Source organism: Gastrolobium bilobum, unplaced genomic scaffold (assembly GCF_033153095.1).
Source record: "Gastrolobium bilobum isolate Gb01-03AN ecotype WA unplaced genomic scaffold, APGP_CSIRO_Gbil_v1 utg1171, whole genome shotgun sequence".
NCBI lineage: Eukaryota > Viridiplantae > Streptophyta > Magnoliopsida > Fabales > Fabaceae > Gastrolobium > Gastrolobium bilobum.
This window is the reverse complement of record NW_026898272.1, coordinates 15,246-87,334: the sequence shown is the minus strand read 5'-3', so window position 1 is coordinate 87,334 and position 72,089 is coordinate 15,246. Positions and strand designations below refer to the sequence as shown.

Here is a 72,089-nt window from a genome sequence, read left to right as displayed (position 1 = left end):
AGGGAAAAGAAAACAAGAGTAATTTTCATATATTCTGATGATTTCTATTTCATGCAATAGTTGCCTTTATATCAGTGGATCATTGCCACATCAACCTAATAACAAACTAAATGTAAGCCACATAATCTGTCCCACTTCCCTCCCCAGCTAACTAACTACAGCTTGGGCTCAACAGGATACTCCAGCCCACTAACTACTGATGAAGTCCTTGGCCCAGGAAGGTGCTCCAGCTAACCTCCTGTGCTTGGGCCTATCATTATGGCAGAATGTCGTACCTATGGATGCATGGTGCATGCATGCATGCAACCGCCCAAAAACATGGGCAAAGCCTCTCAAAAGATTGACCCATCTATTCTTTCTGTTAATTATCTATATCATTCTCATTTCAGAATTAGTAAATCCTGGGTCTAAATTCAAGTCTTCAAAATCAGGAAAAAAGGTTCATGTCCCACACATTCATGCATACCAAAAACCATTCTGAAACAATGTAGATTGTAGCTAACCAATCTTTATTTCAGTAATTTTGTTGATTTAAATTTTAGAGACTAGGATATTTTATTGTACACAATATTTAAAAGATAGATGACGTATGAACCCATAAAATAGTGTTGACAATGCATTAAGTTTGAAATATCGTAGAAATATATTTATCCGAACCCCTTTTGAGGAAAAACAACACAATCCACCACGTGGTGTAATGTCGGTACATTCACAGCCCTTAAAACACGCACATCACTGGGTGCAAGCAGGGGTTTTTTGCCACTACCACATTACCTGTAATTATATCGTTATTAGATAGACCCTTGACTCTATTACTAGAAAATCCAACATATACTTGGCCATATTCCAGGGTTCTAGTTTCATCTAGACAACCCATCATAGCTCTTCCATTTGGAATAAAGATCCTAGCTTTGAGTTGCAATTCCAATAGTTTTAAGGCCCTAAATGTTTGAAGCATCATTGAAAGAAATGGTTCAACGTTAGGCTTGTAGCCGCAATTGAGAATCTCCTTCAGAACAATATTGATCTCCCCAGTTGACATTAAGTCCAAGGCCGCATGTTCCTTTAATGAACCCGTTAACATGGTGTTCAGTTGATTAACAACTTCTTTTTATTTTTTCTCAAAAGCATAATCTTCGACACTAAGGGTAGATAAGAGAGTAATCAACTGCCAATCCAGATAAAAAGGCTGAAATTTGCTACATGCAAAAACATCCACTTTTGTGTTATCTGAATCATATTTGCGCATGCTATTCGTCAATGATAGCTTTACTGATGATGTTGGATCTATTGTGTAAAAGGCATTGGGTGAAATATAAAATCACCGAGAGATTTGAATCTGTGTATGACACCAGATATATTAATTAATCCAACGAGAACATCACAATAGAGAATTATGATAAAACTCACAGAATACGGGAAAAGATGCTTGTATGCAGAAAATTCGAGCCCAACCATGTTGTCTTCTTAAGACAATTTGTCCTTTCTACTAGTGCCAAAGGAACATGGACAATCATCAGCTAGGATAAAACAGAATGCGTCTCCAGTAAGTTACGGCACTACCAAACTGGAGCCCCAACGAACACAACCAAATGGTTGAGGAATTAAACTTTATAACTATGGCAGAATATGGTACCTATGGATGCATGCAGCCGCCCTAAAACTTGGGCAAAGCCTCTAAAAAGCTTGGCCCATCTTCTTCTTCTGTTAATTATCTATATCATTCTCGTTTCAGAATCAGTAAATTCTCGATGTAAATTCAAGTATTCAAAATAAAAAAAAATGTTCTTGTCCCACACATTCATGCATACACAAAAAAACATTTTGAAACAATGTATATTGTAGCTAACCAATCTTTATTTCACCAAGTTTGTTGATTTAAATTTTAGAGACTAGAATATTTTATTGTATACAATATTTAAAAGATAGATGACGTATGATCCCATAAAATAGTGTCGACAATGCATTAAGTTTGAAATATCTTGAAAATATATTTACTTGGTCACCTTTTGAGGGAAAACAACACAATCCACCACGTGGTGTAATGTCGTTACATTCACAGCCCTTAAAACACGCACATCACTGGGTGCAAGCAGGGGTTTTTTTCCACTACCACCTTACCTGTAATTATATCGTTATTAGATAGACCCTTGACCCTATTATTAGAAAATCCAACATATACTTGGCCATATTCCAGGGTTCTAGTTTCATCTAGACAACCCATCATAGCTCTTCCGTTTGGAATAAAGATCCTAGTTTTGAGTTGCAATTCCAATAGTTTTGAGGCCCTAAATGTTTGAAGCTTCATTGAAAGAAATGGTTCAACATTAGGCTTGTAGCCGCAATTGAGCAACTCTTTATGAACATTATTGATCTCCCCAGTAGACATTAAGTCCAAGGCCGCATGTGCCTTCAACGAACCCGTTAACATGGTGGTGTTCAGTTGATTAACAACTTCTTTTTGTTTTTTCTCAAAAGCATAATCTTCGACACTAAGGGTAGATAAGAGAGTAATCAACTGCCAATTCAGATAAAAAGGCTGAAATTTTGCTACATGCAAAAACATCCACTTTTATGTTATCTGAATCATATTTGCGCATGCTATTCATCAATGATAGCTTTACTGATGATGTTGGATCTATTGTGTAAAAGACAATGGGTGAAATATAAAATCACCGAGAGATTTGAATCCGTGAGTGACACCAGATATATTAATTAATCCTACGAGAACATTTCAATAAAGAAGTATGATAAAACTCACAGAATGTGGGAAAATATGCTTGTATGTAGAAAATCTGAGCCCAACCATGTTGTCTCCTTAAGACAATTTGTCCCATCTACTAGTGCCAAAGGAACATGGACAATCATCTCCTTGGATAAAACAGACCGCGTCTCCAGTAAGTTACGACACTACCAAACTTGAGCTCCAACGAACACAACCAAATGGTTGAGGAATTACACTTTATAACTATGGCAGAATATCGTACCTATGGATGCATGGTGCATGGATGCATGCAGCCGCCCTAAAACTTGGACAAAGCCTCTAAAGAGTTTGGCCCATCTTCTTCTTCTGTTAATTATCTATATCATTCTCATTTCAGAATCAGTAAATTCTAGGTGTGAATTCTAGTCTTCAAAATCAGAAAAAAAAGTTCTTGTCCCACACATTCATGCATACACAAAAAAACATTCAGAAACAATGTAGATTATAGCTAACCAATCTTTATTTCACTAATTTTGTTGATTTAAAATTTAGAGACTAGAATATTTTATTGTATACAATATTTAAAAGATAGATGACGTATGAACCAATAAAATAGTGTTGACAATGCATTAATTTTGAAATATCTTGGAAATATATTTACCTGGACCCCTTTTGAGGGAAAACAACACAATCCACCACGTGGTGTAATGTCGGTACATTCACAGCCCTTAAAACACGCACATCACTGGGTGCAAGCAGGGGTTTTTTGCCACTACCACCTTACCTGTAATTTAATCGTTATTAGATAGACCCTTGACTCTATTACTAGAAAATCCAACATATACTTGGCCATATTCCAGGGTTCTAGTTTCATCTAGACAACCCATCATAGCTCTTCCATTTGGAATAAAGATCCTAGCTTTGAGTTGCAATTCCAATAGTTTTAAGGCCCTAAATGTTTGAAGCATCATTGAAAGAAATGGTTCAACGTTAGGCTTGTAGCTGCAATTGAGAATCTCCTTCAGAACAATATTGATCTCCCCAGTTGACATTAAGTCCAAGGCCGCATGTTCCTTTAATGAACCCGTTAACATGGTGTTCAGTTGATTAACAACTTCTTTTTATTTTTTCTCAAAAGCATAATCTTTGACACTAAGGGTAGATAAGAGAGTAATTAACATGTAGTAATACACTGTATTCATTTCCAATATTGTAAAACCTAGACCGGTCATTGACCCGATCGAGGTACTGGGTCACTGGTTCAACCAGTGGGTCACTGGTTCAACCGCATGACCCGGTAAGTACATGCGAGCAAGTATATTGTTGAGATATATAAAATTATTAATGTAGCCTCACCCAACAACTTAAGCTTTTGGGTTGAATTGGTTCATTACATGGTATCAGAGCCTCGGTGTACCGGGTTCGATCCTCATCGCTCCCTACTTTCTTTTTAGTGGAATTTCTTTCTTCGCACAGGTAGGTGGACCTGTGCATTGTCCACCCTTTAAGCCCAATGGGCTATCGTGTGAGGGGGCGTGTTGAGATATATAAAATTATTAATGTAGCCTCACCCAACAACTTAAGCTTTTGGGTTGAATTGGTTTATTACATATATTATGGGACAACTAGTTTTACAGAACCCAAGATTTGCTTTCACTAAAGACTGCTGCAGATTGAGTATCACAGGCATAACATGTTCTGAAATTGACCATTGTAACTCGTAAGGAATGACTCATTTCCAACAACAACATACCTGTAATAATAAGGGCAAAGCTTTAAAATAAATATGTTTTATATACTTGAAAAAGTCAGTGTATCCAAATGCAGAGACTTCAAATTGGGACAAAATATATTCACTCTAACTCAATAAATATCATTATTCTTGGGACAAATACTTCAAACTAAAGTAGTTTTCTACTTACCATCAACGCAAAGAGTAAACTCTAGAACATTCAATAAATATTAAAACTTATAAAAAAGAAGTGAATCTATATCAAGTCCCTCAAGACAGCATTCCAAAATTATAGAATTGGGAAGAAACTGAAGTTCATAAACCAAATTCTCAGACAAACTATATATAAAGCTTTGTTTCTCACACTGAACAGGTATACATAGAAAATTTGTTTCACCAACCTCAGGAACTCCTCCAACACATGTGCTGACTGTTAACAATCCACAATTAGCAGCCTCTAAAATGGCAATACAAAAAACTTCTATTAAGGAACTGAAACAGTGCAAATATTATTAATGATTGAAAATAGATATGCATTATAACTGGTGCTGACGTTGAGAACCCCAACATCTCACACTAGCTTCGAGAATTGCTCAACTTAGAGTTAGTCAAAAGGATTATAAACACATCATTGCAAAGCTTAAAGAAAGGAGAAGGTTGCCAAGGAAGCTGAACCTATTTAAGAAGATATGCCCAGTTACTAGAACGAATTGAACTTGTGCATGTGGTACAACTCCCAACATTTCAACTCGATCTTGAAGAGAATGTTTTTTTCTCATATCTTCCAACCACACACGCTTAGGTCCATCACCTCCAATAATGAAATGAACCTTCAAAAAATATGTAAGTTATGCCTTTGAAAGACTAGAATTAAAATTCTAACTCATTCCCGTAGAATTACATAATTTTCTTGGTGCACTATTTAGTAAGGCTCCTATACAAGGACATCTATAAAGTGATCACACTGTTCAGCTAAAAAGGCCAAAGACATTGATATCTGTCAACAGAAAAAAATTATGTCACAGTGCTGAATATACTTGAACATTGGCAAAAATTCTTGATCTTCAAAATGTCGCTATATATCTATATACTAATTGTTTATTCCAATGCAGCCCCAAGCGAATGCTAATTCAAATGTTTTGCTCCCTTTCTTTTGGGATGGGAAGAGGGGGAGGATATAAGCTTCTCAGTCTATTTAAGCATAAATTTTGAAATTAATCGATCCCTTATGCATGCTCAAGTTAGCTGATAAAGATTCATTGATAACGAACAATATATGACAAAATGAGCAAAATTATTCTTTTACTAACATTTTGATTCCACTTTTTATTATTATAGAGAAAAAGAGATAAAAACATTAAAGAGGAGACTTTCTTAATTAAAGGGCATTCCCTTTGCCTCAAACTCAACTTATAACTCTTACGTGTCGCTAAAAACACACGACCTCTATCTATATATTCAAGCTCCCCTCTAAAGAAAAGGTAACAAAACAGAATTGGCAAAAAATTAAATGACAAAATAAAATTAGCAAAATTTGGAAACTGAATAAAATCATTAACCCAAATAAGTACTAAATCATTGGTCAATAATTGATTTTAGCTCACCTTGTGTAAACCCTCCAAATCGTGGGTTTAATAGTAGCAGTTGTATCAATACTCCCCCATGATAATCAACCTTGCCCCCAAGGTTGAAATCTGGAAATTGAGCTTGTATAGTAGTCACATCCTCTCAAGTAGTTTCCTCAAGTGGATCAAGACTTGATGATGGAACCTATAATAAATCAGAACTAATTATCTGCACTGATATGCTACTGAACATAAAGAACTAGAAATTCAACATATAAAAGTGACAATAAGAACGACAATGTTTTGATTAATAAAAAAACTCTCAAACAAAGTTGCAATTACAGACTCCAACATGAATGACTCTTCGTCCTAATTAGCAGTAATATAATGACAATGTTGAAAGATAAACCAAAGGACTCAACCCACCTTCAAAGCCAAACACCTAGACCTCAAGAGATCCCTAGAGATCATTTTCCAAAACCTCATTCACCATTTGCTTAATTTCCTGCATATATAACACCTTGTATTTCGTAAACGTATTATTATATATGAAAATGTGGTTTAAAGGGTAGAATTAGTGAAAATCCTTAAATTAGGGTCAAATTGCATAAGAAGGGTAACATGGTAATTTGCCAAACACGTATCCATAGGAAAAGAGATTTGAGTAGGAGGTCTCAAATGGGAAAATTAACACTAGAAATGGATTCAAAACGAAAATTTAAGTGGGTAGACAAGTTTCGAAAAATTTGATGAATAGTGATTTTACCGGTGTAAAATACTGCGATATAATTGTACCGATAAGCGCGAAAATATGGTCAGTATTTCTAGGAAGTAAAAATATGACGTGAACGAGAAAAATACGTAGGTTAAGAATTTGTGGGTTAAAATGGGTGATTTAAGAAAGTTAATTGACGTGCGGGACCCACTTAAGTGACTTAAGTGATGAATAGTCATCGTGAAACACAAAAAAAAAACCAGAATCCTCTCTCCTCTTCTCCTTCTCCCGTCGTGCTCTCCACCATTGATAAGGCAAGTGAGCTTCTCAAATTTAAACCTTGAGTTAGAGCAAATTTTAGGAGAAACTTCCAACTACAAAGTTGTTCACATTGATCTTGTGAGTGACTTTCATGTAGAGTGCACCTTGTGGGGATCATTGTGTGAGGATAAAATCTCCATTTTCAGCCACAAAATTTGGAGCATTTTGGGGAAATTTTGGTACTTTTTGGTTTGATTCATTGGTTGGAGATCATCCCCTTGGACCCTAGGAAGCTATTGGTGGTAAGTTTCTACACTCTCATTGACTTTTCATTGAAATCATAAAATAGATGAGGGTTTGATTAGGTGTTGATGAGTTGTGATAGTTAGGAGCATTAAATGGTATGTCTCTTTGGAATTTAATGCTTAGAATGATAAATGATAATGATTGATGCAATAAAAATTATTGGTGAAATGGATTAATAACTTAGGAAAATTTTGAGTGGAAATTCAATACTTTGTGAAATTGATATGTTGGATGATGGTGTGATTGAGTTGTGGAGCATTGGTATGAATTAATTATAGGATTATATGATGTGTGTAAATGTTGAATTGAATTGAAAAACTTGGAGTATTATTCCATGAAGAATTCGATCTACAGAAAAAAAAAAGGAAAATGATGTGGAAAAATGGTATGATCAATGGTTAATGCTTTGAGGCATAAAATAGTGGATTGGTGAGTTAGTTTAATGACCAAGTGAGAGGACTAGTTGAAATAATGAAAGATAACCTTTAGGCCCAAGTGGTTAGGTTGTGTATTTTGTTGTGATGTTGATTGATTGTATGCAAGTGTTGATGATCATTGTTGTTTGATCGTTATAGGTTCCCTCTCACAGACTCAATAGAGGTGGATTAAGCTTGGAGCTTACGTTGAGGAGCATTACTTGCGGAGTTAAGGTAAACTCTTGGTACTAGAGTTTTATCCCCTTGTGTGTTCCGCCACACCTAGTGGAAGGTAGTGGTTAGATTGTGTGCTCTTTGACTTTGTATGAAATGTATGTTCATGCATTATTGCCATGATTTGTGTGACATGCTTGGAGCATGTTGTGTGACATATATGTGATCGCTGGCCAGTAGATGTGTGTGGTTTGGACTTTCGCTAGTGATATCCCTTTGGGGGATTCTGGTCGGGTTTTGCCGTGAGGCCATCTCTGGGAGCTGTACTAGGATGATCCAAACGTGGGACTTCCGTTGGATAGGTCTCTTTGGAGTTCCATATGGGTTTTGCCATGGGATCGTCTCAACTATGGGAGAGACACCAGGAAGCTTCCCGAGAATTATATGATGGGGTCCTTGAACAGAATCTTTGTGTGGACGTTCTTGGATGTGAGCACAGTGCGATGTGATTTTGTATCTTATGCATTTTTTATGATGATCATTGTATGCACATTAAGTGAGCCATGGGATGGAGTGATCCTCTAGTACCCTTGGTTTACTGAGATATATTTGTATATCTCACCCTGCGTTTGGGGACATCATTTCAGGTTATAGTGAGCATGGAGGATCTTCGGGCAAGAGACCTGCTTAGAGGAGGATTGGAGCATGGTGTGCATATTGAGAGTATTGCATTTTGGAGGATTATATTTTATGCACATAACATTATATCAAGCATTTTGAACTTAGGTTATGAACATATTGCATGTTGACATTGCCATACTTTTGGGTGTTCATGGCTAGTTGCTAAGTCTTTGGAATTGATGTATATTTTGTGCCTCTTTTTTATATTGGTATTTTGGGTGAGCATGAGACTTGTCCATGGCTACATATTTTGTGTTTAAGGCATTTGGAGACTTGTCATGTAAATTGGCCATGTGATGTCTAAATGGCAATGAAAATAGAGAACATTGTAATTGATACATTGTATAATGATTATGCATGATGGAAGGGCCTAGAGCCTACATTAGTACTTGTACATGTGTTATATTAAGTATTAAGGTGTTAGGAGTGAGATATTTGATCCCTTTTGAAATCAAAAAGTTGTCAAAATGTGATTTCACAGTAGGGGAATCGATTCCCTTCAGTGTGGGAATCGATTCCCTGAAATAGGGGATGCAGAATTCAGCCACTGTGAAGGCTGGGAATCGATTCCTTTTGTGATGGGAATCGATTCCTCAAAACAGGGGAGCCAAATTGGAGCTACTGCCTCCACTGTCATATGCTGGGAATCGATTCCCTGAAGTATGGGAATCGATTTCCAGGAATCGATTCCTCATGAGTGGGAATCGATTCCTTCACTGCAGTTTTGAAAAATATGTCATTTTAAAACCCGGAGTCGATGATATTTCTTAGTAGTGTTATAGAGAATAAGTATTATGCTTCCGCAAGTTTTTCAATTATAATTACAGTATTGTTTTTAATCGATTACGAAAATGATTAATGGTTAATAACAAGGAATTTCAAAAGGAAAAAGTTTACCCGTAACTTAATTAACTCAATTATTGTGATTGTAACTGCGCGTAATACCATATGCAATGTTAACACTACCGGTACGTAACGGGCTGTTACACCTCACACTCCCACACTGTTATCTTTATATCCTATTATTCAAGAATATTCTAGAATAAATTTCTAATTAAGTACTAATTGTATTAGGCCTATCATTAGGTAATTATCTCAGGCTCATCACTTGATCAATGAGCTGCCCCTGCATCTGAATCTTCTTGTTTCCCAAAACTTTGACCGCATAAAATTTGAAACCATCAACCTACAGATCTTCTGGCAATTCCTCTTCCAACGAATGCTCCCCTATGGCCTTTTTGAGCTGCGAAATGTGAAAGACATGATGTATACGGGCTCCTACAGGAAGTTGCAGTATAAAAGCTACTAGACCCACTTGTTTTAACATCAAATAAGGTCCGTAAAATCTAGCAACAAGATTCGGATGCAATTTAGAAATCATGGAACTTTTCTGAAGTGGCCTCATCTTCAAATAGACCCAATCCCTAATTTGAATATCTGAAGGCAACTTATGTTTATTGGTATTCTGAACATATGTGATTAAGCTCGATGCAAATGAAATTCTAGTTGTCTAAGGGCCTCATCTTGATCCTTAAAGTCTTGGGCAATTGCTTCTACTAATGTCTCCCCTCAAATAAATTTCGTAATAGTTGGAGAAGGTTTACCATAAATTACTTTAAAAGGAGTGCACTGGGCAGCCGAATCAAATATCGTATTATACCAATACTCGGCCCAAGGAAGAAATTCACCCCACACTTTAAGCTGCTCAGAAAGAAACAACGCAAGTAGGTATCTCTCTAAGGTTCGATTAATTACCTCTATTTGCCCATCGGTTTCAGGGTGATAAGCAATAAAAAATTTAAAAGAGGTGCCCTGCAACCTGAAAAGCTCTTGCCCTAATGAATGTTCAATCCTGGTCACTATTAAAGGAATGCCATGTAATCGAACCACCTCCGTAAGAAATTTTTTGAAAAATTTAAACAAGTATACTTGCTCAACCTATCAACCACAACTAGTATAGTATCAAATCTCTTTAATCCTGGCAGCCCCACAATGCAATCCATACATAACTCCTCCCAAATAGCATTCGAAATAGGCAACAGCTGAAGCAAACCAGCAAGAAAAGAAGTTTGATATTTGCTCCGCTGGCAAACTTGGCAAGCAGCAACATATGCAGCCACTATCCCCTTCATTGCTACCCTAAAAAAATAAGAAAAGGTATAGGTTCTTTAGATATGGCATATATTTGATAGCCAACAACAACCCTTAGGTTGTTCTCGAAAGCATTTATGACTTGTACAGAGCAACATAAGAAGCACCAAAGAAATTTTGCCAAACAAATTTTTGCAACTTTAAGCACCATGATAAAATCCCAAAACATTTGCACAGGGGCCTTAGCTTAACAACATTGTTTCCATATTAGACAAAACTCAAGACCCAAATTTCCCAATTAAGCAAGACAAACTAAAAATGTTTTCATCAACTCACATTGGCATGTAATCGGCATATATACTTCTGGAATGACTTCAACAAGCAAATCTACTTTATTCCGATAAACCAATCGGCTGATAACAACAATAACAATTTCAAGTCTACTGGGACGCTCTATGTAGCACCGACTCAACACGTGAAACGATACGACACGACACTCCGACACGTCAATCCTAAAAATATATGCATTTTGACACGTTGGAACACGTTTTAATATTAAATAATATTTTTAATTTATATAGTGTATATTTCATTTAATATTCAATAATTTAACAAAAAAATAAAACTAAACTAATAATACCCATCAATTTAACAAAAAAAAAAGATCATTTCCATAATACCATTATATTGATCTAAAGCAAAAATAATAGCATATCCATAGAAAAACATAAAATATGGAGATTACAGATTACCTTCATGGAATATTTTCATCTAGAATAACATTTGACTCCATCTCTGGCTCATCAAGTGAAAGAGTAGCTACTTCAAGAATTCCAACATCTTCAAATGTATCTCTAGGAATGTCCCACATTCTATTCTCCCCTTGTGTATATTGTGAAGTCTTTCTTGATAAGAGCTGAAGGTTGCTATGTATATAAACCAAATCTTCAGCACGTTTTGGAGTCATCTTATTCCTTCATACAGAATGCACAAAAGAATAAGTACTACAATTGCGTTCAACACAGGATGAAGAAGAAGGTTGTGCAACAAGTCGCAATGCTATCTTTTGAAGTGTAGGTGAACAAGCACCATGAAGCACCCACCAAGCTTTGGGCTCCGTAGAATATCGATTTTGCATGGCATCATAATCTCTAAAACCCCCACTCCTACTAGCAAAGTCCATATACTCCAAATTTATTTTATTTCGGTCCTCCAAGTTAGGAAAGTATCTCTTTAAGCATTTTTGTCTTTCTTGATTAATCTCTAAATCCTTGTGTGGAGGAACTCGACTAGAATCTTCATTAAGCCATTGTTCACTATAGTATCTGAAAGAATAAAAAGAAAAACAATTAAACAAATTATATCAAATAAGAGAAGTATCAAATCCATTTATATTTAAAAGCTTAATTGGGATTCAAAGCATGTGCCAAACAATGAAATGGAGTTGAATTTTTGATCCAACGATCCACAAGAATGCCATGCACCACCTCATAAAAAGTTGAGGTCTCATCCATCCTCTTCAATTCATGAAAGTATATAGCTTTCTTCACTTTCTCAATCATCTCATCCCGCATATCATAAATCAAATGAAGACAAGGTTTATCAGTGTCACAAATCCTGATCATATTATAAATAGGAGCAGAGAAAGCAAGTATATAATCAATTGAATCCCACCAAAGATCATCCAATATCTTATCTTTAACCATTCTTGCCTGCCCTAGATTATCATCTTTATACAAACTCCATTTTTCACTGATTACCATATTTTGGAGACCACATTTTATCAATTTGAACCTCTTTAGCATCACAATCATGGAAGCAAAGCGGGTTTCAGCTATAGAAAGCAACTTCAATCCCACAAACTCATTAAACATTGACAGTCTCATAGAATGATTCATTATGAAGTGCTTTATTGCAGAAACATCTCCAATAATATCAGAAATCCAACTACATTCCTCATATGCTATTTGATTATTCTCCACATTTTTTGCAGCACAAATATTTTTCACAGCTAAATTCAGTGTGTGAACAACACATGGTGTCCAAGTAATAGATGGAAATTCTTGCTCAATAAGATGCCCTGCTCCCTTACAATTTGCAGCATTATCCGTGATTACTTGAACCACTTTTTCATGCCTAACTTCTTGAATTACTTCTTTTATCAACATGATAATAAAATGCCTATCCTTAGTCTCTCCTGAACAATCAACTGATTACAAAAACATAGCTTCACCATTAGATAGTGCCATTGAATTAATAAGTTGCCTCCTTTGTGAATCACTCCATCCATCACTCACAATACTAACACCCTTGTCTTTCCACCCAGCTCGAATAGGTGCACACAACCTATCAATATTTTCCTTCTCTTTCTGCAAAAGAGTGGTTCGCAAGAAGTTATATCCTGGTGGCAAATAACCTCCAATATTATTATCCGCAGCAAAAGTGAAGGCTGCTTGAAAGTATGGGTTCCTTGCTAAAGTGAATGGCAATCATGTTGAATAAAACATCCTAGCAATCAAGTGGTTCAATTCTTCTTGCGCCCCAACATTGAACGCCCTCTCAATAGGATTTTTAGATGAACTTCCACCCTCACTTCCACTTCTTCTTTTTTTCGAGTTTGATTCTACAGAAAAACTAGAATGGGGTAAAAGCACATTTTTGGGTGCATTACTCTTCAATCTCTCACTAGTTTCTTGTTCTAATTTCTCCATCTCTAGCAAGTCTTTTGTCTACATATGTAAACATTTTGCAATTCCTTTACATGCTATTATTAGCAAATGAGCCTTTATTCTAGTATACGAACTTTTAAAATCTTTTTCACAAAAATTGCATTTCCAAGATGTATTCCCTCCTGCTTCCGTTGTGGTGCCTACTTTGGTAACATATTTCCATAAGGACTTCCTTAGAAATTCATCATCTCCACTACTTGCAATACTCAAATCCATTCTAAACAAAATAAAATAAAACACTATGAACAAAATAATTACTTATGCAAATATAGAACAATTAAATTAAAACAGTAGCATAAGCATTCCATTAACAAACCAATTGGGCAAACTGTTAAAATAAGACAAATAAAATAAAAAATAAAATAAAGACAAACTGAAATTGTTCTCTGTTCCTAAAAAAAATTGACCGTGTTTGTTTATACATCAAATAAAGAAACATTTTGCATTGTTTCCTTTCTACATCAATTTTAGATCCTAAAAAACATGACACGGTGTGTTCCTATCCTACAAAAAAAAATGGAAACATGCAAAACCAGTTATTGATCGTGTTATGGAAATATGCAAAACCAGTTATGGAAATATGCAAAAATATGGAAATATGCAAAAAAATAAATAAATTGCAAAATAGTAAATGATTTATTAAAAAAAATATAACCAATAAATCGAAAGAGCGAACCAGTTATTAGTTATTAGTTTATTAAAAAAAATAGTAAATGGCAAAAGAGCGAACCAGTAAATGGCAAAACAATGAAACACCATCGTTAAAGAACAGTAAATCGAACCAGTTATTAGTTTATAACAAAAAAAAATAAAACCTGTAAATCGTAAAGACCACAGCGAGAGAGGCGATAACGAAGGAGAGGAGAAAGTGGCAGCCGCGAGGCGGATGGATGGCAGAGAGAGAGAGAGAAACGATTTGCTAGGTTAGGTTTATGATTTTATTAAATTTTATTTCTTTTTTAAAAATATTTAATTTTATTAATATATTTTAGTTTTTTCAAAATATAATTTTTTAAAAAAATATTATGTTTTTTTACGAAAATTGTCATTTGACCGTGTCGGACAAGGTCAAATTCACGTGTCGAAATAGTCAATGTGTCGGTAAAGTTGACCGCGTGTCGGAGCGTATCGGACACGACACTCCCTAATTTTTCAAGTGTCCATGCTTCCTTGAGGATGATCCACTACTGGCATGAACATGGCAGTATCAACAGGCATTAGGTATTACAAAAACCTTCTCTGGTGGCAAACCTGACCGCAACACCGTGTTTTCCTTGCTTGTATGGGAAACGCATAATGCTTGAATCACATCTGCCAAGGTAAACTGCAACACCTTGTTCATATGGATGCTTCCAACATCAGCAAAGCCATACAACGAATGATCTGCAAACACAACCTTGTATCCCATGGTTCTTGAATACATAAGAGCTTCATGACAAAATGTTGAAAATGCTTGCTGTCCATGAACTATAGTAATTATTTCTCGAATAAGAATACTTCTTACAATTGATGGTAAGCCATACAAGGTTGGTAATGTATTCTGCATTAAAAATGGCCTCCATGGAACATAGTAGACTTTTAGAACACCGGTCATGTATCTAACCCCGTATCGACTTCCGTAAGCATGAGTTACAACCACCACCTGAGCTATATTGCACCGACACTGACACGGGACATGAGACACGACACGACACGTTAATTTTAAAAAATATCATATTCCGACACACGTTTTGATATTAAATAATATTTTTAATATATATAATATAATTTATATTTAGTACATATAACAGCTCATAATAACTTAATAAGTCATATAATCAATCAAATATTTTAATTTTATAAAATAAATATAAACAAAAATAATTTTTGGTACCTTGTTAATTTTTCATGTTAATTTTTATATATTTAATTAATAAAATAAAATTTAGTTCTTTAAAAGAAAAATGTGTCGAATGCATGTCAAAAAACATTGACTGCATGTCGAAAAAGCGTGTCGGAACGTGTCGAAGCATTAACCACGTGTCCTAAAATGTTGGCCGTGTGTCGGAACGTATTAATGTCTGACACGTGTCCGACACTCATTTTTTAAAAAAAATTGTAGAGTACTCATTTTCTTTTAATTCCCATTTATTACAAACAACCTCAGCATAATAACTAAGAAAAATAAAGTAAATTACTCTCCTCCCCATATGTTTTGCATTTACTATATAAATCCGAAATGCTATGAAACCTAATAAATTCGTTAACTAAACCTTTAGAAAATCAAATCCACCAAAAAATAAATAAATTTATTGGCTAACCTTGTGGCCTAAGTTGAGCAAGAATTGTGAGAGATAATATATGTGATTCTTCACACCACCAAAGTTGGGATAGAAAAAAAAATGTGAGACCATCAGGATTCTATGTTAACGTTTTGGGGATCAATCATTATGTCACCTCACACTCCAATAACTGCAGCAAAATAACAAGAACAATAAGAAAGAGATCACACGCCATGGCGAATATCTTTCATATTCACCATTGATATAGGAACTGCGATACTCTGCAAACCCTGACACAATCGAGAATGAAAGACATGAAAGCTAAAAAACAGTGACTCACCTGCACACTATGGCAAAACTCCCTTTGTATTCAAGTTGTTTTCGTTGTTCCACGCCCCGTTTTGTTGATTGATAGGCCCAAGCACAGGAGGTTAGCTGGAGCACCTTCCTGGGCCAAGGACTTCATCAATAGTTAGTGGGCTGGAGTATCCTGTTGAGCCCAAGCTGTAGTTAGTTAGCTGGGGAGGGAAGTGGGACAGATTATGTGGCTTACATTTAGTTTGTTATTAGGTTGATGTGGCAATGATCCACTGATATAAAGGCAACTATTGCATGAAATAGAAATCATCAGAATATATGAAAATTACTCTTGTTTTCTTTTCCCTATTTCTTCCTTGTTCCTTCTTGTTCTTCGATTGATCCACAAGGTTAGGGTTCGCGTCCCTTTCATTGGTGCTTTCATCGATTCTCAAGCATTCCATAATGCGGGTTCAAGATTTGGCGGAGGAGGTTGGTGCTTTTCAGTTGCGCATCGATCGGAGTTTGGAGGAATTGCAAACTCGCTTCGAACAACGTTTCACTGAGCATCAGAATCAGTTTACTAGTTTCAATACTCAACTGCAACAAATACATGCAGTAATTGTGGGTAATAATCATGGTCACGGTGATACTGGTCATGTTAGTGGTGTGCATTCGTCCAATCATACAGAGACGATGGGTGTTCCACATAATCATTTCGATCCAAACGATCCACGAGTGTTAATGAAGTCAATTCGTATGGAGCTTCCAGTTTTTAATGGTACAGATCCAAATAGTTGGATTTTTCGTACGGAGCTGTATTTTGGGTTACAACAGGTACCTGAAAATCTTAAGGTTCGATTGGCGGGAATGAAAATGGAGGGTTTGGCGGGACCCTGGTTCCAATGGTTGTTCAATGGAGGTTCTATTCAGTCTTGGGAGGAATTGAAATTGGCTGTGAAACACCGATTTGGAGGGACAGCATATCAGGATCTGAGGGGAGTACTCTCCAAGTTGACACAGGATGGTCCACTCAGCGATTATATCAGGAACTTTGAAGCCTTAATTAATCAGGTCACTGATTTTTCTGATGAGGTACTAATGTGTTTTTTTATTTCTGGTTTAATCCCTGATTTACGAAGGGCCATTCAACTCCACACTCCTACCTCACTCCATCAGGCCATGCAATTGGCTATCACATATGATGCACATTTTGTGGAGTTACGTTCTTCCTTCACATCATCCAATACCAAAAGAATTTTCGCTAAGAATTCTTATACGGTGGAACAATCCCAACCTCAACCTCTCACTACAATTGTTCAGCCTCCAAAACCAGTTGTTCCTTCTTTACCTTCTACTGTACCTTACCAGAAATTGTCTCATGAAGAGCTGCAGAAGAAGAGAGACATGGGAATTTGCTATACCTGTGATGAAAAGTGGAATTCTCGACACCGATGTAAGGGCAAATTGTTTTTGATGATTGGTGAATCTGAGGAGAAATCCTTGGATGGTGATGAACAGATTGTCTGGCAACCACCATTGTCTATTGAGGAGCCTCCATTAGTTCATGCGGCTGCTTTACATTCATTAGAAGGTGATAGCAATCCAAGAGCCATACAGTTCAAGGTGGAATTTAAGGGAAGGTCAGTGTCTATTCTTGTAGATTCCGGTAGTTCTCACAATTTTATTCAAAAAAATCTGGTGGATGTGGTTGGACTGTCCACTGTCAAGGTTCCCAAAATGAGAGTATTTCTGGGGAATGGAGAATTTCTGATTTGTGATAGGAAATGTTTGGGAGTACCATTGAACATTCAAGGATTCATTTTCTCAGTGGATTTATGGGTGATTGAATTAATCAGTTTGGGCATTATTCTTGGGATCACTTGGTTAAGTGAATTGGGAAGAGTATTACATGATTACATTGATATGTCCATGGAATTCATGACCCAGACTGGCAGGGTCGTTTTACAAGGTGAAAAGTTTGACAAAGCAGTGGTCGATAATGATCATAGCTGTTTCCATTTGGATGGCAACCTGGTTCAGGATGAGGTACCCGAATTGTTGGAAATAAAATCCAAGGTTCCAGTAGCTATATGGGATCTGCTGTTACAGTTCAAGACAGTATTCCAGCTACCAACAGGGCTACCACCTCCTAGAAAGTATGATCATGCTATTCATTTAACTGAAGGAGCCAAACCAGTGAATGTCAAACCATATAGATATGCTCATCACCAAAAGGAGGAGATTGAAAAACAGGTTATTGATTTGTTGGCTTTGGGGTTTATTAAGGAAAGTAGGAGTCCTTTTTCCTCACCTGTGTTATTGGTGAAGAAACATGATAATACTTGGAGGATGTGTATAGATTATAGGGCTCTAAATAGCATCACAATCAGAGACCGTTTTCCAATTCCCACCATTGATGAGTTATTAGATGAACTTAAGGGAGCAAGAATTTTTTCCAAGCTTGACTTGAGGAGTGGATACCATCAAATTCTTTTGGCACCTGAAGATTCTGCCAAAACTGCTTTCCGGACTCATGAGGGGCACTATGAGTTTTTAGTTATGCCATTTGGTTTGACTAATGCCCCTTCCACTTTCCAAGCTGCCATGAACAACATGTTCAAACCTTTCCTTCGAAAATTCATTATAGTTTTTTTTGATGATATCCTAATATACAGTGAATCCATGGGGGATCATTATCAGCATCTTACTGTTGCTTTGAGCTGTTTGCAGGATAACCAATTTAAGCTCAAACTTAGTAAGTGTAGCTTTGCCTTGCTTGAAATTGATTACCTTGGTCATTTGGTTTCTGGAGAAGGAGTCAAGGTGGACCCAAAGAAAATTTCTGCTATGTTAAATTGGCCACAACCGAAAGGTGTTAAACAATTAAGGGGATTTATTGGGCTCACTGGATATTATAGAAGATTTGTGAGGCAGTATGCTGCTATAGCTGCTCCTTTGACTGATTTGCTGAAGGATAATTCTTTTGTATGGAGTGAAGCAGCTGAGCAAGCCTTCGTGCAGTTGAAAAAGGCTATGTCGTCCACACCAGTCCTAGTTTTGCCTGATTTTTCTAAACCTTTCATTGTGGAAACTGATGCTTCTTCTATTGGTATAGGTGCAGTTCAACAAAACAGCCATCCGATTGCTTATTTCAGCAAGAAATTGGGCCCTAGAATGAGAGTTGCATCCACTTATGTGCGAGAATTGTTTGCAGTCACAGAGGCAGTCAAGAAGTGGAGACACTATTTGTTGGGGTCTAAATTCATTATTCGCACGGATCATAGAAGTTTAAAGGAGTTGTTATCTCAAACTATCCAAACTGTAGAGCAGCAAAAGTATGCCTGTAAACTAATGGGGTATGATTTCTCAATTGAGTATAAACCAGGTTCAGCAAATATAGTGGCTGATTCTTTATCCAGGTGTTATGAGGAGGAGCAATCTGGTATACTCTTATCCTTAATTTCTGAATCTAAGTTCCATTTGCTGGAAGAGATTAAGGCTGAGAATCAATTGGATCCTGAGTTGCTTGATATTCATTCCAAATTGCATGGTAATGAATTAACTGGTACTGAGGTAGTTGACAGAGATGGCATTCTGTATCATAGGAATCGATTCCTATTGGGAACTACTTCTGGTTTAAGAAGGAAGGTCATTCAGGAGGCACATTCTACTCCATTGGGTGGGCATGCAGGGATTACGCGAACCCTGTTGAGGTTGTCTGCTTCTTTCTATTGGTCTGGAATGAGGAAAGATGTCACTGAGTATGTGAAGCAATGTGCTACTTGTCAAGTGATTAAAACAGCTACTGCTCCACCTAATGGGCTTTTACAACCTTTGCCTATACCTGAGGGGGTCTTTGAAGATCTATGTATGGATTTCATAACCGGATTACCATTATCTAAAGGATTTACTGTCATCCTAGTGGTTGTTGATCGATTGACAAAATATGCTCATTTTGGAGCATTGGCCCACCCTTATACAGCAGCAAAAGTGGCTGTTTTGTTTTGTGATATGGTTGTCAAGTTGCATGGTTTCCCTAAGACCATAGTGTCAGATCGAGACTCCATCTTCCTAAGTAAATTCTAGTCCCATATGTTTAAGTGCAGTGGAACTACCTTGCGCACAAGTACAGCTTACCATCCCCAATCTGATGGGCAATCAGAGGTAACTAATCGTTACTTGGAGCAATACATACGCGCATTTTGTCATGATGAGAACCATAAATGGGCTGAATTCTTGGGATGGGCAGAATTCCATTACAATACAGCTCATCATTCTTCCATTGGCATGACCCCATTTCAAGCCTTGTATGGCAAGATTCCCCTGATGATTCCTCCTTACTCCAAGGGATCTGTCCGCGTGGAAGCAGTGGATGTCACATTGACTCATAGAGATGCTCTCTTGCGACAACTGAAGGATCACTTAACAGCTTCCCAAAATAGAATGAAAGTTCAAGCTGACAAACACAGGAAGGATGCTTCTTTTTCTGTTGGTGACATGGTATTAGTTAAGCTTCAACCTTATAGGCAACTCACAGTGGCCAATAGGAAGAATCAAAAGCTAGCCAAGCGATATTTTGGCCCTTTTCCTATCTCACGAGTATTGAGTCCTGTGGCATATCAGGTTGAACTTCCAGCAGGCTGTCGAATTCATCCTTCTTTTCACATCTCAGTGCTCAAACTATATCGTGGAGATGCCACTGCTGTTGCTCTGTCATTGCCCGAAGAGACTCGAGAAAACCAACCTGTCCAATTTCCTTTAACAGCTTTAATGTCTCGTATCATTTCAGATTCACATGGAACTCAAAGGCAATGGTTGATCCAGTGGTCACACTCCCTTCCAGAGGATGCTACATGGGAGAATGAAAACGAATTGCAGTTGCACTACCCAGAATTTCGATTACCATCAATGAACCTTGAGGACAAGGTTCTCTTTGAAGGAGGGGGCATTGATAGGCCCAAGCACAGGAGGTTAGCTGGAGCACCTTCCTGGGCCAAGGACTTCATCAGTAGTTAGTGGGCTGGAGTATCCTGTTGAGCCCAAGCTGTAGTTAGTTAGCTGGGGAGGGAAGTGGGACAGATTATGTGGCTTACATTTAGTTTGTTATTAGGTTGATGTGGCAATGATCCACTGATATAAAGGCAACTATTGCATGAAATAGAAATCATCAGAATATATGAAAATTACTCTTGTTTTCTTTTCCCTATTTCTTCCTTGTTCCTTCTTGTTCTTCGATTGATCCACAAGGTTAGGGTTCGCGTCCCTCAAAGTAAAATGCTTATTAAATGATTATAAAGCTTGAAGTAGCTAGTAATAGTATCTCTGTTACTAAATTTATCTTGGTCATTTGCAATATTTATATCTGTGTAAAGCACTAATTCAACCAAAAGCTTAAGTTGATGGGTGAGGCTACATTAATAGTTTTATATATCTCAATATGTCCCCTTACACGAAAGCACATCGGGTTTGAAGGGTAGACAATGCACAGGCTTACCTACCTATACTAAGAAATTCCACAAGAGAAAGTGAGGAACCTGGAACACGAGCTCTGATACAATGATATAAGGAACCAATTCAATCCAAAAAATTAAGCTGCTGGGGGAGGCTATATCAATAATTCTATATATCTCAACAATCTTTGCATATTTGATAACAGAATCTTTACCAAAAAAAGGAATTTTATAAGTGAAACGAATTTGAAGAGTGCTGATTCACTGTGGAACATAAAATTTAAGACAATATTACGTACAAAAACAAATTGATGGGTGAGAATCTATGATGCACGGACACGGACACGGGACACGGGACACGACACGACACGACACGCCGACACGTTAATTCTAAAAAATGTCATATTTCGACATGTTGGGACACGTTTTGATATTAAATAATTTTTTTAATATATATAATATAATTTATATTTAATACATATAAAAGCGTATAATAATTCATATAACTAATCAAATATTTAAATTTCATAACATAAATATAAATATAAATAATTTTTCGTACTTTGTTAAATTTTCATGTCAAATTTCGTAACAGAAAAAAATTAATTTATAAATTATTTATTTTATATTTAGTTAAAGTAATAAAATTAAGATTTAAAAATAAAAAAAATAAAAAAAAAATAAAAAAAACGTGTCCGAGCGTTGACTGCGTGTCCAAAAAAGTTGACTGCGTGTCCGAAAAACGTGTTGGAACGTGTCGGGGAGTTGACCGCGTGTCCCCAAATGTTGACCGCGTGTCGAACACGTGTCCGAGCGTGTCCGTGTCGGACACGTGTCGGACACGTAAATTTTCAAAAAAATCTATGGTGGTGAGAATAAACCAACTACCATCTAAGTTCCAACCCACATAGGATCTGAAACGAAAAGAAACTTGAGGGAACAAAATTAACACGTGAAATGGGAAGGTGAACGAACCGATCTGAGAAAAAAGGAAAATTTGAAAGCTTGAAATTTACCACATTTCGGATGATACAATGTTTTTGTCGAGTACAGAGGTAGTTTAGCGAAACGGTAACCGAAATGTGACTCATTATTTGCTGTGACCAGAGTGGCAGTGGGGTAGTTTGTTGACTTTGTTCAACCAACCCTCCTTTTTAAAAGGGAAAATGTTTATGTTTTTATTTGAGGAAAATTATTTGTCATATTCACGGAAAAGGAGAGAAAAAAATTAATGAATTGACTAATTTTAATGTAATTGTGGTAGGGAAAAAAATTTTTACAGCAAAAATTGAAACATTAAACTCTTTTAAAAAATAAGAAAAATAAAATAGTTAAATGAATTCATGAAATTGATTTTTCTAAAAAAAATAAAATATCGTATTACCTTTTAAAAACTTATAAATTTGTTTACCAAAAAAAAAAACTTATAAATTTATATCAAGGCTTTATTAGTTTTATACAATAGGAGAAAAACTCTCTCAACACAACACAATTATGTGTGAGCCTCACCTATCCATTTATAAAAAATAATAATATGAAAATAAATATATGTATAAGAGATAAAAATATTCTCCAATAACATAAAAGTAATAATGTCTGTTTATTGAGTTTTCTCAAAGTATCTTCTCAGTCGATAGTTGAAGACTAATATTTTCGAGGCGTAGAGATCATCAAAGTGAGTTTTGTCTCTATCAACAAAGTTTTTTTCATACACTACCAGAAATCAAACATTTATCAATATGCTTAAGCCACTAGGAAGAAAGACATAGATTGTAAACAAAATAATGATAACATTTATTTAATGCTTGTAAACAAAATAACTAGGAAGAAAGACAGAAAAAAAACAAAACGCCCCACCATTATAAAATTTAGTTATGATATTAATATAATGAATTTTACAAATTCTAAAATTACGGGGTTGAAAATCAATAATTAATAATTATTCTACTTTTCGTAGCTATCAAATGATTGATCTTCACCATAAAAAGAAGATTCTCAGAATTTTAGTTAAGTGCATGTGTGGAAATAATTATTTTTTGGATATATTTATTCTTTCTTTAAAAATAATGTTCTCAAAAATATTTTTAAAATAAATTAATAAAAACACGAAATTAAATTAACTATAGGTAAATACGAAGGAGTACCGTGTGGAAACACCGCCGTTTTTTATTTCGGGTCCCACGTGACTTCCAATTCAAAAATCAAATTATTATTTTTTTTTTTTCCTTTTTTATTTCTTTTTTCTGCTTTTTTTTTTCTTTAAAATATTGCATTATTATTTTCTTGGTCCACTTTATCAAATTATAATAGAACCTGTTTCCTTGATATTTGTTTTCTCCCTTCAGTTTCAATCTCTCTTGTGAGAAAGAGACTGAGAGAGCTGACATGGTTAGCACATAGAATCCCTTTTTTTTTTGGAATTTGAATTTTCATTGGCTCTTACTAGTATTGCTTCTTCTTTTTTCATTCCTTGTGAAATTTTGATTCCAATTTCAAGATTATTGATTCACACCCTTCTCTGCATTCCCTCACTAACAATGGAAAATATCAAGATTACAAATTTAACTCACAATTTAGGTTAAGTTTTCAATATGTCTTGAATATTGGAATTTGAATTGCAAGTTAGGTTATAGGTTTATAACCCTTTGTTGAATATTAATATGCTATGGTAATTTGATGAGGAAAGTGGAGAATTGATTCTTGATCATTGAACTGTGTTTTATGTGTTAGTAATAATTTTTTTTTATATAAGGGTTCTTGAATTCCTTTTGATGGCAATTGATGGATTTTGCAGATGGGGAATAATCGTTTGCCAAAGGAAAGGAAAAAAGATTGGCTTAGTGCCCTTCTGAAGAGTAGCTTTGGCTATTGTGAAGAACACCAAGACCTTAAGTTTAATGAGAAGAATGTGTTTTGTGTAGACTGTGAAGTTAGCTTGTGTAGGCACTGCAAAGAAGCTCATTCTCTCCATCAAAGGTTTCAGATATACAAATATTCCTATCAGGATGTTGTTCGCCATTCTGACATGCAGAAGTATTTTGATTGCTCAAACATTCAGGTTCTCTCTTGTTTATTAGATTTGAACTTGATCTAATACTTGTTTAAATTCAATTCAGTTTCTTAATTTCAATCCCATTGATTCCTGCTATATATATATTATGGTTGGTTTATTTTGCTCTGATAAGTGATAACCATTATTGAACATTTGGAACTTTTATGTAGTTTTGAGTGCTGAGATGGATTGTGTGGCTCTAATTAGCCCTGATGAATTTACAATATCTAAATTTCTGCATAAGGGTTTAGTCCAGATTCCAGAAATTTTGTATCTTTTATAAGTTCTAACCATTGAGTAAAGTGTGTTACCATTGATTTTCCAATGCTGTCAGCTGTGAAATAAGATATGTATGTTTTTGGTTTGAAATGTAGTTGTTGTTAAGCATTGTTGTAGTGTGCTTGAACCTCATTGCTTAATTGGTATATATGACTTAGCTAACCTATTATGACATCTTGATACTAAGCTCTGAATTCATTTTTCTAATTAAAAAACTGAATGATTGATGAACTGAATTTTCTTCTTACAATGGTGACATGATTTGGCAGAGTTATAAATCCAATAATGACAAGATTGTGCATCTCAAACCTCGGTCTTCTTCAAAAGACATCAAACTATCAAAAAGATCTAAATTTGCTGATCTAAACCCTGAGTCTCAAGCCAAAGAAACCAAAGTATCAACACTTCCAAAGTGGGGTGGTGCTTGTGAAGAATGTGGTAAACACTTACAAGATGAGCGTAATCGCTTCTGCTCCATTAAATGCAAGGTAAACAACATGCTCTAATTAAATGTGAAGTTTATTGTTTACTTAACTCTCAAATCATTTGTGATTTTAATCATGTGCATTGTTTAGATCTTATTGGTCCCAGTGAAGACTCAAAACCAAGGTCTTCTTCCTATTCAAGGAATTGCAGACCATTCTATAGAGGAGCCTGTCAACCAAAATGATAACCAAAGTTCAGAAACGGAGTCATCTATCTCTGTAGCTGAGTCATATGAATGTTTTGAAGCCTTTAATTTCAGAAAGCGCCCAAGGAAAGCCACCCCTCAGAGATCTCATTTGTTTTAGTTTAGGATAAAGTTGATGTTTGATCTTAAAAGTCTTTCTTTCTTTCTTTCTTTCTCTTTTGATTCTTTTTTTTGCTTTCAATTTTGGAGAATAAGATTTTTTTGGAAATTTTGAGGGAAACTGAACCCCACTTTACCCCATATTGGGATTCAATGTATAAGTTGAGAGGTTGAGGTTCAGTAGCTCTCAGAAAAAAAAAAAAGTAACTTGCTGAGCTTGTACAGCACATGGTTGGGAGTAAATGAGAGGTGAAGAGGGTGCACTTGTGTTAAATTAGTATATGCAATGTTAAACTGAAATGCTTTTTTAACCAAAATCTCTTTTAGGTAATGCAAATTTTTCTTCATTATGCTTATATGCATAGTACTAACATAATTTGATTGATTTATGTCCACAAGTACTCTTGAAAAATCCTGAGTTTAGAACAATGGTAAAATTGCTATTTTGTGACTTCAAATCTTGAAAAATAGCCTCTTTATAAATATATAAAGATGAGGTTACGTATAAGAATTGTCCCGATCCCTCACTCCATCCTTACTAGTAGGTAGCGGCGGCAAAGTGGGCGGCCCGCCCCGCCCCACCTCGCCATCAACCTGCCAAAAAACGAGTCAGTCCGTCCCTCCTCGCTTTTGAAAGTGGGTTAAAAAACTCGCTTCGCCCCACTCCGTTTGGCGAGTTGGCCCGCCGGCTCGAACCTATTCTTCTCGGCCTGCCTATGCTCGCCAAAATATGAACTCACTCTGTCTTGTCCCGTTTTTTAGATGAGTTGAAAAATTCATCCCGTTCCGTCCCGTTTAACGAGTGGAACGGATTGACCCGTCTAGCTGAGCCTGTTACTGGTATGCATAAAGTAGAGTGGTTTCTTTTATAGCAATAGTAATTGCTCTGCCTTTCCCTTAGATTCCCAAAATGTGAGAGACAAGTGATTATTCTATATATGTGATTTTATAATTGCATACTCATAGTCATAGCTGTTCCCCTCACACTACAGGCAACAACTTTTGTGTCCATATTTCCCTTTGAATATGGCAGAGATAAAGGACCTCGTACCTCATAAAGTTGTAAGTGAATAGGATGGCAAAGATTTGGTGTCCCCACAACCAATTTGAAAGCCAAATCTTGTGCATGTTGAAGCACGTGGATCATCATAGTTATTTTCTACCATGGTCACCGACCTTTATCTCATTTCCTTTTAGCATTAATTTCTAACATTAATTTGTTAGAGGACAACGTCTATGAAGCTGTTTCTTTCAAATATTAGTTTAATATCATTGAATCTCTTGAAAGGTTTGGATGGTGAAAGGAAATACGAAGGTGGTATCTGAAATATTGAAAAGCCATATATTCATTTTATTTTTGGTTTTTATCTTTGTTTGACATGCCTCAGGGGCGCTATTGATTATTTGAATTTTAGTGTTGTCGTTTGAATTTGGGTTTTATATTAAATTTGATTTTATGCCAATTAGAGCCATAAACTTTGACACATATTACAATAGGTTCTTTCTCTTCATAAATTATTTGTATTACAAAAAAAAATAGGTTCTTTCTACGAGCCTTTTATTTGTTAATCAGGTGATGTCATGAACCGTGAGAAATTAATATTTTTTGAGTAGTTTTTTTATGTTTTATTCTGAAAAAATGAAATATTTAAATATTGTACTATATGTTTATTTGACGTGAAATATCAGTTGATATTGTGACGCCCTTGTTTATCAATTTTTATGTCACAAACCTTAGTATGGGCGCAACAACTTTAATTTTTTTTTTTTCTATAAACCTTTATTGAATAGTAAGAGACTAAGTATATTGTATTTTGCAGGAAAATATATTTTACCTCCTTAACTTTACACATTTCTGAACTCTCGTACAGTGTGTTCTTTTTTGGGGACATTGACGATAGTGTCCTATTTTTTCATAATAATATACCTGAATGTCAGAGAGTGCAATTTTTTTTCAAACTGTCACGATACCGTAATCGCTAAGATTCTTAGCTACTATAGACGTTACATGTGTCACTTTCACCGTGGCTGGAAAAGCCTTGCAAGGCCTGTTGCACCAAAGGTTGAATGACACACGCGTCACTCATTTGGCCAAATGTAGCCGTGTTGTGCAACGACTATGGGCTACTTTTTCTGAATTGACAGACATATGGGATCAAAGTTGCTGGGAAAGCCATCGAATTTGGCCTAGTGTGACTGGGTTTATTAATAAAGTTAGACATGTGTTATGCTTGAGAAAATATATAATAGAAATATTAGTGTTGTACATATTTAATTTAATTATAATAATTTTTGGGGACTTGAAATATTAGGATAAACGATATTTAATTTTTTTATTTTTTTTATTTTTTCTCTTAGTATAAGATTAAACAATAAGTTAATTGATATGAATTATTTTTTATAAATAAATTAGTTTCGGTAAAGTATAGGATACTTAATATTATATTTTTAATTTCAAATTATAATTATAAATGAATTTTATATTGCATTTAAAAATTTGTGTTGTATATATTCAATTTAATTATAATTATTTTTGGGAACTTGAAATATTAGGATAAATGATATTTAATTTTTTTTCTCTTAATATAGGATTAAACCATAGGTTAATTCATATGAATTATTTTTCTTAATTCGATGACTTTCCTAATGACTTTGATCCCATAGGCCTGCCAATTCAGAAAAAGTAGCCCATAGTCACTGCACAACACGGCTACTTTGGCGAAATGGGTGACGGGGGTGTCATTTAAGCAAAGTAGCTACCTTAGGTAGCTATTTTAGTGTAACAGGTCCATTCCAGCCACGCGAGGATTGACACGTGTCCCGTCCATAGTAGCTCAGAATCTCAGCGACTATGGTGTCGTGGTAGTTTGAAAAAAAATTTGCACTCCGTGGCATTCAGGTATATTATTATGAAAAATGGGGCAGTACGGTCAATGTCCCCCTTTTTTCTCCCCATTAAACTCCCCTGAAATATGGTTTAATTGAAAACCTCTGCTGGATTTTGTGATTAAAAGAAGGTAGCAGAGAAGCTCTCTCATGCGATAAAGATAATTATGTGTGGGATCCACTCAGTTATAGAAAAAAAAGCAAGACATAATTCGATGTATATATAAGAGAGAAAATACTCTTCTATAACATAATAGTATATTTTTTTCATGAGAATTGAGAAATGGGTAAAGCTTAGAGGTAAAATGTATGTTTCTTTTAACTTCGAGGTCGGCTATTATTCAGGTATGTTAAGTTCCGTCTATTTTTATTTTTATTTTTTTGGAGATTATTTCGCAGTAATTTTAAGGTTTCCTATGGATTAGTCTGGAGTTCAGGACAATCCAAAATTAAGGTTTTAAACCTCTCTAAAAATAGTACTTGTAAGCATCGAATATATATACTCTCACCCCGCTTGCGTTTGAGAATTGATAAATGGATAAATTTAAGGCAGGTAAAATGTATTTTTCTTACTCTTTATTTTGTCTAATATTAAGTATTTTACATATAGTTAGTTTTGAAACTTTTACATCATACTTTTTTATATTATATATTTCATTTTATGCAATACACAATAATTTTTGGATATTTGTACTATTGAAAGTTTTACGGAGAAACCATAAATCACCCTCGTCTGGGGGTGTGCATGGGTTAGGTCGGGTCATATTTTTGTCCGACTCGACCCAACTTGGTTTTTATAGGTCAGGTATTTTGACCTGACCCGCTTTAATTTGATCCAAGGCAGGTCTGACTTGGTTTGGATTTTGTTGAACTAGTTCAGAACCGGGTTGGATCTGACCTGACTTGGTTTCTGAAGTGGGTCAAATCTGACTTGACCCGTTTTTGACTTGGTTTTCTCACAAAATTTCATCAAAATTTCTACGTTGCAAACGACGAAAATTTCGTCACAAAATTATTTTTTCGTTGGAATACTTTTTGTCGAAAAGCAACGAAATTTTTTCTCTAATGAAAATTTTTACAAAAATAAATTTTCTATCGAAATTTAGTTTCCGTCAAAAGTTTTGACGAAAATGATTTCTTCCATCAAATGTTTTAAATGAAAAAAGAATTCTGTCAAAAATTTTGACGGAATGTGTTTCGTTCAAAATTTCGATGGGAATGTGTTTTGACGAAGATTTCGACGGAAATTGTTTCGAGGGAAATGAAACTTTCGACGTAATTTAGATTCTCTAAAGAATTTTGACATACTATTTTTCCGTCAAAATTTTTTATCGAAATATTTTTTGTCAAAAATTGTTACGAAATTTTTTTACAGAAATGTGATCCGTTGAAAATTTTCATGAAAATATTTTTAATCAAAAAACTTGACGAAAATATTTAGTCGAAAATTTTCGATGGAAATGTGTTTAGCTAAAATTTTGACGAAATTTTTTTTTTGTCAAAAAGTGTAACGAAAATTTTTTCGTCGAAGACTTTCGCCGAAATTTGAAATCTGTAAAGAATTTTAATGAAATTTGTTTCTGTCAAATTTTTTTGATGGAAATGTGTTTCGTCGAAATTTTCGATGGAAATTGTTTTGAGGGAAATGTTTCATTCGAAACTTTCGACGAAATTTACATTCTCTAAAGAATTTTGACAGAATATTTTTTCCGTCAAAATTTTTTATAGAAATATTTTTTGTCAAAAATTTTTACGAAATTTTTTTAAACAAATGTGTTTCGTTGAAAATTTTGATGAAAATATTTTTTATCAAAAAACTTGACGAAAATATTTAGTCAAAAATTTTCGATAGAAATATGTTTCGCTAAAAATTTCGACGAATTTTTTTTTGTCAAATAGTTTAGCGAAAAGTTTTCTGTCGAAAACTTTCGCCAAAATTTGAAATCTGTAAGGAATTTTGATGAAATTTTTTTCCGTTAAAAAATTTCGATGGAAATGTGTTTTGATAAAAAAATTTATGAATATATTTTTTTTTGAAATATTTTGATGAAATTTACATTCTGTAAAATAATTTGACAAAAAAAAAATTTCCGTCAAATTTTTTTGCAGAAATATTTTTAGTCACAAATTTTGAGGAAAATATTTTTCGTCAAAATTTTTTGCGGAAATTTTTTATGAAAACTTTTTCCATAAAAAATTTTGACATAATTGTTTTACGTTAAAACTCTTCTTTTAATGTAATTGTGATTTTTTTTCTTTTTTTTCATGTAACTAGTATGGGTCAAGTTTTGGGTCAATATTAAAACAAGTGAGGTCTAAAACTGACCCAAATAAAAGTGGGTCAGTATTTAAATCAGTTCAAAAAATATAGGTATTTATGGGTTAGATCAAGGTCGGATCAAGGGCAGGGCAAGTGAACTAGTTTTTTTGCACATCCTTACTCTCTCGTCTCTAGTTTTCCGAGTAAACCATTATTTAGAACACTGGTCGTATAATATCATTTTTTTTAGGAATTTATATTGCACTTGTCTAATTTCTAAATTTTTTTGAAGAAAATAACATGTAATCTTAGTACACTGTTAGTGTGGTGAGCTTAGGCCTTTATCCATTGGTAGAATAAAGCATCTCTTTACTAAGGTATTTTTAGAGGTAGTGGTATAAATCAAATCTATACGAGGGAGTTGCCGTGTATATTTCAGATGTGGCTAAGAGAGGGGGATGTGTAATGGGCATAGTAACTCTATATTTTGGCAAGAATAATAATTCAATAGATGCAAAATGCTCCCTCAATGAATGATGAAATTATATATAGGAAATATTCCCTAATAATTAGAGAAAAAATCATAATTATTTTTGCCTAGTGTACTCATTGTTGTGCATGAGGTACACACATAAAATGTGCCATATGTGAGTTATCCAAAGTTAAGAGATCCTCTATTGTAAAATACGGAAGTGACCCTTTTAAGTAAATCTTTAGAGCCAAGCCCATAGACCAGGGCTTTGAGCCTGGTCCAAAACACTTAGCCCTTTAGTGATTTTATCTCTCTTCATGGCTAAAAGTTTCTTGTTCAAAAATGATTTTAGCATGCTATGTGTATCATCATAAATATCGATTGGTGTACTTATGAATATGGTTTATTCTTGTTCTTAATGATATAAATTATTTTCCGCGGGTTATGTATAGGTTTGGATATAAGTATTTATGTTAGATTAACACTTTGAAGCGTTTGAAATTAAGCCAAAATGATAACTTTTCAATTTTGGAGAAAAACCCTTTTTTTTATTATCCAAAAAAAAAAATGTTCTTGACCTCATTTTGATGTGATATCAATTTGTTTTAAACTAGAAGAGGGTGTAAATATATTATATATGAGACTTATTATGAAGTATATGTCATGCGTGCACACACACAAAATAATAAAATAAAAAATCTTCATTCACCTAAAAATAAAAATAAAAAATCTATGTGGCCCAATCTGTCCTAGTATCCTATTTCAGTAATATTTTTTATACTACTTTGGTAAAAAAAAATTTAAAAGACTATTGTTTTGGTCAAAGTACTTTATTATTTTTATCTTTATTAAATATAAATTTTAATTGAATCGCCATCTGCAGCTGCTTTTATTTTTCTTAACAATTTTATCTTTGAAGCATTTAATTTGTTTCCATGAATGTAAGACCCTTGGGAAACAACACTTTTATTATTTTTAATGTATTATATATATATATATATATATATATATATATATATATATATATAATTAATATTTTCAATAGATGAAGTTCATAAATATATTTTTACTAAATATTTTAAATATAAATAAGTAGAATATAAAAAGATAGTTTAAATTAATTTTATTACATATTATTAATTTTATTTCACTTAACATTTACAGCATTGGTTATTTTATTTATTTATAAATTTTATTAAAAATTTAATATTAATTATATTTTTAAATTATTTAAGTTCACAAAATATATTTTTTATAAACCTTCTCAATTATATACATAGAACGTTTAAAGTTAATTTAAATTTTTTGATTTTATTACTTTTATCTAATATATTTCGTTCATCGATCCCCTAATATATTTATTTCGATATCAACACTATTAGAGTAGCATTAATTTGTTAGGATCCTGATTGTAACTATCACGGTTTGTTACCTTGTATATTAAAATAGATTAGCTTGATTTATGCTTTCTGTTCCTTAGTTTTAGCTGATTTCCTGATGTAAATAGATTAGCTTGATTTATGCTTTCTGTTCCTTAAGTTTAGCTGATTTCCTGATGTAAATAGATTAGCTTGATTTATGCTTTCTGTTCCTTAAGTTTAGCTGATTTCCTGATGTAACCAATTGTAAATCTTGGTCTATATAATAGACCCAATTTAATATATCATCAGGCTGCGAATGACAGCAACTTCTGTTATGGTATCAAGAGCTTGACGATCAACAAGCCTTCATTTTTTTTTTTCATCATGACTTCCGCACCTAAAACCTTCAAGGTTTCTGATTTTACACCAGAAGTTCTACAACATCTCATGTCCTTGGCTGTCTCTTCTGCCCCTCCAGTTGATAAACTTACGGGTAAGATTTTACACCCATCTTGGATCATCGACAGTGGTGCATCCCAACACATGACGGGCACACTCTCCTATCTATCCAATGTGCATTCTATTTCTCCTTGTTCTGTGGGACTGCCGAATGGAGTTCATGATATTGCTACGCAATGTGGCAGCATTACTTTGGGCTCTTCTCTTCATCTCTCCAATGTTCTTTATGTCCCTTCGTTGGCTTGTAATTTGATTTCTGTATCTCAGCTTCTGCGCCAGTCTTGCTTGGCATTGTTTGTTAATTCTGTTTGTTTGATACAGGACCTAAAGCAGAAGAGGACGATTGGAACGGGTGTTGAACGAGAAGGGGTGTATATATTGTGTGCATCATCAGCTTCTGCTCATGTTGCCAGTACGTCAGATTCTGCAGCACTATGGCATCGTCGTCTAGGACATCCATCTTCCCGTTATTTATCTTTGTTACCTTTTATTTCCAATGCAAATAATTTGGCTCCTTGTGACGTTTGTTGTAAAGCCAAACAACCACGAAGTCCTTTTCCTATTAATAATAAACGTTGTTTACATCCTTTTGATTTACTTCACTGTGATATATGGGGGCCATATCATATGGCATCTACAACTGGTGCCCGCTATTTTTTAACTGTAGTCGATGATTTTAGTAGACATGTTTGGATTTTTTTGATGCGCAATAAAACTGAAACTTCCACATGTTTACTTCGGTTTCTCCACTTGGTTCGCACCCAATATGATGCATCTGTTAAGCGAATTCAGAGTGATAATGGGACTGAATTTTTGTCATCTGTAGTCCAAGAGGCTCTCTCATCCTACGGTATTCATCATCAATTATCATGCACTTACACCCCACAGCAAAATGGACGCGTTGAACGTCGTCATCGTCACATCCTCAACGTGGCTCGTGCTTTGCGTTTTGATGGTCACTTACCTATATCTCTTTGGGGAGAATGCATCTTGACCGCTGCTCACCTCATCAACAGGACACCGACTCCACTCCTTGGTGGTCAGTGTCCCTATGAAGTTTTGCATGGCACTCCACCAAAGTATGATCACTTACGGGTCTTTGGGAGTTTATGTTACACTACTGTTTTACCCAAACCACATGACAAGTTCGCTCCTCGCTCCCGTAAGTGTGTGTTTGTTGGCTACCCTTTCAACAAAAAAGGATGGAAGGTCATGGATATCTCCACTCATGAAATATTTGTTTCTCGTGATGTTTTATTTCATGAAACTATTTTTCCATTGGCTGCAACTTCATCTGCACCTTCTGTCCATGTACCGTCACCACAAGCTGTCTTCACCGATTATGATGTGGCACCTGTTACTGCTATTGATACTCCCACAGCGGAGCTTGATGACAGGGGGAGTTCGTCCTCCCCAGTTCCGGGTTCTATTACTTCATCCACGGATGTCCCTGGTTCACCGGTTCCGTTGACAGAACCCAACACTGCATCTGTGGCAGATATTCGTGAACAGCGTGCCAGACGTCCCCCATCTCATTTAAAGGATTATGTATGCAACACAATGACTACACCCTTTCCTCGTCTCTCCACTTCTCCAATCGACTCAGGTATTCAATATTCCATTGATCATTATGTTTCTAATGCATTATTTTCTTCGCACCATCAGATTTTTCTTGCCGCCGTGGATAGTAACCTGGAACCCAAATCATTTAAAGAGGCTATGCAATATCCTCATTGGCAGAAAGCCATGCAAGCCGAAATTGATGCATTGGAAGCCAATCATACTTGGCAAATTCAACCTCTCCCTTCTGGTAAGAAAGCTATTCCATGTAAGTGGGTGTACCGCATCAAGTACAATTCTGATGGAACCATTGAACGCTATAAAGCGCGTCTGGTTATTGCTGGGAACAATCAGATCGAAGGAGAAGATTACACTGAGACTTTTGCACCGGTGGCTAAAATGACAAGTGTGCGTACATTTTTATCTGTAGCTGTAGCTCGAAAATGGAGCATTTTTCAGCTGGATGTTCAAAATGCCTTTCTCCATGGCGATTTGGATGAAGAAGTCTTTATGCGTTTTCCTCCCGGTTTCTCCCAAACCAAGTCTGGTCACGCCTGTAAGCTTCGACGTTCACTTTATGGTCTCAAGCAATCCCCACGAAATTGGTTTGCTAAGCTTCGTAGTTCTCTCCTCAGTTTCGGCTTTGTTCAGTCTCGTGCTGATTATACGTTGTTCACTTACTCGACTGGTTCCCATTATGTTGCTATACTTGTCTATGTAGATGATATTTTGTTGGCAGGTAGTGATCCTTCTCTCTGTGACCGTGTCAAAGCTCATTTACAAACCTGGTTTAAAATCAAAGATCTTGGTCCCCTCAAGTATTTTCTTGGCATTGAATTTGCTCGAAGCAAGACCGGTTTGTTTCTTACTCAACGCAAATTTGCTTTGGATATTCTTAAGGAATGTGGACTTCAAAGTTGTAAACCGGTTGCTTATCCTATGGATCCCAATCACAAGCTTGCTCTTGCTGAAGGACCTCCGTTTGATGATCCTAAACGTTATAGACGTATTGTTGGCCGTCTTGTATATCTCACGATTACACGACCAGAACTTAGTTATGCAGTTCACACACTTTCTCAGTTTTTGCAGCATCCTATGCAGATACATTACGATGCGGCTATTCGTGTTCTTCGGTACATTAAGTCCAATCCTGGCCAAGGACTCCTTCTTCGATCTGACAGTGATCTTCTTCTTCGTGCCTATTGTGATTCGGATTGGGCTAGTTGTCCCTTGACTCGAAAATCAGTCACTGGTTATTTTGTTACTCTTGGACATTCTCCTATTTCTTGGAAAACCAAGAAGCAAAACACAATATCCCGCTCCTCTGCTGAAGCTGAATACCGTGCCATGGCAGCTGCGACTTCTGAGCTTATTTGGTTAAAGTCTTTTCTCAGCTCTCTTGATATTCCTCATGCAGCCCCTATGCAACTGTTTTGTGACAGTCAGTCTGCTATTCATATTGCTTCTAATCCAGTGTTCCATGAGCGTACCAAGCATATCGAGTTAGATTGCCATTTTGTTCGGGACTATCTTCTCAGCAAGACTATTTCTACTCAACATATCCCCACTAGTTCTCAACCCGCAGATATTATGACCAAAGCACTTGGATCCAAACAATTCGATTTTTTGACTTCCAAGTTGGGCATCTCCTCCCTCCATGCTCCACCTTGAGGGGGAGTATTAGAGTAGCATTAATTTGTTAGGATCCTGATTGTAACTATCACGGTTTGTTACCTTGTATATTAAAATAGATTAGCTTGATTTATGCTTTCTGTTCCTTAGTTTTAGCTGATTTCCTGATGTAAATAGATTAGCTTGATTTATGCTTTCTGTTCCTTAAGTTTAGCTGATTTCCTGATGTAAATAGATTAGCTTGATTTATGCTTTCTGTTCCTTAAGTTTAGCTGATTTCCTGATGTAACCAATTGTAAATCTTGGTCTATATAATAGACCCAATTTAATATATCATCAGGCTGCGAATGACAGCAACTTCTGTTAAACACCTTCACCCTGGGCAATTAATAATATTATTAATTGTTTCTCATAACAATTTCATAATAATATTCCAACATAAATATGCTACTCCTTACCATATATTTAATTATATTATTATTTGCTTCTCAAGGCAATTTTAGTAATATATATACATAGATAGAAATAGATTCGCAAATGACCTGTTGGAGGTTGGAATTTATAATGTTATCTGCATTATATTGGATTAATATTTATCATGTTATAAGAAATAATTTTATCTTCTACATACACATAAAAGTGTGTGGGGCTATATGAGGAGAAGAGAAAAAAAAAATATGAGTCACATATATTTTTATGTGTATGTATCAGATAAAACTTATCTCCTACAATATGATAAACATTATTATAATATTATATAACCCTAAGAAAAAGTAAGTAGTGGTTCCTTGGTTCCGTTTAACTTAAATGGTTAGAAAAGTTGATGTTAAAAAAAAAAATTGGTTAGAAAAGTTATTGTGAAGAAGGAAAAAAAACTCTAGTATATGTTTACAAAAAAAAAAAAAAAAAAAAAAACTCTAGTATATGAATATTAAATAACTATTTTGGTGTATGCTATAAATCAAAACAGGACAGCAACAACATACATCTGTTATATATATATATATATATATATATACAATTAAAAAAATCACACTCGAATGAAACTTACTACAATGGGGTACAAAACAAAGCATTCAAGGTAAAAATTGTACACTTGATCACCTATTTTATTCAAATAGAAGTGAAAAAAACATTATTATTTTTTTGGGGACAATAGTACAAAGATCCAGAAAACCAAGCCAAGGAAGGAACAAACAAGAGAACCACCAGAGCATTGCACAATAATCAATCTACTCTTCCCCAAGGAAGAAAATAGTGGGCTTCTTTGGTTCAGTGATCTCCACAGTCCCTTCCAACATCTTAGCAACCTTCCCCATTGTAGGCCTCAACTCAGGTCTATCCTGAAGGCACCACATTGCTGTCTTCACCATTCTATTAACCAATTCAAAATGGGCCCTTGAATCATAAACATCCTTAATCTGAATATCCAGAATATCTTCCACTCTCATATCCTTGAACATCTTATCAAAAGCCCATCTTGGGAAATACCACTCCTCACTATGGACCACAGACCCTTGAATCTCAAAGTTCCTGACCCCACTCACAAGCTCCAACAGCACCATGCCAAAGCTATACACATCAGCTTTGGAGGTGATTGGATCTGCAGTGATCCATTCTGGAGCCATATAACCAGGAGTACCCCTTTTCCTAGACATGGTTACCATATCCTCCTTTTTCCTTAGTTTGGCCAACCCAAAATCTGATATCTTGGGACAAAAATCATCACCTAAGAGTATGTTCTCAGGCTTAATGTCACAGTGCAAAACCCATTCCAAACACTCCTCATGCAAGTATGCAATAGCTCTAGCCACACCAAGAGCAATCCTGTACCTCATGTTCCAATCCAGAACAGGTTTATCTTGTCTGTTATTGTTGTTGTTGTTTGGGTCAAATTCACCACCCTTGAGAGACTTTTTGACTTGGAACAAGTGCTTGTCCAATGAACCACCAGGGATATGCTCATAGACAAGTATCCTTTGACCTTTCTCAGCACAGAAACCCCACAAGCGAACCAAGTTGAGGTGGTGCATCCTTGCAATGATAGTGACCTCTGCCCAAAACTCAGCATCACCGCCGGCGACATTCTTCAGGCACTTCACGGCGACGACACGGTGGTCCGGCAGCTCCCCTTTGTAAACATCTCCAAAGCCACCTCTCCCTATGAGGTTGGAGAAGTCATTTGTGGCAGCTTTGAGTTCTGAGTATGTGAACCTTTTGGGGCCACCAGCAGGTAAGAGCTCAAGGCCTAGTGTTGTGGCCATGTCCCTATACTTTATGTACCTCTTGAGGAATGACCAAAAGAAAGCCACCCCAGATATGAATTCTAAAGCAAAAAGGGTGCAAATTATGGCAATGTTTCTTGTGGTTGTGTTTGAGTCCTTTGGTGGTAGTGGCAGGCTTATTTTGACAGGACATGCTGTTTGCATCACCTCAGTCATGCCAATGAAATTTGTGGCTTCTGATTCAGATTTGTCAACTTTAAGAAACAAAGCAATTTCAGGGCCTGGTGACCAATAACCATATTGAAGTTCTGTTCCTAATAGCCAAACACAATAGCCTGTTCCATCATATTTGAAGCCAAACCCAAGACACCTTGTGTCTCTTATGCATCCTGATTCACAGATTGTGAAGTTGTTAGCAACGATTTGATTCATCTGGCTGTTGCTGGTGTAGTTTATGTAATCTAGCCTGAGAAATTTGGTGTTACTTGAAAGTGGGATTTTCCTTGTGCAACCATTTTCAGGGCCACCTTGATTTGCCTTGAAACCTGATGGACAAACACAGTAAGTAGAAGTGTAATTCAAATTCTCTTTTGGCATGCATATAGCATTAGATCCACATTTTCCTTTGATTGTGCACACCTCCCATACTGCTTTCCATACCTCAACCCACTTGTTTTGTTGCTCGGGGTAGAAGCTATAGATTTTGAGATTCCCATCCTCATCAAGAACCATTTTTCTCAACCTGGGGTCACCATAATCTGAGGTAAGAAAAAAGCCACCTACCATGGTCATTTTCCCAGCATCATCCATGCTCACCAAGGGACTTGGGGTATTGTAGTATTGATCAGATGTGGAATTGAGAACCAAAAACTGAGACTTTATGAACTTGTATTTCCCATTAATGGTATAAAGCTCAATCCCACTGAAGTTTTGGTTAGGCAAGATGGTGTTGGTTGGATTCTTGAAGCTGCTCCAATCCCCAAAGACCAAGTTTCCATCGTTGTCAAGAACAAGTTGTGTGGAATTGGAAGAAGAAGAAGCATTATTAGCAAAGGGTGAATCATTGAGAAGAAGCTCACCTTTTGTGGTGATTACAAGGGAGCCAGAGTTGTTGACTTGGGTTGTGGCGTTCCAGATAACAGGGTTTGCACTTTGAGGGACTTTGGAGAACCAAACAGAGAAAGTGAAGAGGTTTTGAGAATTGGGTATGGGAAAGAAACCTGCAGTGAAGTTTGAGTTTGGGGAAAGAAGGACTTTGTTCTGTGTTGGAAGCCATGGAGAGAATGAGATGTTGAAGGATGTGAGTTGTTGTTGTTGTTGTTGACGTTGTTGTTGAGCAATTGAGGGCTGAAGGTTGAAGAGGAACAACAAGGTGAAGAAGGGGAAGGTGATGCAGAGAACCATGGTTTCAAAGTTTGCAACTTTGCAACTTTGCTGTTCTAAGAGGAAATATCTGTTTGGTTTGGTTTTATTAATTAGAGGCGGCTTCGTGAAGGGTTGACTCTACATTAAAATTTGACTAATTTTAGGTGCTATTATTGCATTGCATCGTTTATTTTCTTTATTGTTAAAATAAAAATACAGAAGCTTACCAAAAATAAAATAAAATACAGAAACTATCATCAAAATAAGTGTAAATGCATTTTCAGATAAGTCCGTATATAATATATAAAAGGTTATACTTGCCATTATTTTAGGTTTATTATTCTTAAGGAAGTTATATTTATTATTATTTTTTTCTTAGTATCTCTTACTATCGAATTTTAACTGCTAATTTCTGTCCATCTAACTGTTATAATTTATTAAAAATTAATAATTAATTATAAATATGACCCAATAAATTATAACCGTTAGATTGACGAAAATTAACAGTTAAGATTTAGTAGTAAGAGGTAATAAAAAAATATAGTAACTATAATCTCCTTCGTTATTCTTATTATCTAATTAGTTACCATAAGATCAATTCAAAATCAACTATTGTAAGCTAAAAACATTTTTGAATTAATGTTTGAATTCATTTTGAATTGATTCAACCATAATTAATCATGTAATAAATTTAAAATAATATTAAGTATAACCGTCTTAATATATAGGGTTTGTTTTTTCTGATGTTATTTTAGATAACTTTATCTAATGTTCATCAAAACGACGTCGTTTTGGTAAGGAAATCATGGTATTTTTGTAATTTTAATTTATTTCAGGGTTATAATAGTCTTTATCACTCTAATTTTTAATTTTTTAACCCCAAAACAACGTCGTTGCGATGAATATTAGATAAAGTTATCTAAAGTAACATCGGAAACTTTTTTCTCTAATATATATTATAAAAAATGGAAAATATTCTGCTTAATATGTTATTATCACCCAATAGTCAGTAAAAGTTCTTAGAATTATGTGACCATTATTATTGTGGACATGAAAGTTAATTTCACGTTTAAAAGAATAGGAATTAGCTTCACGTTATTGGTTGTTGGACTTTAGAAATGGTTTGGGTCTTGTTGGGATAAAAGAAATTGATGTTTATGGTCAAGAAAAAAGGGGTTGGAAAGTTCTATTTCACCAGATTCGTGTTATTTGGTCTTCCCATATTCACAGAAACCATAAGACTAAGAAAACCAAAACTCAAGGGTAGTGGAATATTAAATAATTAGACCCACTAGGTTTTTTTTATAGAACGTGACTTCAACAAGACAATGACGGATAATTATTATTTTTTTCTAACTAAAACATTCTTATCAATTTTTTTTACTATTAAATTAAAGCTTTGATTAAATTTTTTTTACAACAAGACAATGACGGAATATTAAAAGATTTATGAATTTTAAATTAAAGCTTTGATTAAAAACTTATTTATAAATACAAAAAAACGTATCTTTCAATTCATTAAAAAAAACATTATCATTCGAAATAAAGGCCATATCTGTTTAATATATGTTACTCCATTTTAATTACAAATATGTATTTTTTTAACAAAATTCTTCATTTTTCAGTTCGAAATTATTTTTTAATAAAAAGGGATTTAAGACGATCACGAACTCATGTTCAAATTTTATTTTAATTTTTTAAGCTGAGAACGAAATAATATCTTCTATACAAAATTAATCTAGAGATTTATCTTAACTCACTTTATATCACTATTTTAGTATTTAATTTAAAAAGACGCATATAAATAAGTACTTTAAACATTTATTTATTTTCATCAAGTCTATGTAATATAATTTTTCAAAGTGCGAAATAAGAAGCAATCACTTCAATTTTCTTCAAATATCTAAAAATATTTATGTAGTTACTGCAGATAAGTTATCTATTTACTCCCAAACGACGTCGTTTTAGGATTGAAAAATTAAAAAATTATAATTAGAAAGACTGTAATAACCCTGAAATAAATTAAATTTATAAAAGCACCATGATTTCTTTCCCAAAATGATGTCGTATTGGACTTACTGCAAATAATTTATCTACAATAATTACAGAAAAGCGAACCCTTATTTAAATAACTAAATAATAAACGTTTGTATATATAAAAAGACGTATATAAATAAGTACTTTATTTATTTATTTATCCTTTATTTATAATTATTGTTTGGTATAGTTTTGTCTTCACAATAAAAGAAATGATATTTTGACCAAAATAAAATTATGGATTATTTAGTTTTATTTTTGGGTAAACGTAATGGTGTTATCTAACTCTCATTTTGTGAATACTTAATTTTGTACGCATCATTACAAAATTAAATTAAGAAATCATAATTTTTTTTATTATTATGAAAAACTTTCATTAAAAACTATCAATAAAAATGTCAAAAGAGGCAACGGTCCAAATCATTGAATTGTTTATTATTATTATTATTATTTGCTGTAGTTTTGTCTTCAGAGTGTAAGAAATGCTATTTTAAAAATAAAAAAAAGCCTATGGTATTATTTAATTTCACTCGTATTCTGAACAGTCAATTTTGTTCGAATCATTAAAAAATTTAATTTTCTAATACTATGAAGGTCTTCCGTAGAAAAATTGATGGTTTAAGTAATGAACGTAATTTTTCTATGTTGGTCAAGCTTGATTATGAACCTCAACGCGCTCATTTTTTATTGGCTAGTGAGAATCAATAGTGTTGCTATTTGGTGAGGCTGCGGTTATTTATCTCCCCTCCTATGATCCTATCTATCATTCCATTAATAAAACTTTGAGAATGGTGGTGAAAATATATGCGACTTTCCTTCTTCTATAGCTTTCGGAAGGGATAAACCGGTTTAAGAACTAAAACAATCAAATTAAAGAAAAGTGTTTGTACTTTTAAACGACATAATTTGTGTCATTTTATATTTTTTGTATTTTTTGTTCATTTTCTCTCCTCCTTTATCTATCTCTTTCTCTTACTTAAAATGACACAATTTTACATCTTTTAAAATGATACACATTTTTCTCATTTATATATATAATATAATATTTTAATAATATTTATAGGCTATTGGAGCTAAAAATTAGCTCCTTTTTCAAATTAATTTTTTTTGAAAAAAATCCTATCCGCCACCCAATTAACCCTTGTTTTTCTCTCTAATTTTTTTTCCCTTTATATAAAAGTGTGGTAGATTTATTGTTTCTTTTGCTTAAGAAACTGGTTTCTCCTAGTCCTTGCATCATAAATTAATAATAACTGGGTTGTACCTTTTTTTTTTATAATCTGTAAGGCTAAAGACAGCCCCACAGAAACTAAATGAAATTAACTTTGCGAAAAGAACAAACATTTGAAAAGTCTGCTAGATAAGCAACCAAATACCAGGAGGGGGAGAATGGAAAACATAGATTATTTTCCATTGGATGATCCGGTGGGAATTTAGATAATCAATCTGCGCAGCCGTTGCTCTCTATGTAAGTATGAGAAAGATGAACCTCTCAATCTTTCGCTAACCATGCTCAAATGCGAGTCACTAATCGCGGCTCTCGAGCTGCTCCTCCATCTTTGGTGAGCAAAGTGATAACAGATTTTAAATCACTTTCTAAAATAATATTCCTCCAACCTCCTTCTCAAGCCAGTTCTAAACCTTTAAGAACGCCCCAAAGTTCAGCTGTAACATTGACCAATATGGTATGCAAATCCATGAAGCCAATTACCTGATGCATCCCTAAGCACTCCACCACAAGCAGCTCCACCATATGGTCTCTTAGATGCCTCATCCGTGTTGATTTTTATCCAACCCACGTCTGGAGGATTCCAACCAACCGAAATGAATGTAAGAGCCCTTGTAGTCTTGAAGCCTTGTTTCATTTTCCAGCAATCAGAGAATTTCCAAACCTTAAGCTTAATAGGTGACACAAGGTAAGTGATGTAACACCCCGTTCTAGAACCGGTTTGTTAACATCGCATTATGATATTAAGCGCAGTTACAATCACATGGGTTCAATTAAAATCCGGATAAATTTTTCATTTTAAAACATGCCGAATTTGTAATACCCAATTTCGTGATCATAACTGTATTACCTTGCGGAATCAGATAAATTAAGCTTAACATCATGTTCTTATTCCATTTTTAAACCATTAATTTACTTCCTATTTATTTCACAACTTCTACTATATTGTAGATCTCTTCATTAGCTACCCGTGGCTTCAAATCGCGCTCAAATCGGAGCACTGTAGCCCAAGTTATGACAATTTGAAGCAACACAAGAGGGTGTTGATCACAGGCCCCGCGCGCTTCAGCGCGTTATCGGGCGCTCAAGCCTCCATCTGGGCGCTTAAGCGCGCGGAGGCAGGAAGCATCAGGTTTTTCAGTGTAAATGGGCGCTTAAGCGCGCACCAGGGCGCTCAAGCGCGCTATCCTGGGCGCTTAAGCCCCCACTTGGGACATTTTAGCGCACAGAGGCAGAAGCATCTCCTCCTTCAGCGGCTAAGGGCGCTCAAGTGCGAACCAGGGCGCTCAAGCGCGCAACCCTGGGCGCTTCAGCCCCCACACAGGGCGCTCCAGCGCGAGGAGGCCGAATGCATTGGCACTCACAGGGGCAGCAGGGCGCTTGAGCGCGCTTAAGCGCGCTGCCAGGGAATTCCAATCCCACATTTTCAAGTCCAAGTTTAGGGGAAGATGCATCCCCATTCCAAACCCCAATTGTCCGTGCCCCAAAACTAAATCCTAGCACTCATCCAACCTCTCCTCATGAGATTTAGTTAGAATTTGGGCAGCATAACCTTTGTTTTCTCAACGTTTCCCCATTTAAACAAAAGGTACCTAATTGATTCTCAGCCCAACCAGTTCAATAACTCAATACATAACAAGCATGCATATATTGAATTTCAAGTAGGCATCATTTACAGTACATGTTCATTACAAATCATGGAACTTAGCTTACAAAACACTATGATCATTCCCTTGGCTCCTATCAACAAAAGAGACGACCAAAGGCATGAGCATAGGCTAAGTCCATTCCAATATACAAATCATAAGTCTAGCATTGCCTATTAATTACAATTTTATACATGTGAGCTACAAAACAACATGTATAATCTCAAAAGAAATGCCATATTTCATGCATATGCTAATCCAGATATGGCCACTTGCCACCAGAGGCTCCTGCAGCATCCTTACCTGAAAGGGGGTCCCCACAACACGGGGTGAGATATACGAATATATCCAGTAAACCAGGGGTCCTTGGAGCATCTCTCCACCCCACAGTTCCATATCAGTGTAATAGCATTAACAATAATAATGCAGTAAATACATATCTATGCAAATTGCAATAACATCTCCAGGAGATATCCCTCGAGCTCTCAAGCTGTTCTAAGGAAACTCAGATGCAAATAGTCCTACTGGCCAGCTAACTACCAAGTATGATTTACGCATCGTCATGCAACATACCACATAGGGAAACACCGTCCCATGCCACACCAAATGCATACACATACGTATAACAAAGCATTACACTATTTCATTGCATTTATATACACTATAATTACCACTACCCTTTCAGGGCTTGGTGGAACAATCAAGGGAATTACACCCAAGGTCCGAAGGCTTACCTCAAAGCTTCCGTTCAACCTTTGTTCACCACCAACGGTTCAGCAACCAATCAACTTTGGTTTCAACAATGACTTACAAGTAACACACCTACACCAAGGTGCCATAGCATCAATCATACTATACAATGAATATTCATACATACTCATTAATACCACAACAACTCTACATCCCAACTTAGCAAGAGCTTACCTATTCCAAGGAGCTAATCAAGCTCCATAGTTTGCTCCAATGGTTGGTCTCTCAAGGTTGGTCCAATTGCCTCAATCCTAGACAACACCAAGGCATAATCAACAACCAACCAAACCAAACCATTTATCAACAATGCAAGAAATCCAATATCTAAGTGTCATATTCTTGCCATTTTCCAAATATGCTCATTTAGCTATCTAAGCTCATTTTCACCGATTAAATGTCGTTCCTAGCATTTTTCACAACATGCTCTAAGTTCCATTCTTCCTAGAACATAGCTAATTTAATAACATTTCATCAAAACCCCAATTTACTATTCATTGAACCCTAACTCATGCAATTTTCCATGAAAATAAGGTTCAAGGGGTAGAATCTTACCACCAATGGTTGCACAACCAAGGATTGATGGCTCCTCAAGCTCCAATGGAGGTTGAAGCACTCAAAATCCCAAATTTCACCAAATGGGCGAATTTTTGAGAGCCAATACCTCACCACACAAAGCTCCCCACTAAGAACTAAGCTTGGATTATGAAAGAGGGGAAGATTTAGAGTGGTTTAGGCTTTTGAATCACCCAAAACGGTTGAGATTTGCAATCTCTCTTTGCTTCAACTGTGATGAAAAATTTGTGTATGGCCACAGATGTAAGGGTCGCGCTTCTCTATTATTTTTAGAGGGAACCGACGAGGATGACCCTCCGGATGCCAATACTCAATCCATTGAACTACATGCACATACAGAAGAGACAGAGGACATTCCAGAGATCAGTTTTAATGCCTTATTTGGCACTTATTCATCAAAATCTTTTCGCTTATTGGGTACCGTACTGGGGCAGTCGGTCCAAATCCTAATTGATGGGGGAAGCACACACAACTTCATCACCCCAAGAGTAGCTACTCATTTACACTTGACCTTATTATCTATCCCGCCGTTTAATGTGCAAGTAGGTAACGGTGATTCACTCAATTGCTCAGCCATGTGTCAATCTGTTCCTCTAGATATCCAGGGTCACCGATTTGTCATGGATTTCTTTGTCTTGGAGTTACAAGGGGCAGATATGGTATTGGGGGTCCAATGGTTAGCTACTTTGGGACCCATTGTGACTGATTATAAAAAACTGACAATGAGGTTCTCACACCAAGGTTCACACGTCGTTCTTCAAGGGGAGCAACGTATTGCAGCAAGCCTGATTACCTCTTCCCAATTGCACAAATTGATGGGTCAGAAATCTCTCGAATCTGCTATTATGTGCTTCTCTGCAGTAGCGACACCTGGGCCAGCTACTTTACCAACACAGCATCATTCTGACTACACCCCAGAAGTCCAGATTTTATTAGAACAATATCAGGACGTTTTTGCCACTCCCAATTCCTTACCCCCAGATAGGCCCAATAACCATCGTATACAATTATTTCCAGATGCCAAACCGGTACAAGTCAGACCATACAGATACCCCCACTTTCAAAAAAATGAAATAGAGAAATTGGTATCAGAAATGTTACACAATGGAGTAATTCGTCCTAGCCATTCAGCCTTTAGTTCCCCAGTACTGCTGGTCAAAAAGAAAGATGGGACATGGCGTTTTTGTGTCGACTATCGCGCCTTAAATGCTGTAACGGTGCAGGATAAATTCCCAATTCCTACCATTGATGAATTGATGGATGAATTACATGGTGCCACAATGTTCTCTAAGCTGGATCTCCGCTCGGGTTACCATCAAATCAAGATGCATGGCCCAGATATACACAAAACAGCTTTCCGGACACACCAGGGCCACTACGAGTTCTTGGTCATGCCATTTGGGCTTTCTAATGCCCCATCTACATTTCAGGCCACCATGAATCAGGTCTTCTCTGAATTTTTGCGTCGATTTGTAGTGATTTTTTTTTATGATATTTTGGTGTATAGCTCATGTCTCCAGGAACATATTAGTCATTTACACCAGGTGCTCCATACATTACGCACTCATGCTTTATTTGCTAAGATGTCTAAATGCCTTTTTGCTCAAGCTTCTATACAATTCCTGGGACATATTATTTCTGGCAACGGTGTGGCACTGGATCCTAGCAAGTCCAAAGCTATCCTAGAGTGGCCCATTCCCACCTCAGCCACTCAAGTCAGGGCCTTCCTAGGTCTTTCTGGCTACTATCGACGGTTCATTCGACAATATGCTTCTATTGCAGCCCCATTAACTGACCTCCTTACAAAGGATGGTTTTATTTGGTCTTCAGCTCTGAAGAGGCATTTTCTCAGTTAAAAAAATCATTGACTGAGGCACCCATTTTGGCTTTGCCAAACTTTAAAGAACCTTTCATCGTGGAAACTGACGCATCTGGAAGTGGAGTGGGCGCAATTTTAATTCAAAATAATCATCCTATTGCTTTCTATAGCAGGAAGTTGGCTCCCACTATGCGCACTAAATCAACATACATTCGCGAGATGTTTGCTATTACATCGGCTGTAGCTAAATGGAGGCAGTACCTATTGGGGGTACCTTTCACCATCCGAACAGATCACAAGAGCCTGCACAACCTCATGAATCAGGTTGTTCAATCTCCTGAGCAACAAGCCTTCCTCTCAAAGCTCTTAGGCTTCGATTATTCTATTACATACAAATCCGGTAAAGCCAACATTGTGGCGGATGCCCTATCCAGGCAACCAGAAGGGGCTTTCGACACTACAAAGCCCCATTTTTCTGCTCTGAGTGGTCCGATTAGTGATTACAAATCGCTACTACTACAAGAATTACAACAAGACACCTACTGTAATAACATATTACAAGATCTACTGTCTGAACCAGCTAAATGGCCAGAATAGAAACTCAAGGATGGGTTGTTGTTCTTCCGCAACCGCATCGTTCTTCCTGTCAACTCTTCCATAATTCCCCAATTGTTACACGATTTGCACACATCTGTCCAAGGGGGTCACTCTGGCTTCACCGGTACCCTGCAACGTATTGCCAACAATTTTACCTGGAAAGGAATGAGGAAAACTATACGTGAATATGTGGCAAAATGTGAAATTTGTCAAAAGATTAAACCCCCAAATCATTCCCCCTTTGGCTTGCTAACACCCATTAAACCACCAGAAGAGACATGGACAGACTTGAGTATGGATTTTATTACTCACCTGCCACTCTCACAGGGCTCTTCAGTAATACTTGTGATTGTGGATCGATTTTCCAAAGGTGCTCACTTTGTGGCCTTACCACCACGTTACACAGCAACCAAGATCGCACAGGTGTTTTTGGAGTCGGTGGGAAAACTTCATGGCCTTCCTCGTTCCATCATTTCCGACCGTGACCCTTTGTTTTTAAGCAACTTCTGGACCACCCTCTTTCATCTGCAAGGAACTACATTACGATTCAGTTCAGCTTATCACCCTCAATCTGATGGGCAAACTGAACGCGTAAACAGATGTGTGGAACAGTTTTTAAGAGCTTTTACCTTTGATAATCCCTCTTCCTGGTCTCGTTACTTAGCTTGGGCCGAATATCACCATAACACCTCTTTTAACAGCTCCACAGGCTTGACACCATACCAGATTACTTTTGGTCATCCACCTCCAAATTTATTGGTGTATACTCTCGAATCTTCTTCTAATGAAGCTGTCGATGCCACGTTATCTACTAGAGCCACCATCCTCGCCACAGTTAAGGAGAACTTACTCAGAGCTCAAACTCTAATGAAAAATCAAGCAGACAAGAAACGCAAAGATAAGATTTTTACCGTCGGTGAGCAAGTCCTACTACGTTTGCAACCTCACCGTCAAATGTCTGTTCAGCGTCGATCTTCTCAGAAACTCGCGCTGATATTTTATGGTCCTTTCGAAGTGGTTGAGCGTGTTGGTCCGGTTGCTTACCGTCTAAAGTTACCACCTTTGGCTCGCATTCATCCAGTTTTCCACGTATCCCTTTTGAGGCCTTTCAAATCTGATCGTTGTTACCAGATCCATGATCTACCCCAGGCTAACCGTGACAACCCCATGGCCCATACACCAGCAGCAATTGTGGGAAATCGTGAAGTTTGGCGAAAGGGAAACAGGGTAGCACAAGTTCTTGTGCAGTGGCAGGGGCTACCCCCTGAAGACAGTACGTGGGAAGATGCAGACTTGATAGTCACAGATGGACCGCATAGTCACAACCGCGAGGCATCAGCGCTTCCTTACTCAGAGCAGGCCCAAGGAATAATAGAGAAAGAGGATGAGTTACGAGTGCTTAACAAGGAGAGGGTGAATGAAGTGTTTTCTCTCCCTTCGAGACTACATCCCCCTCTTACAATTAAGAAGCATATGAACACTGAGTCAAGGGAACTGGTCCCAAAGACTTTTCAGACTGTATCGGTTCCCACCCAGCCAATGCATGTGATACCTACTCCTGCTATCATTAATGCTGACCAGCTACTTCCCAACTACTCATCTACTGCACACTTAGTGAACCCCACCAACAGCTGTCCTCCTCTGGTTGGACCGCCACTTCAGCTCTTATCTCCTAGTGACCAACAACAACCTCTTATCCTTGAGGACAAGAATTTGCTGGAACCGAAGGGGGATGTAACGGACCCTTATGATGAGATGGACCCAGGGACAAGGAATCGCAAGAAGCCCGACTATCTCAAGGACTATGAGACCAATTAGTATAGTCGTGGGCCGTGGAGTTAACTGTGTGACTTTTATTTCTTTTATGTAATGGAACAAACTATTTTTAATTGCTTAAGGGGTAAGGCCCATTATAGGTAGAGCAATATATGGTTGCCACGGACAAGTGTTGGATTATGCTGAATTTGAATGACTTTTCTTCCTACTGTTTCTTCTACCTCTATTCTTCTCATCTCGTCTCTCTCTAATTCTAAAATTTCCAAATCCACCGTTACAATTAGACTTTCAAATCTTGATATTAAATTTTAAGAATTAGTTTGCAAAATTAAAAAGGTTTTTTAATTTTTCAAATTAAATAAACTTGATAATGACTCCATCATTTTTTATTTTATTTTAAACTTTGGGTTGTTACATTATCTGTGAATCAAATTCAATTTTAGGCGAGTCAAGTTTCTCGACATCCCTACGTGCAAGTGGGGAAAAAGATCTGCATAGATATGAGATTAATCACGAGTTGGGTAGCATGATAATTATCCAGCTCTGACTCCAAAAATCATCTTTTGGATTTGAACCGCTACTCTTACGAGAGTTTACATTGTTGTGAAAATCGGACCGGATCAGCCGTGTCGACCCGAAATCCAGTGAACCGATCATCTGATTGATCCAGTTATCATATTGGATCGGTTAAATATCAGACTCGATACAACCCGGTGCGACCCAGCCGGTTTTGGTAAAAAAGCGGTGACCCGGTCGGTTAACCGGTGACCAGGCTCGGGTTTTTTTAAAAAAAATATTTTAAAAAAAAGTTTTCAAATAAAAATCATAATTAACACATTTGAGTGATCTGTTATTTATTGACTTACATAAGTTATGTACCTACAATCTTAATATTATCTCAATTATGCACTATACATGAAACTTTGATTTGATAGTTAGAGATGTCGTTTACCGAACCTGAAACACCAATATAACAAGCATTATGTGTTTGTTTGATTTTTATTGGACAATAATGTATACTTTATTATTTTTTATATTAAAATATTTAGAATTTATATTATTTTTTTAGCTATTTGAGTATATTTATAATTTTTTTAATATAAATTATAGATTTATATATAATCACCGGATTATGAAGTTCAACCAGTGACCCACTGATTGAACTAGTGACCCAATACCTCAACTGAGTTATTGACCAGACCGATTTTAATAACATTGATTTATCATCCAGAGATTATGTTACCACTTGAGTCAACTCTCTTGATTTTTATTATTATAATTTCATTACGCTTTAATAATGCATAAGCTAAATAATATTATAATAAATTTTATATTATTATATTTTAAATATTTATAATTTTTAAATTTCATGCATTAATTGTAAAAGAGTTACTAACAAAAGAGAGAGAAAGAGAGAGAGAGTTATGGATGTCATAATATTGTTTTGTTTTATTTTTTATTTCATGATCATAATTTTGTCTTTTGGACGAGTTTGGTCCCTTGGGTGGGGTACCCTCAGGACCCAGATCAGAGAAAGGGGCACGGATGAGTATGAGATTAGTTCTAAATGGAATATCGTATAATTATTCAAGTCTAACCCCAAATATTCTCTCCAAAAATTGGACCCAAACTCTTTTAATAATTGCATATTCGGGACTCCTATTATCATTTGAGTTGGTTATTTATTTATTTTTCTCAATATGCATCAAACTGGACATTGTTATTATCTGCAAATAGTTAGCGAAGTACTCATATTGTTGGCTTTCAAAAAAAAATAAAAAAAAATGTACTCATATTGTTGGACTGTTCCGAAATTATTTTGATTTTATTTATTTATTTTTTTGTTATAAGGTTTTCAACTTTTTAAGATCAAAGAAACTGATTTGTGTGGTCAAGAAAAATGTTCTGGAAAGTTCAATTTCATTTTGACTTTGACTAAGGTGCAAGACAGCGAAAAACACCAAAGCCGTAGCCGAATATTAAGGAGGTGTTTGGTTGAGGAGAAATTTTTTGAACAGTAGAGAAATATAATTGATAGGGAAATGATTAGAAAGTAGATTTGGTAGGAAAATGTAAAAAAAGTTGTTTGGTTGGAAAAAAAATTTCCGGGCAAATTAGATAAAATTTATAAAGTCTATGTTTGATTTGAGGTAAAATATAGATGAGAAAATAAGTGACAATTACCAAAATATCCTTATTTTCCATTGATTTAGTTATTCCTTTTTGTGTGCCTTTTTAATCATGAGCGTTAGTTTTAATTGTATAGTTTGGTTTAGGATGTGCAATTGCTGAACAGTGATAATTTAGTTTCACGGTAAACTACCGCAACATATATGGATACCATAAGTCTATAACCATATCAAATGAGCTAAGCAGATATAGTTGAGAAGGGAACACAAAACTTTGATGCTTGCTTTATTTATTCGTAGTAGAAAGGTACAAGAGCATGATTATTTCCTCGCTCACTAGGAGCTCTTACAGCATACACACATTACATATTATTAGTTACTCAGTAAAAAGCACCCAAAATTGAAGACAGTGGAAGGCTCCTTCTCTGCTTTCCCTCCTCCTCCTGCTGAGGCCTAGCACTCACAAAGTATGAGTTCTTCTGGTTTCTTATTAGCCTATCAACATCTTCAGCAGACCCAGGGAACGTAATCTCCTTCACCAGTTTCGAAATCTGGCTTATCACATTGTCATTCTCACCTCCAAATTTACAATAACTCAATCAGCTTTTTTTCTTTTTCTTTTTCTTTCCATTTGATAGAGCAGAATCAACGTTTTACATGACATAAAGCAAAGTGTTAATGGTCTGCAAGAAGAAATGCAATGGTCTACTCACGCCAGCTGCTGACCACACCACACAAGAAGAAAATCTCCTTTTTTGAGAGGGTATAATGGTCTCCAAGAATTTGTCTACACAGTGATTTAGCCGGTTTTTACATAAAAATCACCTCCAACAATTCTTTATAAACAGTGACGAAACCTATCATTCGATCAGCAAATTGAAAATGCAATGCAAATAGGATAGCTGGGTATTTAGACTAAATCTGTTCAACCAAACAAATGATTTCTGGATTCCTTCCTTCATTTGCATAGGAAAGTTTGAAAACTCCCTCAACCAAACACCACCTAAATAAGAAAAATCATTTTCTCATATAATAGTAATAGGAGATAATTTTTTCATGTTATAAGGCATCAAAAACTATTTTTCTTTTAACAAGTGATAGGCATCATCACTTATTGTGTCCAGGACATAAGAGATATTATGATACACTTACAATTAGGGGTGTAAATGGATAAGGCTGGCCTGACATGTCCTACATCTCGGCCTACGTTGAGTCTGGCCTAGCCCGGCCTACGTTGAAAAGTAGAGTAGGCTTAAGCTAATAAGAAAACCTTTTTAACAAACCAATTTTATCAAGTCTGGCCTAAAGCCTTGTAGGCTGGCCTATTTAATTCTTTAAAATAAAATAAAATAATATATTTATTTTAGGTGGCTTTATTTAATGCCCACTAGTGAAATTTATATCTCATGTAAAAAAATACAGCAATTTATGAACATATTAATGCCTTGTAATGTCAAGGGAATATTTTAAAAATTGTTAAAAATATTTTTAAAAATATTTAAAAACATATCACTAGAGAGGCCTACAAGGCCTGTAGGCCATATAAGGCTCTCTAATTTTTAAAAATAGGCTAGACTTGGCCTATAAATAAAGCCTTTAGTAGGCCAATAGACCAGATAGGCTGAATATTTTTTTACGTAGGCTTAGATCAGGAAGGCCAAAGCCCGGCCCATTTACACCCCTATTTACAATTGACTCATTGCACATGTCCCAACTATTGATTCAAGAAGCTATCAACCAAAATTGTGGCTCAATAAGTATGACTCAATTATTAAAAGAAGCAGTAATTTAAAATATAACAAATTACGATCAAATTCAAATCCAAATGAAACAACATATATGATTGTAATTTGTTTGATAAGAAAAGAAAAGCAACACATTTGACATGATTTGAGATTTAAGATTTGGGACGTATTTTGAATGATTTAACTGTAATTATTTATTTATTTTTAGAAGTCAATTATTGTTATATTTATTTTAGGAAGTTTTCTTATTTTTAGGATTTTATATTTTGAATGAATTTGCAATTAGTCTATAAAAGGGTGCTTAAGACCCTATTTTAGGAGTTAAATTTTATTATGTTGATAATTATAATTAAAAACTAGATGATTATTCGTTTGTGAAATCCTAACTTTCTATTCAGCCACCTTTTTTATACGCTTTTTCGGCATCATATTACCTCATGAAACATAAGAAAAGAAAATCTCATTAAATAATTGTACCTACTATTTTTTGTACATAACATGATTAGAACAAGAAAATGACGGATAATTTTTATTTCTATCTAAAACGTTCTTATCAAGTTTTTTTTTCAACTCAAGATGATTTAATATTATTAATGTGTTACTCTGTTTATAATAATTATTTTATTGTTTTTAAAAATATTTATGATAAAAAATATTTAGTTAAAGCTTTGATTAAAAACTTTTAAAAATACAAAAAAGAAAATATTTCAATTGATTATAAAAAATTATCATTTGATTTAAAGGACATATTTCTTTAACGGGACAGGATCAACTAAAACTTTTATAAATACAAAAAAGAAAATATTCCAATTTATTATAAAAAATTATCATTTGAATTAAAGGACATATTTCTTCAATGAAATATGATCAACTTATATAAGTGTAAAAATAATAAATCTTACACTCAATTTTAATTATTGATTTTCGTCAACTAAATGACTGTAATTGATTGAATTATTCTTATTAATTAATTATTAATTTTTAATAAATTACAAATATTAGATTTACAAAAATCACTAATTAAGATTAAGTGTAAGATTTATCATTTTACATCAGTATAAGTACATCCTACAAACAAATATATATTTTTGGCAAAAATCTTCATGTTTTAATATAAAAATGTTTTTTCATAAAAAAAATGCTGGGACGATCACAATTAATATTATACGTAACAACAACCTATTTCAAAATCCTAATTTTCTTTTAAGTTGAGAATGAAAAATATGACTTTCTGCAAAATTATTCTAGAGATTTATCCTAACCCACTCTATGTTGTTATTTTAAACATTTATTTATTTTCTTCAAATTTGTATAATATAATTTTTCAAATGCAAAATATGATGTCTCTTCTTATTCTGAGGCTATATTAATTTTTGAGATTAGGAGAAAAATATTTTTATAGTTTTAATTTATTTTGGAAATATTTTAGTTTTTTTTATTATAGTTTTTCTTCTCAATACAAAAATGACGTTGTTTTGAAGTAACGGCAAATAACTTTATCTCTAATGATAGAAAAATATTAAAGCATATAAATATATAGGATTTTATAATTCTCATTCAACATGAGAATTAAAATCTTTCACATACCCTTCGATTTTCATACTGATGTGGGTTCTACGTATACTTTTTTTTTAATATATGGATCTCACATATTTTTTGTCTCTACAACATAAAATTTTAATTCTCATATAATATGAGAATTATAAAATTCATATATATATATATATATATATATATATATATATATATATATTACAATGATTGCTTTAAAAATCAATAGTTAAAATTATGATTTTTTTTTTGGGACTTATATTCCACTTTAATGCGCCTCTAAATTCGAAAGAATTCGGGGGTCATTTCTTTTTTGATGTAGAACAAATATTTTCAAGAGATCAGAGAATGTGCCTCAAAATTCGAAATAATTCGGGGGTCATTTCTTTTTTTGATGTAGAACAAATATTTTCAAGAGATCAGAGAATTAAGAATAGCCAGTACAAAGATTAATCCAATCTATATATAAAAAAATCATAAAGTTGTAAAAATATATTTTTAAATTTTTAAATTAATAATTATAACTCCACTTTTTTTTTTTTATGTAAAATGCAACCCTCACTTTAGAGGAATCAAATTCTAGCTTTCATTCACTAATTTTTCATCACAAGGTGCGGGGATACTTCCAAAGTGTGGGGGTAGCCTACTATCTGGCTTAATTGAATAATTAATACCAAAAGAAAATGATCTCCATCCTATTAAAAATCAAATCAAATTAAAACAGTAGTCAACTATGTAGCACTGATACTGACACGAGACACGACACGATACGACACGACACTCCGACACGTAAATTCTAAAAAATATTAGATTTCTACACGTTAGGACACATTTTTATATTAAATAATATTTTTAATTTATGTAGTGTTTATTATATTTAATATTCAATAATTTAACAAAAAAATGAAACTAAACTTATAATATTCATCAATTTTGCAAAAAAATATAAGATATCCCAAATATTTATATTAAACTCAATAAAATGGTAATCGTAATCCATCAAATCTAATAGTTGAAACTAAAAACTCAACGTAATACCAACCTTTGAACTTTTTTTTGAATTTCTATAACGCGTGTTGGTTTGTCGGGGAGCGTCGGAGAGTGTCGGACACGACACGTCAGAGTTTTTGAAGTGTCGGTGCTTTATAGGTAGTCAAGAAAGACTGAAACAATACCTAGAAATTTATTTCGAAAATAAAATTGGAAAATAGTATAATTTGCACCATATAATAAAATATTTCATCACTAAAAATGGATAGCTAAACTCTGTTTTTCTTGTTCATTACAATGAAGGCTAAAGAAAACAATAATCATATCTAAATCCTTAAAAAAAAAGTATGAAAACTAGAAAGTTCAAACTTTTGTTCTGCATCTCTCTCTGTGTCTTCTTGCATCCCAGAATCTCTAAAAAAAAATACTATGTAATTTAAAAACCAAACCAAAACAAAAAGAAGAAAGACAAAAAAGACCATTAAACTCAAATCTAAAAAGAGCTCCAAGCCAAGGGGTAGGAAGAAGTAAAATCATAAGAAACTATATCAAACTTCATCGTCCATCAGAAGATGTAAGGGAAGTTGAAAGACCAGGAGGCTTAGTTGGTATGCTTGATTGTGTATTGCCAGCATTACTAGAAAGCATTGATGAATCAGATGACAAATCAAAAGTGTTCCTTCCTTCAAAAGCTTGCCACTCACTGAGTGCTTGAGGTAAGGACACATCCAAGTCAATCCCATAAACTTCATCATCATTAGGTTCTGAAGGCTTCCATATCTCAACAAGAGGTGCTACCACATTCACTACATGACCCATATCAGGACGTTGATAAGGCTCCTTTGAACAACAGTGTCCTGCCAACTCAGCAACAGTCCTAAAACTTGCTAAGGCTTCCTCATCATCAACATCAATTGTTGGGTCAATCACCTTTCTAAATGAGTTTTTGTTCAGTAACATCCTACGGAACCATGTAACAAGGTGCATGTTCTCTTCTGGTTGGCTATTGTCAATTGCTTTCCTTCCAGTTATCATCTCCATAAGTATCACCCCGTAGCTGTATACATCAACCTTTGTTGTAACTCGTCCAGTGACTGTTAAGGGAATTGAACAAGAAAGGAGCAAAATTAACACTATGCTAGAATGTCAATAAGTAACTATACATCCAAATGATCATTAGAGAATCTTGTTTTAATATAATATCCAACAACCAATATATAGAGTTATAGACAATGCGTAGCACAAACAATTTAAATCATGTTCACTCATTTTTACGAGCCAAACTAGCACCAAAAATTTCTTCCAATCAACTAAAAATTTAATAGAAGGTGAGCATATGTCAGTGGTGAAATTTTTCTTATGTGATCCAAAAATCACCAGTTTGAATATGAAAAATAGTCTGTTAAAATTGTCTACAAGGATTGCTCTCACTCCACCCTCGCTAGTCTGGATTCAAAGGGAGTGATTCTTTTTAACAACTAAAACTAAATATCAAAGGTCAACTTAGAGGCAACATTACAAGGCAAGGCATGCAAATTGACTACAGATGATTACAAATCAGACAAAAAATTCCAATGGCTTTTAGTAGGATGTAATGACACAAACCTTATTAACTTTTTAATTCAATTTTTATTCCCATAGTAAATTTAATAAATAATCTTTCATCTTTACTTGCTCAATACAGTTGTTTCCAGGCAAAAATTTGAGAAAAAGAATATACTAGTGTTGCAATCAATTTCTTTATGCTTAACTAGTATTCACTATATCCAGAAAGAGAAGTTCAGCTGAAACTAAGTTAGGAACCCAAAAAGAGCCAACAGTTAGCAGGATTCATTCCTTCATTTTTTTTCTATATGCCCTGTGCATCCTACACATGACCCACTTAAAATCATCTACCATTGGTGCATAAGAAAATTTCATAAACAAAAAATATCCACAAGCATAGCAAATAAATATTTTTTCCAAAATAAAAATAAATAAATAACCATATGCAAAACAAAATCTCCAAAAAAAATCATTCAAATATGTCTACCTGCGTACTCTGGTGCTAGATATCCAAAAGTTCCAGCAAGTCTAGTCTCGAATGAGGCTTGTCCTTCTGGAGCAAGCCGAACCAATCCAAAGTCTGATACTTTAGCACGCATATCATCCCCAAGCAAGATATTTGATGGCTTTAGATCCCTATGGATAAAAATTTGTTGAGCCAAACCATGAAGATATTCAACACCTCTAGCAACATCCAAGGCAATGGAAAGCCTTCTCTTCCATTCCAGTGGCTTTAACCCTTCATCTTTCCACTCAAACAAATGTCTACTAAGTGGACCCTGAGGCATGTACTCATACACAAGAAGCTTCTCATTTCCATCCAAGCAATGGCCCAAGAGTGCAACCAAATGCCTATGTCGAACCTTAGTAAGTACTGCAATTTCAGACTCAAACTCTCTCAGTCCCTTCTCAACCACCACCCCAGATTCCATCCTTTTCACTGCAATCTTTGTTCCATCATTTAACTCTCCTTTGTACACAGTGCCAAAACCACCCATCCCCAATATGTTTCCTTCACTGAAATTGTTTGTAACTTCTCTCAGAACTTGAATTGAAATCACCATATTACCAGCTTCCACATTTTGAACATTACTTGTTGAACTAAGTGGACTAACTCCTCCACTAAAACCAGGACTCACAACACTTATCTTCAAATTATTTCCATCTCCAGAGCGACGAGGATGTACCACTGGAATTTGAACTTTGCCAGCATGCTTATGTTTTCTACCATACTTTACAAATACCAGAACCCCTACACCAAGTAAACAGACAACCCCCAACACAATGCCAACAATGGCTCCATAACTACGTTTCTTATCTCTACCTCCAGAATCAGCTTGAGGTTTATCCTTTCCAATATCAGGATTTCCACCAGTTTTAACAGCCACATCCGCACGGAAAGATGGTACCTTGCCATATAAATTATTATTAGAAACATCTAGCTCTTTCAAAAGAGGCATGCTAGTAAGTTCACTTGGTATGGTACCAGTGAGAGCATTGTTAGCAAGAATCAACTTTGTCAAAGATGTGAGTCTGGCAAAACTAGGAGAAATATTGCCAGAGAATCCCATGCTCTGAAAGTCGATAACCGAAATGTTACCACTGGCGGAGCAAACAATCCCTATCCATTGTGTAGCACAAGGGTCATTACCCTTCCAACCATCAGCAAGTTTGAAAGGATAACCCAAAGGCTCAACAACAGAAAGTAAAGCATTTACAAGTGGACTACATGGCTGACCAACCACTTTTGTGCAAAAACGATTGTTCCCCCTTTCCATATCATTATCAACCCTCACACCAGATGGGAACTTGGGAGGGGATCCTTGAAGATAATTATTGGTTAAGTTCACAACCTTCAGACCCGAAAGAGAAGTGAGAGAGGGTGGAACAACACCAGTTAACTGGTTATCCCTCAAACTAACATCAAAAAGTTGATCATGGTTTGACAAGTCTGGTATAGGACCAGTAAATGAATTACCATGTGCCCAAATTTGCTTTAGGGATGTCATGTTCTGTAAGACAGCAAGGGAACCATTGAGTTTAGAGTCACTATTCTGACCATTCACCAAAAGATTCTCTATAGAACTCCCAGAAAAACTTGCTGGCAATCCACCTTCAAAAAAATTAAAACACAAGCCCAAAAACACCAAACCTGGAAAGGGACCATCTTTACCAAAAAATTCTGGGATTTTCCCAACCAAACCAGAATTTATTGCGGAGAAAGTCTGAAGAGCCACACAATCCTTGAGGCTAGAAGGAACCTGCCACTTATTGAAGGGGTTATAGTCGATTCTCACCTCTTGCAAATTGGTCATTTTGATGAAGAAATCACTTGGTATGGAACTGAAATTGTTGTCATGGATAATCAGATTCTGCAAGGACTTCGGCATGTAAGGGAATGGCCCTGTGAGAGCATTGTTCATGCACTCAAAACGTGTCAACTCGGTGAGTTGCACCAGTTCTTTTGGGAGAGAGCCTTGAATATTCAGCTTCGCAATTTGAATAGCAGTGACCCTTTTCATTGAATTGCACTGAACATGATTCCATTTACATACATCTGGGTCTGACCATTGGAGACCATCGGGTTCATTGATAGCTTTCTTTAACGTGCCCATGACAACAGCATCATCCTGAGACCAAGCACAATGAAACATCATAGCAAACACCAGAACAAGGCAAAGACCAAAACCCGGTTGGAATTTCTCCATTTTTTTTCTCTCTGCTGTGTTTTCTCGAGAAAATCGGATGAGAAAGAAGAAGAAAATAATGTGGGTTGGTGGAAAATAGAAAATCACAGAGAACAGAGAATATCAGTTTGAGGACGCAACTACTATTGATCATTCACATACACAGCATTGCCCTTGATAAGGATTCCCCCAAAAGGAAAAAAAGAAAGAATTTTTAGACGGAATAAGGAAAGAAAATTCGCTTTTTTGGAAAGAATCAGAATATGACGCGGCGTAGAAAGAAACCAGTGAAAGAGAAAGACAGAGAACTAAGAAACTGAAACTTTGTGTTGTTTGATGAGCAAGAAGAATGCAAAATCGTTTGGACACATAACATAACATAACATTACATGCTTGTGGGCCCCATGTTATTTGAATCAGTGGTTTTTGGACATAGGTAACGTTTTGACAATATTTGTGAATGTAGTAACTAGCTAGGAGTGAGTAATTAAAGGGTGTATATTGGGTGTGTGATAAGGGTACAGTGCTTTCTGAGTTGGAACTTTTATTACAGTTTTAGACAATTTATTCCATAGTTAAAATCAGAATTTTACCTAAAATCAGAAAAAGGAATAAAAAATCGTAAAACGTAACATCTTAATGTAAGAAAAATCGTGAAAAATCGTAAAATCGTAAAAGCGTTTGAAATTTTGATACAATCGTTTTGATTGAAAAAAATCGTAAAATCTAAGATTTAAATCGGAATTTTAACTACCATGCCGCCAACACATACCGTAAAGGCAGAAACTTTTTTTCACTAAATAATGTTAGAAAATCACAAAAATTAAGATTGTTGAATCGCAATATGTATGATGTATTGTTTGGTCGTTTATTGTAAATTGTCTAAGATATAGAAATATAATAAAAAGTAATTTAAAAATATTTATTTAATTATTTCCTTTATTAATACAGATTTTTTAGATTAATTTTTGAATTTAAATCACAAATTAAATCTTTACTTTCTTTTCCTTATTAATAATAATTTTTTAGATTTTTTTAATTTAAATTATAAATTAAATCTTTATTTCTTTTTTTATATTAAAATTAACAAATTTTAATTTCCGTATCATATGATTTATGATACGTATCGTATGATATAGTATCGTATCATCCGATACAAATCACTTTCTGATATACCTCATAATACATATCATTATGCTTGTTGAATCGTATTGTATAATATGAATCATATCGTATATCATATGATACTAATAACTCGTTATGTAATGAATGACTTTTTTTTTTTTGGTAAACTAATAAATGACTTCTCTTCCCTTCTTTTTACCTAATTTTGTAAAAATTAAAATGATCTTTTTATTAATAACACTTATTTGATAATAAGAATATATTAAAAATGTGTTAACAATATATTATTACTCCTTTGCTTTTTATTATTAATGAAATGTCTTAAAAAAGACTTTGACCGTTGAAGAAATATAATATATGATCATTCGGTCAATTTTGCTTAATAGAATTGCATGAGAAAGTTGAGGGAAGTGTCTTAAAATTGGTAGGATCTGTATTTATGTAGGATTAGGAACTATAACAAGAAAATGATATTTTAGAATAAGAAAATTGAAAAAAACTTTCTTACATTTTGGTATCTTTTTCCCTCTGCCCAAATACTCCACATTTCCCTCTAAATCTTCATGACTTCATCCATGTTTCTAACGTTTCAACCACGTGTAAATTAGTAATTTGTATAAACAATTTTTTTTTTATCTTTTGAGAAAAATATTAAAACTATTTTTTATTTTGGATTCCATCTCACTTATTCTCCCCTACTTCATGCGTTTCAACCGCGTCAAATCATTAATGTAACATTTACGTTATTTAAACAAAAAATTTCTAAAATTATAAAAAGAAGAAAAATAAAACAAATAAAGAAAAATAAAATAGATGTTTAAATGTTTTATTTTCACTATCGTAAAAAAAATTGTACTTATACATATAAATTTTTTATATAATTATACTTAATCAATGCAAAAAATTCTATACTAATATATAATGATGTGATTGAAAATTTGATAAGTTTAAATATTTAATATGGATATGATTGAACTCAAATTGGACAGCAGGGTAAATGAAAATCAATATAGAAATTTAAAAAAAAAAATCTCAACTATTAATAACATGATATCACATTCTTAAATAATAATAAAAATGCTTAATTTATTTGTATAATATTAAAATTAAACTCATAAAAAAAAATTTGTCATTCCATTTTTATCATTGATTGAATTGGTTGAGTATATCATGATTCACTTTCTGCAATTATTCTAATGAAAATGATTTTAAAAATATATTGGTTGAAGTGTGTAAGTTATATGACAATTTTTTTATTTTATTTCTAAATTTATATGTAACATATTACTTCCACTTTTATGCTAAGATAATCTACTATTTTTCTTTTAGTTGTTTCTATTTCTCTCGATATATATATATATATATATATATATATATATATATATATATATATATATATATATATATTCTAAAATTTAAATATAATTTGATTTTAATTTACATTTTATACATTCACATTTAATTAGAAGAAATATTTGCTCTCTAAATTAAGTTAAGCAAGTCCTGATATTTTAAATTTGTAAAACGATAATTATGGAAAAGTTATTATTCTAAAATTATTTTGGGAATGATTCCTCTAATGTATAATTTTAACATGATCATATCATATAAAATATATCAATCATTTATTCATAAATCAACAGTAACAATTTTAATGAGGAAATATTTTCTATTATCATTTAATTTAATTATTTATTGACACATGAGTAATCCAATTGTAATAATAATTACTATAAATATCAAATTATTTTAATTATATATCGAAATCAAAACATATTTTATGCATGCATCAAAGTTAAACTTTTAGTTTATATGATGCATTTCATGTTCTTCGGGTGGAGCTGTTTTGTAGCGTGGTTGGTGGTAATCAACGATATTATTGAGATTTGTTCTCTTCGCCCCAATAACTCTAATTTACTCAACATAGTTGCGTGTTCTTTTTCGAGGATTGAAAAGTGGAAACGTTATGATTTTGCAGTTGACTCTCTTTATTGTCATTAGAGTAAGGCAAAAACGTTATATAATGTTATGTTATTTTATATCCTAATCAATTGATGATTATAATTTGTTGATTCAAATTTATTAATTAATTAATAATAAATTTGACCCAATAAATAATAACAATTGATGGACAGAAATCAACTATTAAGATTTAAAATAACACAATATTATATCTTTTAAAAAGATAAATATTTTTTCCTTAGAGTATAGGTTAAGCTAGTATATTTTTTAATAAAAAAAACTTTAACTGATATGGTGCATTTAGTTTGTATATTATTTTTACTTTTAATTATTACATTTTTACTAATATTTATAAAAGTGTTACTTTAATTTTTAGTTTTTTCCGTTTTTAAATAATATATTTTGACTAATAATTATGAAAATATTACTTTGTTTTTTGTTTTAGAATTTAAAAAAGAAATGATATTTGTCATTTTGTTGGACCTCACACTTGTTTAATTTTGATGATAACAAACAAGTGATACAGTACTTAGAAAATAAGATAAATTTGAAATAAAAAGGGGAAAATTACAAGCTCACAAGATTATTATGACACAAATTGATATTACATGCATGAGACATGAAAATTGCATGAGTTACTTCTACATATGCCTCTTCTACTATTGAATTTTATTTAACAATGTTTATTCAGTTTCTTTTTAAAGTTTATTGTAGGATTTAGTTTGTGATAAGTTATTATAAAGTGAATGAAACAAAATTGTTATAAAATCAAGAAGATTGGTAGGATAGAATTTTTTATTTCTTAGATTTCATGTAAAGGAGATAAATTTTTTAATCTTTTCATATATATATATATTGCCTTACCATTATTACATTGCAATATGATAGATTAAATCATATTAGATTGCATAGAATTTTTAAAGTTGCATCTTATCTAAGATTGCATAAATTTGCATGTAATCTAATATGATTGGAATGATTAATTGATGTAATATTTTAAGAATTAGTTTTGAATTGAAAATTCAAAAAGAATATTTTCTTGATTTAATTGAAATTGTCTAAAAAATTAACAGAAAAGTCCAAAAACCTCATTGTGATATTGCTTTGAATCGTTTACACCCTTGTGCTTTTTTTAAATCACTTAATTTCATGTGGTTATTTTTATTCACACTCCTCCGTGATACTGTTGGAAAATTAACTAAATATACATATTCTATCATTTTTAGAAGAAGAAAATAAAGTGATAAAAAAGACCAAATATTATGAAAAATTATAACGGTGAATAAAAGACTACAAAAATAGTAAAAAAATTCAAATGAGTCCAAAATAAATGTATAAAAAAAAGAAAAGAAAAAATAGAAGAAAAAATAAGACCAAAAATATTAAAAATCTCAACAGTAACAAAAAAGACCAAAATAAAAAATAGTCTAAATGAAAAAAATATTGAAGACTAAAAAATAGAAGAAAAAAGTAAGATAAAAAATAAAATAGAAAAAAATCACAATTATGAACTTTTAATATATTTGTTTTTTTTGTCCTTGGTCTATTTATTTATTTTTTTGGTCTATTTATACCTTTTATTTAGACATGTTTGATCTTTTTTTATATTTAAATGTTATACTTTTTATATCTCAAATTTATTCTCTCTCATTTTTTTTCTAGTTTTTTTACGAAAATCTTTAATAAATGGGATGGCACAAGATAAAAAAAAGTTGAGAAGAATATTAGAATAAAATAGACCAAAAAATAAAAAAAAATAAAAATAAGAAAAAGGCCAAACGTATCTAAATAAAAAGGAATAAAATACACCAAGGACCAAAAAGATAAAATATATATATATTGAAAATTCATAACCGTAATTTCTTTTTTATCTTAAATTTTTCTTCTAGGCTTTTTTGTCTTCAATATATATCTTTTTCATTTGGACTATTTTTTTTTCAAATTTTTTTTAGTCTTTCCTATCACAGTTGTGATTTTTAATATATTTGTTCTTATTTTTTCTTCTATTTTTTTGTTCTTATTCTATTTATTTATTTTTACTATTTTTTCTTTTAGTCTTTATTAGGTGTTTTGAATTTTTATATCTTTTGGTCTTATTTTTTTCTCTCCAATAAAGGGTAGAATAGGTATAATTAGTTAATTTTCTAACAGTGTTACGAAAGGGTGTTGATGAAAAAAATCACAGGTAGGGGTGTAAATAGACTAGGCTAGGCTTCGGCTTAAATAGGCCAAGCCTATGTAAAAAATATTGGGTCTAACCTGACATGTTAGCCAGTGTAGGCCCCAAATTACAAGTCTGTCATGTCTTATACTTAAAAAATAGAACAAGTAACAAAATAACTAAAATAATAGGGAAAAAGTGTGTCATTTTAAATGACACATCTTACATCCTTTCACTCTCACAAAGAAGTGGGACTCATATCTTTAAAACTTTTTCCCCAAACTCTCTTCCATGATTTATCTCTTTCTCTCACTTAAAATGACATAACTTTGTGTCCTTTAAAATGATACACAATTTTCCCAAAATAATATTACTTTATTATTCAAAATTATTGAAATAATAATTTTATTTATTTTCTTTAAATAAATAATATGATATAGGTCGGCCTATAGGCTTATAGGCCCGACATGTATAAAAAGAACTATGGCTTGTTTTCTAAATAGGTTTATTTAAAAGCCTAGGCCTATTCTATTTTACTATTTGTAATAGGCCAAGTCTAGCCTAATATAGGCTAGGCCGTAGGCCCCTGTAGGCCCGGCCTAGCCCATTTAAATCCCTAATCACAGGGGTCAAGGGGTTAAGTGTGTAAGAACATCGAAAAGTTCAAATACCTCCTTGTGGTTTGCCTGTGAATTCTTAACCCCGTGTTTTTTTTATCATTTATCCCCATGTGCTTTTTTTCATCCCAGTCCCTCACTAAAAGAGTTAAAAACTTAATCAGTATCTCTATTTTACCCTTCTTATAAAAAATGATAAAATATCATTCAAATGGCTTATGCCAAAATTATAGATTTATAAAAAATTAAAATATATCAAATGCCAAAGGCATCAAACAGGGTTAGTGAATATTCACCAAAAAAAAAAATAGGGTTAGTGAATATTGCAATGAGAAGAAAATAATAAGAATAATAGACTATGGAACTCAAACTATATAATCCTACAATGGTAGGAGAGCATGTGTTAGTGAATGTCATAAAACAAAAAGTGAGCATAGAATATATCCCAATACAACAAAACTCTTGTTGTCTTTTAATATTTACAAAAAATTGTATATTTTGTTATAAAAAAAAAAATTGTATATTTCGATACAGAGACAAGATTAAGTGTTTTTTTTAATTTAAAATAAAAATAAAAATCATATCAGAAACTAAACTATTTTTTTCTGCTTGGCCATTTTCTGCGCATTGGCTGTGTAGAGGTAGATTAATTATTTTCTAATTTTGTTTTTGTAATTTTATAAAATGATACTTAATACCTTTGCAATCTTGCATTTGACTCTATTTAGTAAATCTCTAGTTTTGACTTTTGTCATTTGATTCATTTCAAGATAAAAAATATGGTATAAATTCATCAAGTAAATCTACAATTTGGGCCTTTGGTATTTGGCTATTTTTTTTGTAAATTTTATCTCATTGCAATTGTTTTTAAATGACAGAAGATTCATTGTTGCACATATCTAATGCTTGATGCTTCTGTTATCAGTCATGTGGAACAACTATTTTCTTATCTCAATCTGTGGGTTATAAGTGTGACAATACATATGTATATAAAGTATTAGTATCTACATTCATTTGGGTTAGCATAACTCAAACACAACACACATACCCAATATATGATTATGAACGAAAACAATTTTGGAGATGTATTTGTATCAACTAATTCTAGAAAATAAATTTGATCAAAGAGGAGATAAGAAAGAAAATTTGTTACCTCATTATAGTAAATTTATTAATTTTGTGTGAAACTCAAGAAATTTGATATGGTTCAAAACCATTGCAGAGATTGGGGATGAAGATGAAATTAGAAACGTTGAAGTGTGTTTTAGTAAGAAGGGTAGAATCATAATGTTAATTAGAAACTCCGACTCTGTTAGTGAGGGACTTGAATGGAAAAAAGCACAGAAAGGTAAATGATAAAAAAAGCACCGGATAAGTGATTCAAATGCAAACCACATGAGGTATTTGAACTTTTCCCAAAAAATAATCCCTAATTTTAAATGAAATATTTTAGAATTAACAAAAAATCCCCTTCTATAAATTGACATCTTAAAACTCATTCCAATGAATTTATTCCATATCATTGAGAGCTATTGAGAATTATTGGAGAGTAAATCAGTCAAAAAGAATTAGAGAGAACAACCCTCTAAAACCATTGTTTATGCAATCAACATTACATGCATCCATTATTCTTTTTCAAAATATTTACTTAAGCAACGTAGGCCTTTTCAAGACATTGTCTACCTCAAATATCACACTAAAACATATATATACAAAGATTTCACAAAACATGCATCTGTTCAACTAGTAGCTCCAGGTATAAATCTAGTCTTCATCCACTGGCTTCTTACCCTCATCCTTATCTTCCACTCTAGAAGTACTTGAAATATATCCCCATAACGCGGGGTGAGATAAACTCAATAAACTCGAGGTTTATAGAGAAGTCTCCACCCACGAGTTCACTTCCTGCATTACATGTTAAATTCCTAAGCACAAAAAAACGCCATATATTTTCAAACAATACAATTAAGTATTTTCACATTAATCTTACATTTCATTAACATACATAACTTTTCAAATTATAATTTTGCTATCTTACTTCACAAACAGATATTTTACATTCTCATTCTAGCAATCATAATCAATTAGAATATACTTATTTCACACTATGAGAATTTACTTCAGAATCGAAAACTATTATCAGAATACACATCCATCATAACCATCAACACATCAGAATATTTTATATCTCTATTTTACAGAGTAATCAGAACCAACCGTAAATCATATACTTTCACAATAATACTTGTTCTCAGTAATTCCACTAGAGCTATCCTTTTTATAGACACGCTCCACTTGTATGACCAATTTATTAATCAGCCTCGTACTAGAATTCTTATATATATATATATATATATATATATATATATATATATATATATATATATATATATATAGGGGCAAGATATTCTTACACCGGTGTGAGAGTTAGAAGTCTTACACTCAATCTTGACCATTGATCCACTTATATCCAATGGCTCACGTTATTAAAAAATTTGAGCCCTTAGATATAAGTGGGATTAACGGATAAGGTTAAAAGTGTAACTTACACCGGTGTAAAATGATCATGTCCCTACACACACACGCGCGCGCACACACACACACATATATATATGGGGCATGATCTTTTTACATCGGTGTAAGACTAACAAGTCTTACACCGCATCTCAACCGTTGATAAATGGAAATCATCGGCTGTTATTTGTAGTGTAATTAATAATTAATTAATATTAATTAATTCGTATGACTTCCTAAATTATAACCGTTGGATGCACGGAAATCAACGGTTGAGATGCGGTGTAAGATTTATTAGTCTTACACTAGTGTAAAACAATCCTGGTCATATATATATATATATATATATATATATATATATATATATATATATATATATATATATATATATATCTCACAACACTCTTACTCCAAATCACAACTCTTTATATCAGTGACTATTCTTATACAATATACTTTAATTTGTTATCAGATTAATCACAACACAACAGTCTCTCTGCTGACAGCCAAATCATAGCAGTATATTAAGTACTCACAACACATAATTTCAAACACAAACATAATCACATTACAACACATAATTTCAATCATCAACACAATCAATTAAACATAACAACAAAACATATTAAATCAAAAATGTCATATCAAATAACGCATAAATCAGTTATAATAAACAACTACCACATGTTATTTACAAATTCAGGTTCAACATCATCTATTAACTGTAAACATCAAAGCATACATATTACACCTATTGACATATTATTCACAACAATCATACATAATTCACATGCTGTCAATACATCATTCATTTGGCATATTAATCACAACAAATCATACAGTTACATACAAATCCATACATCAAGCATTAATATAATAATTTACAGAAGTTTACATTAATTCATATAAAATCGCATTATTTAAATCATACCAATCATATATAATTATAGATCTTATATGAATGCAATCTATGCTAGGATTAACACTTCTCACAGATATTTCAATAGAAACCATAATCCACTTGATTGCGACGGGACATTAAGATGGAGAAAGCTCCTAAACCGAGAACTTACTTGTTCGGCGTTCTTATTATTAACTTGTTGTCCAAGCTACCTGCAATTTTTACTTCAACTTATTGTATCTGTTTACACTCTGGTATTATTCATAAAAATATAATCAATCATCAATTCAAAACACATATCACTTGACACACAACCAAATACCATTCATATGTTAACTTAATTATCCACTTGGTAATTCTTTTAATCACTCTTTTTATTATCTCTCAATTAACAGTTCATATCGTACCACACACGTCTTAACATACTTTCACACCTTAACATTAAACCCTCAATTCTAGTTAGTTAAACCACTAACCCAAGTAAGTATTTAATACTTCATTAAAGCTTAGTATACCTTAAAACCACTTGAATCTTACTTGATTCAACTTCACAAACACCATACAACCTTCACAATGCTTCATGAATTCCATGCATTCTTTTCTTACAATCAATTTATTCAATTGATACATCATTCAATCTAATCCATAACCACTTGATATTAGATTAATTTTACATCATACCCAAACCTTACATAACACTTTATTAGTGTAACTTTCTTTATAAATTATCATGTTTACAAACTCTACATGACATGAATTTAACTTCCATTCTTTTACCATTTTCTTTTTACATAGCCATATTGACACCTATATGAATTCAATTACTTTTCTCACATCAAATCCAATTAAATCATGTTTAATCTTCATTCTTTTTATTGCTTGAACATTGCACAACATTTAATTATCAACATACATAATTCTTATACATTGAACCTAGGTTGGCCGAATTATTCATGCAATTATTCTACATGATTAACCAACTTAATCACTTTACAATTCACATTCATTTACACTATACCATTTTTTAAACACTCTTGTTCAATTACAAAGTCATTCATTGACATTTAACACTATGTATTCCAATGACACTTATATAATTTCTCTGTCATTAATTTGATCCATTTTCAATGTAAACCACTTTAAATCTTAATTAATCATACACTAGGCACACTTTAATCAACTTAACATGATTAAATATCAATCCTAGCTATTTTAATTTAACATGGTCAAATGGCCTTAATTTAAAAATTATAACTTTATCATATATTTTTCAATTAATTTATCTTGAACCAAACATCATTAAATTATCCTACACTCTTAATTTCATTTTAACATTTCATCAAACATATGGTTTACACATTAAACCCTATGATGGCCGAATTATGTATTGTCAAGATACAAGACTCTTGAACTTGTTTTAATCATTTTCAGGCATGGTTTTACATAGTTTTAACATACAACCTCAAAACAACTTCAAACAACATCAAATGTTCATAATCTTCACAAATCCTAATCAAACTTCAACACCATGAAATATCAACTTTCAACCATCAAAATTTAGAAGTAATACCTTAAATAGCTTCATTGAACACCAAACTTTTTTTTCCACCAAATAACTTGTCAAAACCCTAACTTTCTCTCTAGGTGAATAGTACCAACTCTCTTTGGGTGAAGGTTTCTCTCACTACAAAGCTCTTCCAGAAGAAAAGAAATTTAGGATCACAAGATCAAAAACTATCAGTTTTATGTAAAAGATTTTCTCCAAGAAGCGACTTAAACTCAAGAACTCACAAGCTCTCTCTCTCTCTAGCCTATGCCACAACCATGAAGTGTAGAAGAAGAAGAGGTTTTCATTGGACACTTAGAAAGGAAATGGTGACTGATTATGTTGTAAAAAAATACCAAAGTTACCTACTTTTACATTTTCCAACTTAGCACACTTGCTTAAATCCTATTGGTCCTAAAACTTTCCACTTGCATTGTCATCTTGTAATACAACATTCTAGATCC

General features: G+C 34.0%; 2 protein-coding genes across 2 annotated transcripts; both read right to left on the bottom strand.

Moving 5' to 3' along the window:
- Positions 1-37,179: 37,179 nt before the first annotated feature.
- LOC133314386 (G-type lectin S-receptor-like serine/threonine-protein kinase At1g34300) lies at positions 37,180-39,773 on the bottom strand. The gene has a single exon (XM_061515867.1). It carries the CDS (start codon positions 39,763-39,765, stop codon positions 37,369-37,371), a length of 2,397 nt encoding a protein of 798 aa, XP_061371851.1. The 5' UTR covers positions 39,766-39,773; the 3' UTR covers positions 37,180-37,368.
- A 17,087-nt stretch (positions 39,774-56,860) lies between these two features.
- LOC133314378 (receptor protein kinase TMK1-like) lies at positions 56,861-60,841 on the bottom strand. The gene is made up of 2 exons (XM_061515858.1): positions 58,600-60,841; positions 56,861-57,661 (listed from the first exon to the last, which is right to left on the bottom strand). Exons 1-2 carry the CDS (start codon positions 60,818-60,820, stop codon positions 57,123-57,125), a joined length of 2,760 nt encoding a protein of 919 aa, XP_061371842.1. The 5' UTR covers positions 60,821-60,841; the 3' UTR covers positions 56,861-57,122.
- Between the last annotated feature and the right edge of the window lie 11,248 nt (positions 60,842-72,089).

Bases quoted from the DNA above. Each gene is read 5' to 3' on its own strand.
- LOC133314386 (XM_061515867.1), bottom strand. From the start codon at position 39,765: ATGGTTCTCTGCATCACCTTCCCCTTCTTCACCTTGTTGTTCCTCTTC.
- LOC133314378 (XM_061515858.1), bottom strand. From the start codon at position 60,820: ATGGAGAAATTCCAACCGGGTTTTGGTCTTTGCCTTGTTCTGGTGTTT. The intron at 57,662-58,599 runs GTAGACATATTT...TTCCCTTAACAG, and splicing joins TCTAGCACCAGAGTACGCAG to TCACTGGACGAGTTACAACA.